We start from the raw sequence: 60,948 nt of genomic DNA on the forward strand, positions 1-60,948 counted from the left end.
TGACCAGGTGCAAAAATAACATCGGCTGGTTGGTGTGCTCTGCTCTCGAGGATATGATGTGCGCGGGCACATATTCTACAACTGCCGTAATTACGGCACAAAGCTCGAGAGCTGTCGGACGCTTTCTCCCCCGCCCAAATGACCGTCACACAAAAGAAGGGCCCAAGCGGTTGTATACAAGATTTTCTGCTCTGTCTGCCTGGCCTCGTACGTGGGGGAAACGAAGAACTTCGCCGAAAGAATGAGGCAACACAAAGCGGACGTCCGACAAATGAACCGTCAGCGCAGCGCGGTGGCCAAACACTGCGCGGAATGTGACCGCGAATTGACTTTGACGGCACTATTCCACTGGAGACCGAAGCTAACCACCGCAGGAGGCTTATGCTCGAGTCGTGGCACATACAGCAGACACGAAGGAATGTTAATCACTCCCTGGGGACAGTTCCTTCTTCTTACATCCATCGTTTGCGGCCATTTACCCGACACGAGGGCTTAAAAAGCCAAGCTGCGCCTTGCCCGTACCCGGGTTCGAACCCGACCGCGGCGGCTGCGTTTTTATGGAGGAAAAACGCTAAGGCGCCCGTGTGCTGTGCGATGTCAGTGCACGTTAAAGATCCCCAGGTGGTCGAAATTATTCCGGAGCCCTCCACTACGGTCCTATTTGTTCCTCTCTTCTTTCACTCCCTCCTTTATTCCTTCCCTTACGGCGCAGTTCAGGTGTCCAACGATATATGAGACAGATACTGCGCCATTTCCTTTCCACCAAAAACCAATTATTATTATTATTATTGCCCGTATTCACACGGTGAAAAAGGGACCGAGCCGGTGCCGAAACGTCGTTTTTTTTAAAAAAAATAACCTGGTTGGCGTCAGTCATCTTGCTTCTCAATTAATTTTCCCAACCAGACAGACTTCTGTCAAATGTTTTCTTTTGAGCTTGAGAGCTGGTGGTGAAGTAGACTTGTTTCTGTTTCTGTTCTGTTCTGCAGTATCTGTTTCACATATCGGCGGAAACCTGAACTGCGCCGTAAGGGAAGGGATAAAAGAGGGAGTGAAATAAAGGAAGAAAGAGGTGCCGTAGTGGAGGTCTCCGGAATAATTTCGACTAACTGGGGACCTTCAACATGCACTGACATCGCCGAGCACACGGGCGCCTTAGCGTTTCGCCTCCATCGAAGCGCACCCGGCGTCGCTTATGTGCCTACACAAGCCAGTGTAAAGGCAGCTTCCTCGGCAGTCTCTGGGTACCTTGAAAGCTGTACCTGAGTGACCAAAAATTTTCTTTCAATGCACTTTAAATTTAGGGCAGTGGCAGGTTTCATTAACAAATTGATGCAGCACATTAAAAGGAATGTTACATAACAAAGAGAGAGAGTTTAATTTTATAATCTGTGAATATTAATTCTTGATTTGCTGATGCACGGCACCAGCTTTTGTGCGCTGGTGACGGCAGCATGCTTTACGAAACTGCTTGGGAAGTAGATTAATTCTCAGTCGAATATCTGTCTTATGTAGCTCTGGTTATGAGAGCACAACTTGCTAAGCTGGTCTGCAAGTGTATGATTTAGCAATCCATTTCTTTCAAAACAAGAAACGAAATGAGAATGTGGACCTCTGTAAAAATAGACTTACAGAATACGCCCAGCCTTCCTACATGCTTAACAACACATTCTGCACGATGCACGAACACCTTCACTCTGCTATCATGATCAGCTCACAAAGATAAAAAGGCTCAGCCGCATATCTAAACTGTCTGTTTAGAACAGTTCAAAAATACTGCACTCGCGCTCTCACCACTGGCAGTCCACCGTTGCGCAGTATTATTTCTAGTAATTACAATTTACCCCAAAAACATAGGGCACACAAAAAACATTTTTTTTTCAACTTACAATGGACTTACAGCTACAGCAGCTGTCACCCAGGCGAAGGTCAATCAGAAAAAAATTCTCATCGACATAGACAACACCTCTGACAAAGACTACAGAATCGAACTTATGGCACTCCTAACTTGGACGCAGAAGTCGAATTCCTCGAGTTAATTAACCATCTTCTACATGCATTGATTCCCAGGATGGCCTCTCCTGCAATGACGGCGGCGTTGCTTTTCTGCCGCTCCTTTGAAGTGCATTTGTTTTCTGTACACGTGCACTGTCTTCGCTGCTGTAGCATGATAGCTTTTCTTTGTCTGTCTGATAATAGTGAAGTTACATGGTGCGATGGCGTCTGGAGCCAAAGAGCGCCATTCCTCAAGATATTTTCGTTTCATCAAGGTGGAGTCAAAGTCGCTTTTCCCAAGCATTCCACCACGAATAAGCTGAACACCAGGCTAAGAGAACCTTGTACCCATTGCATCACCAGTGGGTACCCGGCAGCACTGGCCATTGAAGCCTGCACCTCCCGGATGCGATCATTTATCTGTCTACTGGGCAACACAGTTAACCGCAGCGTTGGGCCGATGTCGAAAGAACAGAGCATAAATTTTCTCACTTCGAACAGATTATTACACTCGAGATATTCGGCTTTTTGTGCAAGGTGATCGAAGGTTGTAAGTTTGATTTTGTGGCCAATATTAGGAGGGGTATAGCCAATTTTAAAAATAATACACTGGTATTGGGTGGTAATTTTCGTAATAAACAAAGAAGTTCTGTGTACGTGCTCTTATTATAGAGCGGCTAACTGTATGAATTAAACATTTGATGACAGCCGCCGCGGTTGCTCACTGCTTATGGTGCTCGGCTGCTGACCCGAAAGACGCGGGTTCGATTCCGGACACGGCGGTTGCATTTCGATGCTAGAGGCCCGTGTACTGTGCGATGTCAGTGCACGTCAAAGAACACCAGGCGGTCGAATTTTCCGCATCCCTTTACTACGGCTTCCTTCATAGCCTGAGTCGGTTTGAGACGTTAACCCTCATAAGCCAAACCAAACCAAACAGTTTCATAAAACCTATTAAGTGCATGGATAAAGATGAAAGCGGCAATAATTTTTCGATGGACACTTTCCATGGTAGTCCTTAATTTGCAACTGAAGCACCGCAACTTTGAGCGTCACTTTAGATAGTATGCTTTACAAAGGTTATATCCAAGTAGCTCAATCAGCAGGCAGTAAAACAAAACAATTGGCTGTGGCTTAGCTGAGCTAGGCCAGGATATGCGTATCGAGAGCTACGTACGCACGCTTAGCCGTTCAAGCTTCATTCTTACGCTGACGGGCCTCTTCACGCCATGGAACGATTTCGAGGTCGTCTGAAGCAGGTTCTAGTTGCCGACGAAGATGCCGCTTGCAGTACACGCGCTCACCGTCTGCTTTTTCACCCATGGAGCACCTTATTAGCAATGCGTTGTTGTTGTGACTGCACGTAGTAGGAAGAGGAATGTGCATGAGCCTGCCCACTGGCTCAAGATGAGCCAGACAGTAGGAGAGTTCAAAAGATATACGGGAGGAGAGATGCAAAGAGGGCGTGCGTCGCAAGAACCACGTCATCTAAAGCAATCGATACAGCTTAGCAGCAGATACCCCTGGAGACAAAGAGCCCTCCCCACATATGCGACAGCGTTTAGATCCCAGCCTTGTAAGGCCAGGAAACCGCCTCTCGTCACTAGATATGTGCATACGCATATAATCAGTGCATTTATACGTCAAGCTCGACAGCCGTGTGCAACTGCAACACAGGCGGTACGGCGCAGCTGGTTGCCTTGATAACAGCGCATGCGCGGTAGTGAGGCGTGACGTCACGCCTCTCTGCCGCGCATGCGCCGTACATCTCAGCGTGGTTGATAACACTGAGGTCACCCAGTGACATCACTGGGATTTCATCTACACTTGCGATATCTGTTGCTCGAACCAGCATCGTCGCATAATAATAATAATAATTGGTTTTTGGGGGGGAAAGGAAATGGCGCAGTATCTGTCTCATATATCGTTGGACACCTGAACCGCGCCGTAAGGGAAGGGTAAAGGAGAGAGTGAAAGAAGAAAGGAAGAGAGAGGTGCCGTAGCGGAGGGCTCCGGAATAATTTCGACCACCTGGGGGTCTTTAACGTGCACTGACATCGCACAGCACACGGGCGCCTTAGCGTCGTCGCATGGGAATATTGAATTTTGGGGAGAGGAAATGGCGCAGTATCGGTCTCTCATCTCGGTTTTACCTGAACCGCGCCGTAAGGTAAGAGATAAAGGAGATAGGGAAAGAAGAAAGGAAGAAAGAGGGGCCGTGGTGGATGTCTCCAGAATTTTTTTCGACCACCTGGGGACCTTTAAGGTACACTGACATCGCAGAGCACCGGGGCGCCGCGGTCGGGTCCGAACCCGGGAACTCCGGATCAATAGCTGAGCGCCCTAACCCCTGATCCACCATGGCTGGTGAACCGGATAGTAAGGAAAGTGAAAATGAATATTGGTTTTTGGGAAACCAAATGTTGCAGTATCTGTCTCATATATGGGTGGGCACCTGAACCGCGCTAGAAGGGTGGGAATAAGGCGAGACTGAGAGAAGAATGGAAGAAAGAGAAGCCGTATTGGGGGGCTCTGGAATAATTTCAGCCACCTGATGATTTTTCACGTGCACTGACAGCATACAGCACATGGGCGTCTTAGAGTTTCGACTGCATCGAACGCGGCCGCCGCGGTCGGGCTCGAACCCGAGTACTCCTGATCAGTAGCCGAGCGCTCTAGCCACTCAGCATCAGCAGCGGGTAACAAAAAATAAAAAAACGAAGGTAGAATGTGCACAGAGAAAGGCTTTCGCTTTTGCGCTCTTAAGCCGACACAAGTACAATCTTGTAATTTTTCCACACCACGTCGCCGCTCGCGGCGTACACAGATATCCATGGTGAAAAAAGAGCATAAATCGACGCTATCTGTGGACCCTAACCATATGCACGCTTACGTAGCTTAAACGCAGGCACATTTCCACTTTTACTTTATCGTATGCAAGCAGACTCGCAACGATAAGCCCGGCCTAGTGGTAAAACGCCAAAGTTTAGTCAATTATCTAGCAAGGCAAAATCAGTTCACAATTGACAGCGAGGCGCTGGAAGTGATCAAGGAATGGGTCTACTAAGGGCAGGTAGTCACAGCTGATCCGGATCATGAGAGGAAAATAACGAAATATAAAAATGGGATCGAGCCCATATGGAAGGTTCTCTCAGAACATGAATGGCAGCTAAGCAATATCCGTCAAGCGAAAAGTGTAAAACAGCTGTATCTTACCGCTACCCACCTACGGGGTAAAAATGTGGTGGCTAACGGAAAGGGTTCAGCTAAATTTAACGAAAACGCAGTGAGCCATGGAAAGAAAAATGATAGGCGTAGCGCTAAGAGGCAGGAAGGGAGCAGAGTGCGTGAGCGAACAAACGCGGGTTAATGACATCCTAGTTGAAATCAACAGAAAGAAATGTGCTTGGGCAAGGATTGTAATGCGAATGAGACATGACCGCTGCTCCTTAAGGGGAACGGAGTGAATGGCAAGTGTAGCAAGGGGCGGCAGAATGTTGGGTGGTCGGATGACATTAAGAAGTTTGTAGGCATAGGGTGGGCGCAGCTGTCAAAGGACAGGGTTAATTGGAGAAAAATGGAAGAGGCTTTTTCCCTGCAGTGGGTGTAGTCAGGGTGATGAAGAGTGGCGCCATCTTCTTGTCAGAACGGGAACCATTAATGTCAACAAACCGACGCTCCTAAGCCTAGTACCGGCAGAATCGTGCCTCTAATTAAAAAAATTAAGCACATATAGAAATGAAAAATAAAAATTGGTTCTTGAGGAAGGGAAATGGCGCAGTAACTGTCTCGCATATCTCCGTGGACACCCTAATCGCGCCATAAGGACAAACAGACAGACAGAAAAACTTTATTGAGCAAGTGAGTTTTAGACCCAGCTGGGTCCCTGTGCCACTGCGCGGTCCCGCACTGCATCAAGTAGGTCATGCCGGGACATGACGTCGGCAGCCCGAGTCACCGTAGCAAGCTGTGATGTCGGGTCTGCAGACATAAGCAGGACCTCTCAGTCCTCCCAGCTCGAGATGGCGTACTGTCCCCGCGGGGGAGGGTAAGCAGGGCAGCCGAAAAGGATATGGGAGAGTGTGGCATAAGGGTCACCGCATAGGGAGCATGCAGGGGATGTGCCGCAATAGTGGGATAAAAGCTGAGGGAATGACAGAGAGCGGATCTGGAGGCGTCTGAAGAGGATCTGTTGGGAGTGCGTAAGAGAGGGGTGGGGAGGAGGGTAAGTCCGACGGTCCAAACGGGGTATTTGCGTGAGCTCCGCAAAGGTGTGCGCCCGCTCTCTTGAGAATCCTGGATCGAGACTGTCCTGAGCCCGGCAAATCAAACCTCGGGCCAATTTTTCGGCAGCCTCGTTCCCAGGGTTCTCAGAGTGAGCCAGCACCCACTGAAGCTCTACCCTGCGCGGTAAATTTTGGGTAAGGGTGTTCAACAATTGCCAGGCAGGGGCGTGAATCCTGCCCCTGGCAAAGTTGGACAGAGCCGTTTTGGAGTCGCTGAAGGTGTATGGGGCGTCCGAATGTGCAAGGGCTAGGGCGATGGCGGTCTCCTCTGCCTCCTCAGGCGTAGAGCCCGAGGGAAGACGGTGAGTTAGGGGGTGAGGTAGGGTTGAATTGTAGGCAACTGCTACCGCTTCATGCGCTGTACATGCGGCGTCTACCCAAACGGCATCGTGGGCTTGCCCATAATACTTATGGAGGGCATTAGCGCGAGCTACGCGGCGAGGGATGTCATATTGGGGATGGACGTTTCGAGGAAGGGGTTTCACAACGAGGTGTATGGATGTGTCGAGGGATGGCTATAAGGGTTGACTGGTTAGCGGGCATGTTGATGCGAAGGGAGGAGAGTATATGGCGGCCAGTGGCGCTCTTGGCAAGTCTAAGGTATACTGTGTCTGAAGGTGCGCGTCAACTAGTTCCTGAATGGTGTAATGCATGCCTGGTGCAAAAAGTTTGGCTGTAGTGCTACGAGGTAGGTTTAGGGCTGCCTTAGTCGCAAGGCGGATCATTGCGTTCACGCGTTCGGTTTCCGTGCGGTTCAATTTGAGATATGGGGTTGCGTATAGAATGCGGCTAAGCGTAAATGCATGCACTACTTTCATGCTGACCGCTTCGTCTAAACCCTTGTTTAGGGAGGACACTCGGCGTAGAAGGTGCAACATGGATTGCGTGGAGGTCTTGAGTCTTTTAAGGGTGTGTTCATTTCGTCCAGAATCCTGCAAGTGGAGGCCAATAATGCGGAGGGCGGGTGTGATGGGGATAGGGATGCTTTTAAATTGATTTGAATGGGCGAGTTAGCGCCAGATCTTGGCCTAATTAGGAAGAGCGCGGACTTAGATGGGGAACATTCGAGCCCAATGGATGACGCGTGGGAGTAGATGGTGTTTGCTGGTAACTGAAGAGTTTCCTCAATTTCCCCGTCAGAGCCATGAGTGGTCCATGTGGTAATATCATCAGCGTACAGGGTATGCTTTAGGTGTGGGATTAGAGCCAGTTTGTGAGCTAGGGGGATGAGAGCAACGTTGAAGAAAAGGGGAGAAAGGACCGCCCCTTGAGGGGTTCCGAGCTCTCCGAGTGTATAAGGGATGTGGTAACCTGATCTATGTGCAGGGAGGCAGTGCGGCCCGAGAGAAACGCGCGAGCGTAGTAGGTTTCAGGGCCTACCTGTAGAGCCTGCTGTTCCCGTAAGATGGCATCGGGTCGAATTCTGTCAAATGCCTTGGTGAGGTCAACTGCCAGGATAGCTTTAGTGTGATGGGGATGGTATGATCAAGCACGTCATGCATAATTTGAAGTAGGGCGTCCTGCGCAGATAGATGCGCACGAAAGCCGAGCATACTGTGGGGGAAAGGGTGGTTGTCTTCCATGTACGTTGTTAAACGAGCAAGAATTATGTGCTCGAAGACCTTGCCTAGACAGGATGTAAGAGAAATGGTGCGGATGTTGTCTAGGGTGATAGGCTTGTGGGGTTTTGGAATAAAAATAATTTTTCCATGCTTCCACGAGGCAGAGAGAGTATCTGCCTCCCAACATTCGTTAAAGTAGTTGACTAAGTAAGAGATGGAAGCATCGTCAAGATTTCTGATAGCTGCATTGGTAATTTGATCATCTCCTGGAGCGGTATTCCGTAAATTCAATAGGGCAGCCGAAATTCTGATTATCTAATAAGGGCGTCAAGCTCGGGCTGGGGTGGGCCTGCATAATCAGGATAGTTGCAAGGGAGACCGGGGGTTGTATAGGTGCATTTCACCTGGGCGAGGAAGGCGTCGGTGTCCTGTCGATGGTTTTGAGCGAGGCGGCGGATGCTAAGGCGCGTCTGAGATTTGGATTGCGTGGGGTCTATCATGTGCCGTAACAGATGCCAAGCGCGGGTTGTGGAGAGATTGCCGCGAAGACGTCACAAAACTGAGCCCAGTTAGCTTCGCAAAGAGTGGCACTACATTGTACTATTTGGGATTGAATCTGGGCAAGTTTGAGTTTTAGTCTCCTATTGTGCTTCTGAGTCTTCCACCTTTGCGTTATGTTGTCCTGTGCTTGGAGTAGGTGGGCGAGCTTGCTGTCAATAACAGGGGTGTCTGAGGTAGGGTCGAGCGTTTGAGTGTTTTGGCGAATGTCTTTTTGCAACTGAATAATCCAGGGGTCTAGGTCGAAGAGAGCCTGTATTCGCTGCGCTTGTCTAAATTTGCGGAGCGCGTCCCAATTATTGTGTGTTTACGGTAAATTTGCGCTGAGATCGGCGGTAGTTTAGCGTTATTTGAATTAGGTGATTATCGCTGCCTAGTGTGGAAAGTATTCTTTCCCACTGCAGGTGGTCAAAGTTTCTACCAAGCGTGAGGTCTGGGCTATTATCGGCAGTAACACTGTTAACTATCCGCGTAGGTAAGCTGAAATCATTAAAGATGGTCAGGTGGAGCGCCAGCGTCTCATTGTATAAAACTGTGCCTCTGTGGTTGGTGCGCCGATAGCCCCAGTTCACGTGAGCGCAATTAAAATATCCGGCAATAAGTAGGGGGTTTGATCCGGCCAACAGGGTTGCGGATTTGAGAAGTGAGGGGAGTAAGTTAATTGGCTGACGTGGGAGAAGGTAGCAGTTAAGAAAGAACAGGCGTGATTTTGCAGGGGTTGGCGGTAAGACTTCAATAAGGCTGTTAGCGATAGGGGAGGTAATTACGTGCTCCACGTAATGCAAGGATGTACTGACATATGTGACCACCCGAGGAAGATCAGTGGGGTCGGAGGGGATATAAGCGTATCCTGGCAGCTGCCTGCAAACATTGGCGTCCTGAATGGCGATAATGTCTGGTGGGGATGACGCACTTGCGATAATTTGCTGCAGAGAATCGCGCTTTCGCCGAAAGTGCCCGCAATTCTACTGAATAATCTGTAAATAATTAAGGCCCGTCGGAGGAGATATATTGTTGGGTAGTGAGGGGAAGGAGGGGTGTGGAGAGTGGGACTATGGGAGGATAGTCCGTTGAGAGTCCAGGAGTGAGGCGAGTTAAGCGCTCCTCTACCTTGGTCATGATGCTACATATGACACTATCCATTAGACGGGTAATGGTAGATTCTATCATAAGCTGGCACTGTGCAGTGAGCTGCGCAGTAATGCGCTCTGTGAGCCTGGCTTCCAAGCTTTGGGCGAAGACCTGAAATTTGGCGTCTAGGTCTATTGGTTCGACTGGGCTCTCATCAGGCCTTCTTTTTTAGGGGGAGGTTGGGCGGGTTGAGTGGGTGAAGGGGAGGGGGTGGAGGATGGGGAGATACAGCAGAGGTGGCGGTAGAGAGGGCTGCCCTGAGCTGCTTTACCTCCTCTCGCAGAGCCTTCACGTCCGGGTCCTAGGAGGTCCTGGTGCTCGTCCCGGCAGCCTTGGAGGCCCATGTTGCAGTAGACAGGAGGGTCGTTTTCAGCGGAGGAAATTCGTTCTGGTTCGTTTGCAGAGGAGGAAAGTCATCCTTGTTTGGGGGCATTGCCTTTTTGGGGCGATGGGTTGCGTGGTTGGGCGGTGCGATTTCTAGCCATGCACGAGCCGGTGCCCGTGAGGTGCTGGCCTCCGCAGAGAATGCAGGTCGGGATGCAGGAGGGCACATCTTGCGGGTCATGCTTGTCTCCGCACCGCGGGCAGAGACCAGTCTTGGGGTGCGAGCACACGTCTTACCTATGGCCCGGCCGACGACAGTTCGTGCACGCGTCTGGACTTCCCTTGTACGGCGTGCATCTGTACACTACACTCATGTAGCGTATGGTATGCGAGACTGGTCCGTGCGGAAAGGTGATCAGTACGGAATGATTCCTACCCATTCTGCGGGCTGCAATGATATCAGCGTACGGGTTACGGGTCTGGAGGTTCCGTAGCATCTGCTCTGGCGTCTCCTCCCAGTAGGCTTGCGAGGTGACTCCACGCACAGCAGCCGCCGGCGGTGCAATGTAGGCTGCAACAGGATAAGCGGTCTCTTGGAGGACCACTTCCCTGAGCTGGGCGAGGTGAAAGGCGCTTGTTTCATGTGGGGTAGCGACAGTGAAGGTGTTATTCGTAGGGTGGATCCTCTGGTGAATTCCCTGAGGTCACGGCCAGCAGCGCTGACTTGCAGGGCTTGCAGGAGTGGCTGCGCCCTGGCGCCTTTCGAAGCGAGGCCTCCTCTTGGTCGGTAAACGACACGTATAGTGCCGGGAGGGAGTGAAACAAGTTGTTTGCTTCGGTGTGCAACTGCGTGCCTCGCGCGCAGCTGTTCTTGTTGAGGCCTGTATGTAGGGGTAGCAGACGCAAGGGTCGCAGGGGTAGAGGACGCGGACGCCGTAGGCTTAGATGGAACAGACGCTGCTTGATGGGATATGGTCAGCGTTTCCGCGCTTGATATTTCACCCTTGAACGCGCGGAGCATCGGGGTCCACTCACTGGGACGAAGGTCTTCCCTCTGTGCTTGCACCTCCATGGCTGCTGGGGCTACGTGCACTGCCGGTGAGTGAGGAACGCAGCGCGCCGGCGAGGCTCGCCTCGATGAGGCGAGGCTTAGCGCTGTTGTGATCGCGCTTCCTTCCTGCTGTGGAATTCGGCGAAGAGACGTGACTGCAGGACTGCCAGAGGGAACGACAAAAATAGCGTCCCATGTGTTCGAACAGGAGTGCCGGAAGCAGCGACGATAGCCTCCCCATAGCAACGACAGTGTTCAACAGGAATGCCAGTGACGACCATAAGCGTATTCGTTGCGGTCACCAGTGTAGGATCTTTCGACACCTGCGGGGAGACAGCCAGCATTCCTGTGTCATGCAGCTGTCCTCCGGACGCACGTGCGCGGCCACCTGGAAACCGCGGGGACGACAACGTGACCGGGTCCTGTTCCCTTTCCCTCAACCGATCTGCGAAGAAGCATCAGGACCGCCCTGCCGTGGGTGGTACCATCAGTGCCATCGTGTATTGGACATCATTCTTCGAACTGTATTCCCCAGCTAGGGATCTGGGGAATACGAAGAGTATTTAAAGAGCTGCTGGTTTGATGCCAAAAGAGCCCACTTCTTGAGAGGTATCAGAGACTCCAGACTCCTAAGAATCTCTCTTTACTGAGAAGCCCTCTCAGTTGCCCGTACTTGTACATACTGTAAATAGTCCTTGTATAAAGTTTTCCCAGTTTTCTTCTTCCGATCGTCCTCGTCTCTTCTCCGGCCCAGTCACGCTACCTGAATCCCAACAACTGGTGGCAGCGGTGGGATGCTGCTAGCTGAATTCCAACAGCGCAGTGGCACAGCAGGCGGAGACGTTTTCACTTGCCAGTTCTTGTAAATCATCGGGCACATCCAAAAGATAATAACGGTTAGGGCCCGTGTACCTTCCTGGATCTGTTGAGGGTCTTGACGGGTCCTTGGGAAGATTGAGCTGGGCACAGGAGCCAGAAATTGGCGGAGTCGCTGCGAGACGCGTCCGCTCACTCGGGCCCCTAGCGGCGATTCTCCGCCATAAGGAATGGATACAGGAGGGAGTGAAAGAAGGGACAAAGAGGTACTGTAGTGAAATGCTCCGGAATATTTTCGATCACATGGGGATCTTTAACGTGCACTGGGATCGCACAGCACAAGGGCGTCTTGGCGTTTCGCCCCAATCAAAAGGGGTCCGCCGTGGTCGGGTTCCAGCCATAGTACTCGGTCTCAGTAGAATAGCGCCCTAACCACTGAGCCACCGCGCTTATGTCGTCTTCTTATAGATGAGGTAAATCAAAGCGAAAGATCAGTGCGCCATTTGTGTCCAGTGAACGCGCTGAAAAAGTCAGCAACAACAACGCATTCACCCGCCGCGGTGGCTCAGTGGGTAGAGCGCTCGGCTACTGGTCAGGAGTTCCCGTGTTCGAAAACGAACAAGGCGGCACATTCCGAGGCAAGAGCCCCTCCTTTATCCCTTCCCTTACGGCGCGGTTCAGGTATCCATCGATATGTGAGACAGATACTCGTACTGCACCGTTTCCTGTCCCTAAAACCAATTTCTAAATTCCTTCATCAGGGACTCCAATAATAATAATAATAACAATGTTCGGTTTTGGGGAAAGGAAATGGCGCATTATCTGTCCCATATATTGTTGGAGCTTTGCCTTCAAGAGTGGAGCGCGACAGCGTGTTGCAGCACTGCCAGGGAGTCCACGGAACGCCACCGCCTGTTCGGCGCGACGCCCTGCCCGTTACACAAATTGCTCTGCTACGTACAGTGAAACGGACGCGCGGAGCGGCAAAGCACGTAGAAGCGCTGCCAGGCGCCTTGCCGAAACGCGTGGGACTCAAGTTGCAGTTGTAGTTCGTCGGCGCATCGTTCTCGACAAACCCGATATACCACGAACGACAGCATAGCTTCCGCGCCGAACGAACGGGCATCAAGCCGCAAGCTTCGTGGTGAACGCGCTTCGGATGTGCGCTGCGTGGTTCGCCGCTCACCGCTTGATTCCCGCGGGCCCGCACGGCCCCACTGCGCCCGAACGAGACGAGCGGGAGGCGCTTCCGTCGCGCGCTATCTGTTGGGGCAGTGGCGTACATTGAGAGGAAGAGGAGGAGGGATTTTTCGCTCACGGCCAACGCCGACGACACCGGCTTTTCTGCGACACACGAGAGCTCCTTAACGCTGTCGCCTTAAAAAAGTCATCCGTCTGGCCCTGGACACCACGAAAGCCTGCTGAAAAGAAAAGAAGGTGACGGCGGTCAAGACTCGACTTCATCGCACTCTGATTCCTTGACGGGTGCAGTTAAAGTTATTTCATCAACGTTCCCTTACAGCGCGGTTTGGGTGTCCGCCGAGTTATGTTAGACTTACTACGCAATTTCCTTTCCTCAAAAACCAATTTTCAAGTTTGCGTTTCGCACACTGAATAGGCAGCACGTCCACCCTGCCAGACCAGCAGGCAGCACTTAATGTTTGATCGCGAGAGATTGGTCCCGCAATGAACGCTGCGGCCATTGCTGGTGTGCCGAGTGTGTACCACAACTTTGTCAGCGCTAATGCATGGAGCACACATCTCTCTCTCAATACCCGGCTTCGTACCACGCGTGTAGATAGATAGGTCGGGTGTGGGCAACTTTGAGCTTGTCTGTAGCGCCTAGCAAACGGAAACATGCCGTGACCGCGTTACCCGACCACGGCAGCCACGTTGATGGAAGCGAAACGCTGAAGGTGCTCTTGTGCTGTGCAATGTCAGTGTACGTAAGTATTCCCAGCTGGTCGAACTTATTCCCGAGCCCTCCACTCAGGCACCTCTTTCTTCCTTTGTTCTCTCACTCTCTCGTTTCTTCATTCCCTTACGGAGCGATTCTTGTGTTCACCGAGATATGTGATACAGTTACTCGGCCATTTCCTTTCTATTTATTAAAAATAATAATAATTGGTTTTTGGGGAAAGGAAATGGCGCAGTATCTGTGTCATATATCGTTGGACACCTGAACCGCGCCGTAATGGAAGGGATAAAGGAGGGAGTGAAAGGAGAAAGGAAGAAAGAGATACCGTAGTGGAGGGCTCCGGAATAATTTCAACCACCTGGGGATCTTTAACGTGCACTAACATCGCACAGCACACAGGCGCCTTACCGTTTTTCCTCCATAAAAACGCAGCCGCCTCGGTCGGGTTCGAACCCGGGAACTGCGGATGAGTAGCCGAGCGCCCTAAACATTGAGCCACCGAGGTGGGTATGGCTCAGTGGTTAACTAAACTCTCCCGTGTCCATTAATGTTTTTACCAGGTGCTACCTTCCTGGATTCCGCGTCAGGTGTTCGTGTGGCGAGGGGTGCGTGTCGGTTGAGCCGATGGTGTTGAAGGAATGCGCAGTACAAGAACACCGGCTCTGGTGGTCTGAAGCCGTCGCGCGGGACTCGGTTATAATTAGCTCGAGCGACAGCGCGCGCGCTGGTTTTCTTCGGAGGTAGTGGTGACCAGGTGTAAAAATAACATCGGCTGGTTGGTGTGCTCTGCTTTTGAGGATATGATGGGCGCGGGCGCATATTCTGCAACTGCCGTAATTGCAGCAGACAGCTTGAGAGCTGGTGATGATGTAGGCCTGTTTCTTGCTCCTCAATGGAGAGTATTGCGAGAGAGATGGCTGTCTGTTATTCCTCCAGAGTGCTCATTGTTCATGGGGGGAGGGGGGATAATGCCTGCAGAGTGCGATAAACGTTGGTGGCCGCTGATGCATAGCGCGATGCAGTTTGTCGCGACGGCATATATGTGCGGGTTGCACAAGCTCCAGAGCCAACCCGACAGGTTTGGAAGGTTTTAAAGCAAAAAGCTTAAGTACGCCAGCTTTTCGAGCCGTGGGCGGGGCCGCAAGTTTGACCTTTAATGCAGCTAGAGGTCAGTGTGGCCGCAAGTTTAACCTTGAATGTAGGTAGAGGTCAAACCATGGGAAATGACGGCTGTCTCACATATCTCGGTAGACACCCGAACCGCGCCCGTAAGGGAAGGAAAGGGAAAAAAATTAATGTGGATCAGCTCGGCTAATCCAAGATATACAAAGCGAAAGATGTCGGCGTTCACTGTGTTCATTAGCGTTGGCGTTGATAATGTTCTAGACGTCGATAGCTTTGAGGAAAGGAAGGGCGCATAACTGGCTCCCTGGATATGCGGACGCCTCATTCCTGCTTTGTTACATGTGGCGGTGGTGAGAGATAGAGATGGCACCTGAATGCATTAGCGCTGACAGCGTTGTGGCTGACATGCGGCACTGCAGCAATAGCTAGGCGGCAGCGTTCATTTGGTGATCAATCTCTCGCCATCAACCATTTACTGCAGGCCACATCTGAATGTTCCGCCGCGGTGGCTCAGTGGTAAGGGCGCTCGACTACTGATCCGGAGTTCCCGGGTTCGAACCCGACCGCGGCGGCTGCGTTTTTATGGAGGAAAAACGCTAAGGCGCCCGTGTGCTGTGCGATGTCAGTGCGCGTTAAAGATCCCCAGGTGGTCGAAATTATTCCGGAGCCCTCCACAAAGGCACCTCTCTTTTCCTTTCCTCTTTCACTCCCTCCTTTAACCTTCCCTTACGGCGTGGTTCAGGTGTCCAACGATATATGAGACAGATACTGCGCCATTTCCTTTCCCCCCAAAACCAATTAAATAAATAAATAAAAACATCTGAACTGCGCCGTAAGGAAAGGGATAAAGGAGGGAGTGAAATAAAGGAAGCGGTGCCGTAGTGGAGGTCTCCGGAATAATTTCGACCACCTAGGGATCTTTAACATACACTGACATCGCACAGCACACGGGCGCTTAGCGTTTCGCCTCCATCGAAACGCACCCGGCGTCGCTTTTGTACCTACACAAGCCTCTGTAGAGGCAGCTTCCTCGGCAGTCTCTGGGTGCCTTGAAAGCTGTACCTGAGTGACCAATAAATTTCTTTCAATGCACTTTAAATTTAGGGCAGTGGCCGGTTTCATTAACAAATTTATGCAGCACTTAAAATGAATGTTACATATCAAAGAGAGAACAGTTTATTTTTATAATGTGTGAATATTAATTCTTGATTTGCTGATGCACGGCAGCAACTTTTGTGCGCTGGTGACGGCAGCATGCTTTACGAAACTGATTGGGAAGTAGAATATTTCTCAGTCGGAGTAATCTATACCGGTGCGGATTATGAGAGCACAACTCACTAAGGTGGTCTGGAAGTGTATGATTTAGCAACCCATTTCTTTCAAAAAAAGAAAATAAGTGAGAACGCGGAGCCCTGTAAAAAGAGAATTACAGAATACGTCCAGCCTTCCTCATGCTTAACAACACATTATGCACGATGCAGGAACACCTCCACTCTGCTATCACGATCAGCTCACAAAAATAAAAAGGCTCAGCCGCATATCTGAACTATCTGTTTGGAACCGTTCAAAAACACCGCACTCGCGCTCTCACCACTGGCAGTCCACCGTTGCGCAATGTTATTTCTAGTAATTACTATTTACCCCTAAAATAGAGGGCACACAAAAAAACATTTTTTTCAGCTTACAATGGACTTGCAGCTACAGCAGCTGTCACCCAGGCGAAGGTCAATCAGAAAAAAATTCTTTTCGACATTGACTACACCTCTGCCAAAGACTACAGAATCGAACTTAAGGCACTCCTAACTTCGACGCAGAAGCCGAATACCTCGAGTTAACCATCTTCTACATGCATTGATTCCCAGGATGGCCTCTCCTGCAATGACGGCGGCGTTGCTTTTCTGCCGCTCTTTTGAAGTGCATTTGTTTTCTGTACACCTGCACTGTTTTCGCTGCTGCAGCATGATGGCGTTTGTTTGTCTGTCTGATGATAGTGAATTTTCATGGTGCAATGGCATCTGCTGCCAAAGAGCGCCATTGCTCAAGATATTTTCGTTTCATCAAGGTGGGGTCAAAGTCGTTTTAACCACGCATTCAACCCTGAATAAGCTGAACACCAGGCGAAGAGATGCTTGTACCCATGGCATCACCAGTGGGTACCCGGCGGCACTGGCCATCGAAGCCTGCATCTCCCGGATGCGAGCATTTTTTCTGTCTACTGGGCAACACTGTTAATCGCAGCGTTGGGCCGATGTAGAAAGAACAGAGCATAAATTTTCTCAGGTCGAAGAGGTAATATCTACTCGAGATATTCGGCTTTTTGAGCAAGGTGATCGAAGGTTGTAAGTTTGGTTTTGTAGCCAATTTTAGGAGGCGTATAGCCTATTTTAAAAATAATACACTGGTTTTGAGTGTGGTCATTTTCTTAATAAACGATAAAGTTCTGTGTACGTGCTCTTAATATAGAGCGGCTAACCGTATGAATTAACAATTTGATGACAACCGCCGCGGTTGCTGACTGCTTATGGCGCTCGGGTGCTGACCCGAAAGACGCAGTCTTGATTCCAGCCACGGCGGTTGCATTTCGATGCTAGAGGCCCGTGTACTGTGCGATGTCAGTGCGCGTCAAATAACCCCGGGCGGTCGAAATTTCCGGATCCCTTTACTACGGCTTCCTTCATAGCCTGAGTTGCTTTGGGACGTTAACCCCCATAAACCAAACCAAACCAAACAGTTTGATAAAACCCACTAAGTGCATGGATAAGGATGAAAGCGGAAACAATTTTTTATTGGACACTTTCCATGATAGTCCTTAATTTGCAGCTGAAGCACCACAACTTTGAGAGCCACTTTAAATAGTATCCGTTACAAAGGTGATATCCAAGTAGCTCAATCAGCAGGCAGTGAAACAAAAAAAAAATTGGCAGTGGCTTAGCTGAGGTAGGCCAGGATATGCGTAGCGAGAGCTACGTACGCACGCTTAGCTGTTCAAGCTTCATTCTTCCGCTGACTGGCCTCTTCCCGCCATGGAACGATTTCGGGGTCCTCTGAAGCAGGTTCTAGTTGCCGAAGAAGATGCCGCTTGCAGTACACGCGCTCACCGTCTGGTTTTTCACCTATGGAGCACCTTATTAGCAATGTGTTGTTGTTGTGGCTGCAGGTAGAATGAAGAGGAATGTGCATGAGCCTGCCCACTGGCTCAAGATGAGCCAGACAGTAGGAGAGTTCAAAAGAGATACGGGAGGAGAGATGCAAAAAAGGACGTGCGTCGCAAGAACCACGTCATATAAAGCAATCAGTACAGCTTAGCAACAGATACCCCTGGTGACAAAGAGCCCTCCCCACATATGCGACAGCGCTTAGATCCAAGCATTGTAAGGACAGGAAGCCGCCTCTCGTCACTAGCAATGTGCATACGCATATAATCAGTGCATTTATACGTCAAGCTCGACAGCCATGCGCAACTGCAACTGGTTGCCATGATAACGGCGCATGCGCGTAAATGGGACGTGACGTCACGCCTCTCTACCGCGCATGCGCCGCACATCTCAGTGTGGTTGACAACACTGAGGTCACCCAGTGACATCACTGGGATTTCATCTACACTGGCGATATCTGTTGCTCGAACCAGCGTCGTCGCATGAGGAAATTGGATTTTGGCGAGAGGAAATGGCGCAGTATCGGTCTCACATCTCGGCGCACACCTGATCCGCGCCGTAAGGGAAGGGATAAAAGAGATAGTGAAAGAAGAAAGGAAGAAAGAGGTGCCGTAGTGGAAGTCTCCAGAATTTTTTTCGACCACCTGGGGACCTTTAAGGTGCACTGACATCGCAGAGTACAGGGGCGCCTTTGCGTTTCGCCTCCATCGCAACGCTGCTGCCGCGGTCGGGTCAGAACCCGGGAACTCCGCACCATTAGCCGAGTTCCCTAACCGCTGATCCACCGCGGCTCGGGTGAACCTTATAGTAAGGAAAGTGAAAATGAATATTGGTTTTTGGGTAACCAAATGTTGCAGTATCTGTCTCATATATCGGTGGGCACCTGAACCGCGCTAGAAGGGAAGGAATAAGGCGAGACTGATAGAAGAAAGGAAGAAAGAGAAGCCGTTTTGGGGGGGCTCTGGAATAATTTCAGCCACCTGATGATTTTTCACGTGCACTGACAGCATACAGCACATGGGCGTCTTAGAGTTTGGACTGCATCGAAACGCGGCCGCCGCGGCCGGGCTCGAACCCGCGTACTCCACTTTTAAACACTTCAAATACAGATAAACAATGCAGCTCGAATTTATTTTTATGCTTCACGGACTCACAACGCTTTATGGGTTCCAGCTTGTTAGCCGTGATAATACATGGGTCCTTAATCACACTTCATTCAAGTCTAAGCACCCACCGCAGCCACCGCGCTACGGTGTCCACAACACTAATGTGGCTGTACTGCGATCAATTACGAAAGGCAAAAATCATGGCGCGGGAAGAGGGGTACAATATGTTAATGATATTTTTCCGGTCTTTAAGCATGGCTTTTAAAGTCTTGTGTTGAGGTTGAGCGCAAGCACATTGACGTGTTATGAAAAAATCAGAATTGCGCTTTAAACTTCTTTCAACCGACAGCAGTGAGATGGTTGTCACGGCTGTATAGGTTTAGAGTTCTTTTCCTCCACAGCCAGGGCCTTCCAGTTCCACCGGGAACCGTCGGACCACCAGGAGAGGACTCCGACGAGGTGAATAAAAAAAAAGAGCTCGAGCTGCATTTGCGCAAGCGCGGAATTCTTCAGCACAAGGAGGTTTTCAGTCACTACGAGAACCTTGCACGCAAAAACTAGCCTGAAAATCTGACTAACCTGTCGTAACTGCAACTTCCGCGACTGCAGTCTGTGCACGTTAAAGATCCCCATGTGGTCGAAATTATTACGGAGCCCTCCACTACGACACCTCTTTCTTCCTTCTCTTGTCCCTCCTTTCTTTCTTTCCTTACTGCGCAGTTGGGGCATCCGCCGAGATGTGAGCCAGTTACTGCGCCATTTCCTTTCCTCGAAATCCAATTTTCAATTTTAATTCCAATTACTAATCACACGCGCAACCTGTACACAATTCTTACTGTGTAAATAGATTGTCTATATTACCTCTACCCATATCCTCTCTTCCTGTTCCCCTTCGCCACTTTCATTTCATTTCTCATTCTGCCTGCTATCCTTTAATTCCACTGCCGCAGCTCAGGTGCTTGAGTTTCTATGGCTGATGCCGGGGCTAGCAAAAACCTTATCCTACCATTTGATAAATATTTTAATAAACCACTATTACTACTAATTGCGAAGGCCTTCACTACGGCACCCTTTTCTTCCTTTCTTCTTTCAATAGCTGCTTTATCCCTTGCCTTACGGCGTGTTTCGGGCGTCCACCGAGAAATGTGAGATAGTTACTGCGCCATTTCCTTTCCTGAAAAAATTTGCTGGTGGGTTAGTTGAGGTAGGTAAAATCCAAGAACTATATTTTTGTTCGAAATTAAAACCACGGAGCACAAGCTATATGCCATGTTTTTGTGTAATCCGTACTGCGAATCCTTCTTTTAACGACTTCGAGGACTTATAGACCGGATAAAAATAGTGCTCGAAAAATATTTTCAATGCGCGAATACAGCACGGAATTCCAAATTTTCTTTAAAAACGTCCATTATGAACTGCAAAAATAAGTGACAGTAATGAACGAATATTAAGGATACAATATACAAATGCATTCTTTTTAAAAACTTCTAAAGGCAGAGAGATACCAAACATTATTGTGTCCAATGTGGAGCTTCCCGCAAGTGGCTTGTGTACCATTCAGGTTCTTTAACTTCAGGGATTTGGTTTTCGGACCACAGTGAAGAGATGGTATATTTTACGAGAAGAGAAGAAGAAAAAATGTGTTGCAGGAATTTGGCACCTAGATCCGTTACCACGGTCTTGCTTTCAGTTTCATTGCCGGTCGTCTCCCCAACTCTGCTTTTCTTGCCCATTCCGAACCACCCCGTCGACATATTTTCCGCTAGCGCCGGAGTCTTGGTTTGTGTATTTTTTACAGAAGTGCCGTATACACAGCAGAGTCAGATTAAAGGCGTTTCCTTGCAGCCGCCGCTGGTCTCGTTTTGTTTCCGCGATGTACGTAAGTACGCTGCAACGTGACTGCGACGCCGTGTGTATGCATCGCGCCACAATCGTGCAACCCGAGCATCCAGGAGGAGGTGAAGACAGCAGTCCGATGCACTTTGTATCCAGCGTTTTTCCCTGTTCCTCACAGTACTACTTCGTAATGGCATGGACGAAACGGGGCCTGTTGTTATATCTCAACATTGAAGTTCGATTGGGCTTTGTTCATGATTACAAAGCGCATTCGAACCTGATTATTGTGATTAACAATCTAGCACCGTTCCGCCTATATAGTTAGCAGTGCTAGTACCCCTGTAAGAAAGAGCAAAAATGCAATATAAGAAAACGGACCGCTGTCATCACCTCCTCCTGCTGGATGCGGGCGTTGCGAAATCTTGGCGCCTGCATACACACGACACCGCAGCCACCGCACAGCGTATCGCCGCGGTTGAAACCTCCCATTGCTAACCGGAAGTGCTTTGTATTTTTTGGTGTAAAAATCTACACCAAATATGCTTCCATTGTCAACCGTAAGAGCTTCGTATTTTTTGGTTTAAAAATCTACACCAAATCTGCTCTCTTCGCCAACCGTAAGTGTTTCGTATTTTGGGGGGTTGAAATCTACCCCAAGTCTAACGGTGTATATCGAACCTCGATTTATGAGGACGCTAGAGTGTGTAATCACTTTTTCTCTAAATGATAGTAACCAACAGCACAGTATTGAGAACCTCAACATGACGGCATATACTGGTGCTAGCGGGGAGGTTCCCTTCGTGAAAGTGCAAGAACAAACTGGCTGTGGAGGAGCATCGTGAAAGATCATGTCCCTACCACAGCCGGGTGACCGCCGTCCTCTACGGCAATTCCCTCCCCGAGAAATATCACGTGAACACTCTGTAGGCACTCCCCACCGTGTCACATGGCGCCGCAACTAACCTCCCACTACACCGAACTCGGCGGCTTCTTCCAATTTTTCCTCCAAGTTGTTAATTTTCAAGAGCAGTAGTTGTTTGAAGTTGGCTTCGCTGGTAGAACTTCAAAAAACAAGTCGTCTTGAAAATTAACTTTTAACATATATTGGAGGGGGCACTTAAGCTCCTCCTTAAGGGTATGACGCGATAGCGTTAAGGGGGCTATAATTCTCATGTGTGCGGGATTAGTCATTCTCGACTTTACATTCATAGATCCATGGGAATGCGCATACCACTCGCGGCGCAGGGATTGCAGCGGTTAAGTCATGCACCACTGCCCTGCGATGGCAGGTGCTTCCACCGGTGGCGCTTTTGCGACGCAGGCCGCCCTTACTGAGCAAGCTGTAGCGACCGGTCATTAAATTTACTGCCACCTGCCGCGGTGGTGGTGAGTTGGATCACAATCCAGTGGGCAGGTTGAGATAACACGACAAGGTCACGTGACCTAGGTGGCCGAATTAAGTTGCTTCTCCAGTGATTTTTCGCTCACAGCGCCGACGCTGATGACGCCACATTTTCTGCGGAACTGGAGCCTTAATGCTATCACGTTAGCCTATTGAGCAATTGAGCTTCAGTAGTTCATTTTTGGCCTCAGTAAATATGTACAACAATACAACAATAATAATAATAATCGTCCTTTCTTGTCCTCTGGCCTTGTGCCGTTGCGCTGTTTCACTGGAAGTAAATATGTGTTATGGCAATAACCGTTCGAAGGCAAATAACGCGACAATAATCAATTAATATTCTGTAGTTTTTCAGTTACTATTTTGTGGCTATAATTGACCACTGTAATCAGTTATATTTCAGTTGGAGTAACGCTAATTGCCATCGGTTGCTTATTTTCTGTAATGTGTTCAAGATAACCTACGACTAGCACCAAAAACTTCTAAATGTTGGCTTCTACCGCGTTCGTGAGACCGGTCATGAGTATGCAAACATTGTTTAGTTCCCACAATCAGTTACTAACAAACACAATGTACCTAGAGAGGTTTCAACGAAAAGTAGTAAGGCTCAACCATGACAAATACAAATATTCTGGTTCTGTTACCAACCTTGCAGCCTTCTCTAATCATTATCTAAGGCGAGCAAAGATTGCCTTACGTTTTTATTCATGTTGCTACACAATCTTTACAACATAAACCCGCTGAAATATGTGTCTCTTTCAATGTCATGGCAAACAGGGCATAAACACGAGCCTACACTGAACGAATACGCATGTCGTACCGACACCTTCAAGCATTAATGTTCAGCTTTAGTCCTATGCAAATTAAACCAACTGGATTCATACATCACCAGCTCAAGTTCCCTTTTTAACCTCAAGGCAATGGAACCTGTCCCAAAGCGGTAACCCGGTGATTGTCGTCCATCCTTCCAGTTGGTAGTGCAGCCTGTTCACGTTCCATCCCCATGTAATTTTCTTTTTGTTTTCGTGCATGTGCGTGTCCTGCTCGAAGAGGCCATCTTTTTTATTTTTGTTGGCTTGTTCATTGATACAGATGTAAAATAATATACCTGCTGAACTAACTGCTACCCTGAACCACCATTATTACATTATGAAATTAGGATTGTTTTCCAGCGCAGGGTTTTGAGTTTGATGTTATTGAATGTTAACCTGCTAATTCGTTTGTTCTAATTCTTGACTCATTTATTTCTAATATGTAATTATGATGCATTTTTGGTTACTCTCAACTCAAAGTACGACTGACTGCCCACCTGTGATGGTATCATAATGAGATTTGCAGTATTGGAAATAAAACGAATAAATAAAAATATTGATGTCATTTAGATATCCGAACGGTTCTCACTGCGCCTGTTTGCAGATACATTTTGAGCGACGGAACGCAAAGCAGGGATCAGGGAGACTACAGCGATTGTCCAGCAGCGCCATACAGAAAGACACACATTAAACAAATGCACCCGCTGCTATGTGCAGCTGAACGCGGGGCATACACTTGCTCGAAGTGGCCTTGTGAGACACCGTCTTAACTCCCCCTCCCCCTCCTCCAGCCATCCCCTTTCATACCTTCACCATTTTCAAATGCGACTTCCTCCACGGCTACCAGAGAAATGGTCATCATCATGACGGACATCGCATATGTGTAGGACGAGAGCACGCACCCCATGTATAGGAGGAACTCACAACGCTCCTCGTGTGGCTGTATTTTAGATTTCTCTAATCTATGAATTTAGGTGCAACGAGGCACTCTTCCGTGAATTTTCTCATTGATGACTAATAACTACACGACAAAGTTCATTTTCGTCATTTCTGTCACTTATTGCGACAATAAGGCCTCGTTTTCCATGTGGCCTGGGTTAATGCCTGAATGCCATGTAGTGAAAGGTCAAGCCGGCTTTGTAGCGGACGTAGCGCAAGTCCTCGTAGTGTGTGAGTCTTATTCTTTATTGTGTGCGTCTTCCCATTCTCCAGAGAAGGCAAGGCTCTGCCAACGGACATCCCAAATCCACGCCATTTACAAACTCCGCCGCACATCATCGCAGCCTTAAGGTCACAAACTCCGCCTAACAGCCCGAAAGTAAAATGCATCGGGCGAGGTATAATATCTGGCATGCACCTTTGTAACGTAGCCCAAGATTGTGTTTTGTTTTGATGTCCCAGGCGTAAAATTCTGTCTTTTTGAAAATGCGCTTTGAGATTTTCTGGACGCCGCTAAATGATAACCGCGCATTCATATCTATCAATGCAGGTCTCCACATTCTGAACGGGCATGCACCTATCTCTTTCGTTGCAAGCAGTCAGAGTACAAGTTGGAAATTACAGCCTTTACAGTGCCTAATACTTTTTACATGTCCAGGAAAGAAAATAACTTTGTTCATGCCTGTCACTGAATCTTTTCGGAGCACGACTGAACGTTCACTGCAAGCAGAAGCCACCGCTGATGTGCACGCGTATACTTACTGCCGCGTTTCGTTTAGCTTCGTCGCATTTTCGGAATAAAACGGCGCCTTGAAGAGGCATCCAAGGAAGCAGCGTCTTGAATTCCGCGGCAAGCGTTCCCACCTGGCAATCGTCCACGGGCACCGTGGGACTGTCCTTCGCGAAGCTCATCTGCGCCTCGTTGCGGCCCCGGAAGCGAAGAGCGCGTGCGTGGTCTTTGGTACGCTGGCTGTACCAGGCGTTCACGTTGTTGCACACGAAGGTAAAGTTCCGGTACTCGCCAGTGCTCAGGAGGCTGAGGAAGCGCAGCTGCACGTCCCCCACGGTTCGGTAGCGCAGCCGGAAGCCGCCTTTCTGCCTGCTGAACCACGAGGACGCGTTGCTGGCAGCGGAGGCGGACGCTGGCTTAGGAAACATTGCAATCATACGCGCTTCCTTCAGAGGCTCTGATAAGTTGTCGCGTGCAAAGTTAGCCGCTGAAGAATGGTCGTTTATTTCACAACTTTCGGCATTTAGCTGGCAACACTCGGGCTTCCCATTCCTCGGCAGGCACGGGGCCTATAATTTTTATTCCTTTCGTGTTGCCGAACATACTCTTTGTACATACAGGGCGATTTTATTAACCTTTAGATATTTTTTCTTTGGGGGGAGGGGTAAAGAACTGTGAAAGATAGATCGGTGCGGTCTGTTAAGCTAGACTGTACAGCAAGGTGGACACTGTGTACCTCACAAGGATCAATAGTTCGACGATTAATTGGCTCAAATAAAATCATAAGCTTCTTGCTTTTTTTTAATTTTAGGAGCCAAAATTATGCTGCGAAATTGATAGCTGTCAGCATCAACGGTGAGCCCTGTTTGTAAATATTCTTAATATGCAACATGGTTTCAAATATACAAACTGAAAAATATACATTTTAAAGCCCGCTGTGTTGGTATTCCCCCATTTCCTAGTTTTAAAACGGCGGCGCTGCGCGTGGTATCGTCATCGAAAAGTTAACTTCTTCAACATTATCAAATACACCAAATGCGTCTGTTTTGATGCATAAGAAATGCTAGAGACGCAAGTGCATCAGTAAGCAATGCGGAAAAGCCAACTCAACAAGCTTTCAGATGCGAATTTTGGACATAGACTATTTCGAAACACACTGCCTTTCCAGAATATTCAAAAACGCAGCTCACCTCAGATGCTGACGGATATCAATTTCAAAATATAATCTTGGATCCTAAAATCAAAAATAAAAAAGTTTATTCGTTAGTGTTAGTTAATTAACATGTTAAATACTGAAATCTACGCTCTGACATAAACACTTTTGGTCGGGAATGTCTAGTCGGGAATATTGAACCACTTCACACATTCTTTCTAATTTTTTAGGGGCCAGCTATAGCTCTAAATGACTGTCTTTTCTGCTTCTCGCTTTTTCCTGTCATCGTTTTCTTTGCACTTTCTTTGTCACCACTACCAAAGAAAAGTGCCCAAGATGAAACCTTTGCATTTATGTTATCTTGGTGTCCTTGCGATGAGAAGGCCGTCTTCAAATACCACAATGTTCAGTCCGGCTATAAGGGGCACATTCGTTTATCTAGCACACCGAAACAATTTAGCCGCACACATATCGCGGCAGAAGAAAAATAAATGTCCGTTATTCTGAAAAAAAAAGAGCCTTTGAATCGAAGCCGAACGAGAATTAACCTTATTAAACTACTCAATGAAAGGCCAGGGTTATGCGCTGCACTGGCCAACACTCTTCTCCGGCCGACCCACCAGGACAAGCGCGCCGAGTCCGTGACCCCGTCGGCTAACACGCTGGTCTCTCCGCCGGCGCGCATGCCGCAGAAGACGCGCACTGCGTCGTCTGGCACGCCCCAGTTGGGGTCCACCCAGTACCACCCATCAGTCGAGTCTGGATGCGCGAGCCACAGGTCGCGGCACGATCGAGACTGGTTGGGCCTGGAGCCCACAGGGCGCCGGATCTGCTCTATCTCGGGCCGCAAGATGTACACTTTAGCGAAGATGTGCGTCAACGTTCGGCTGATTTTTTCGTACGCCAATTCGTCCACTGGCTCCACGGCGGCCGTAGAGATCTTGTCATCGTCGTCATTGCCGTCGTCTCCAGTGACGACCGCGTAGTCTTCTTCCGTGCAGGCGTTGTCTACTTTTTCGAGGCTACGTGTGAACCTGTTGTGCAGGTCCCTCTGGAACAGCATCTCTGGGGGATTCTGAGGGCCTTCGCCCGGCGGACCCTGGAAATCACGCACGCAATGCGAGTTAGGAAGAAATCACGGTATCTAGTTTGACTAACCTGTCCGTTACACTGAGTGCCGTACAGAGTGCCTGTTCAAGGCTCTTTGTTCGCACCTCCAAACTTGTCCCTATGCTTGAAAACAACAGTCTGATTGCATAGGATTTGACTCCCGCGTGCTGCAACGTACGTGAAGAGAGAGACATACTTCTTACACACGCACCGTATTCACTGATTCGCAGCGGTCATTAATGAAAGATGTGTGAACAACCCTGAGACCAGGTCGATTATCTTTCTGCTCCGACAAGAACGCAGATCCTGGGTACTTGTTCCCACAGTGCAGCATGCTGCAATGTGGTGTTTGTGCGGTGCTGTGGACTTCACGTTCTCCAGGAAAGTGCGCTCACTTCACAGCATTATATGTTCATGAACATCATGAAGTTTGGTTTCAGGGTTACTTTCAAGGTTTGCCGACACAAAGTCCAGCAGAATGCGGCTATTTCCTTATTTTCAACCTACAGGTGACACTGCCTGTTTCATCAGAGTGGGATCATCACCAAGACAGATATAAAGCGGTAACCGCATGACGCCGTCTTCCTGGCAACGTGACATACGATGGCTACGGCATTCGCATACCGCGGCCGCTGGTACACCCGCACGAACCCACGAGACTTGGCGACAGAGCGGCGCATTTGCAGTGCCGCTATGTTGCCGCCGCATCACCGTTGTCACCTCCTGTCATCAGGCTACTATTACGGTGCTGATGCCCCCCTTATTAAGACTGAAGTACGATAAAAGCCCTTATGAGAATTCCTCTGGCAACACATCGCATTTCTAAGAGACACGGCGCTGTGGTGCCAAACTACTTTCTGCGGTGCTGACACTTGCAATAAGTGACGTTTCTCTTTGCATAATAAATAACAATACATACGACACAACAGGATTTCTTGTTCTATTCCTACCAAATATTTACTGAACTATTTGCATGCATGGCTCAGACGTAGTAAGCGTGAGCGGCTTCTCCCGCTGAAACCATGCTAGAAAAACAATCTTTACTCTCATAATATCTAGATTGGAAGTTACGTACCCTCAAGGCATTCTGTTATTGGCTAGTCTCGCGAGCTACTTTCTGGCTATAAGAGAACTTTTCTGCAAAACCAGGAGCTGAGCGACGCGATGAGTGACAGTGTCGCCACGAATTATTGCCACATGCGGTTGGCGCTTCGCAGCTCTCCCGATATTCTTCCCGTTCCTACACTACACAACGCTTCTTGAAGAAAAAGCACGGCAAACATTGAGTTTGACACGCATAGAAAATTCAAGCTATATAGTTAAACCTAGCTATAACAAAACTGTTTATAACGAAACAATGGATATAACAAAAGAATACCTGTTCCCCTTCGAAGCTCCCATAGGTGATCATGTATTAATTACCTCGTTTTTACGAAGAAAAACTTCCTACGACGTGACATAATGAAAAAAATTGAGCATCACTGGCCATTTCGTGCTGAGTTTATCTGTTTGTAACGATACGCCGCAGTTCTGTAGCCATTCGATGCGGAAAATTGAAATGGCCGCGCATAACGTGCTTGCTACAACGCCGCACAAACATACGCGAAACTTTTCGCATGAGGCCCGCATGAGCGTTTCTCTTCACTGTCCGTCGCCTTCGGCGCGAGATGCCCGCGCACCCATTTTTACCGAAACTCGAGCCCGCGGCCCACTTAAGAATGCCACTTAAGGCGGCACGCATTGCATGTTGCGTCTCCACAGAGTCGTCAAGGTCATTGGCGCTCCCCGCTCTCCAACCCACTCGATCTGCTTGGCTAGCTGGGAGCGCGCTGTGCTTCTCATTGTGCCGTGTGCTCACCAGTTTCGGTTTTCGCGGCCTGACGACATCGACACGCCGCTTGTTTTACAAGGTCAAAATTAGGGACAGCGGCTGAAAACAAAAAAAGCCTAAGTTGATTTCCGTTCACCAGAACGCGGCCACAATCGAAGCGGTCGCATCGGGTACAAAGTGTCAGGTAGCGAGGGGCTTTGACGTCGCGGCGCGCCAGCCGTCTGCAACCTTCGGCAACAAAGAAGCAATCACTAGCGCCGTCACCCGCAGTATGCAAGGAACAGGAAATAAGGTAAGAGACATATGTATCCGAAGCAATTGAGGGAGATTTCAGAAATTATGAACGGTTCTGCGGTAGTCTTCAGTCTACTGTAGTCGTCCCCCGATATTCAGTTCTGTCATGCAGTGAAGCCTGCGAGCTCATGCGTCATGCGGGGAAGAAAACCAAATCGGCCACTACAGCCGGGGAATCACCGCCGCGCCCTCTTTCACCTGTGTTCGTATCTGCTTCAGAACCGAGAACATTGGGCCAAATATTCTGGATGAGTTTCATCCCGTCCTCTATGACAACATTGCTTCAAGAATCATTAGCTAGGCCCCGCGGGAAAAAAAATGCGCCTGTGATGAGAAGGCTGACATGTGTATATCGTGTACCTATATTGGGCCGCGTCGGGAGCGTTTGGTGCGAGTTTTGGAGACTGCCCACACACAGATCGGTGGCAGACTAAACGCCACACATGTTGTCCTTGGTCTACACCGTGCCAGGATACCTGTTGACATGTGACAGCTGCGGCCAATGTTAATGCGCCTGTAATGAAGTAGCGGTCGTAACGAAATGATCTTCGACCCCCTTCGACTTAGCCATAGCGAATTTCCGCAGCATAAAAAAAAAATGGTTGCCTCCACTGAAAAGGGCTGACGTCGTAAAATAAAGGTGTCAGCGGTTATTGACATTGCACAAGATGTTTCGTTGCCACCGCCATGGCTCAGTGGTTTTACCGTTCAAATTGTGAGCCTACGATCGCGGGACAAAATCCCGGCTGCTGCGGCCATATTTTGGCGGCAGGTAAATGCAAAAATAGTATTATGTTGTACAGATACGCAATGAAGGGACGCCAAAGTTGAGGACCGAGTATTAATTTCGACCACCTTGGTTTGTTTAAGATGCACTCTCATCGCACAGCACGCGGCCGCGCTGTTGCATTTCGGCTCCATTACCGCCAGGTTAGGATTACAACCCGCTCATTCGGGCACAGCCGCCGGGCACCAAAACCACTGAGCCACCGTGGCGGGTCGAAATGGAAACTCGTGTGGTTTGCGATGTCAGGTCTCGTTAAAAGTTTCGGGACGTTAAGGGAATACTGAGTAGGTGCGTTCCTTAGCCGCGAGAGCCAAGAGATTGTCGCTTTCAGCTATGCTCTAGCTCCTGACCTTTCAAAGAGCATTAGTGATTAGTTGTGTGTAAGCAGTTTTCATTATGGTCGTCTACTGACTATACTGTGATGTTTGTCTCGTTATACCAAAAATGCAGCCAGGATTGATCTCTCCTCTTCACGCTTCCACTTTCAGCTCAGGTCAAAGCTTCCGGCACCCACAGTTTCCGATTGGAAGAAAGACAAGGGCTTCAAACAGTGCTACCTTTCGACGAACAGTTGAATTTTTGTAATAATATGGTTTGCATTTTGGAATGATATGGCCGAGTATTTAAGCAAGCTCCAGGAGTCTAGAATTAATAGCCACTTCGGCATATATAGAAGTTAACTTCGGCGAGTTTACCAGGTGAAATTGGTCCTGCAATGGGCGAAATGATTTCCAGAGCTATTGCGCTTCTTTAAATGCACTGTTCGTTTCCAGATGTTACGTTAGTATAACCTTCAAGATACTATTTACGTAACCGTTCTCTCAACCGAGATACGTTTTCGTGTGAGGACATATTAGCTGAGCGCCTAAATAATAGATTTTGCCTTTCGGTTATTGTCAGGATCATGCTAAATATTTTGAGTGAAGTCCATCATTGGTGACAATGACCATGCACACATATATGAACAAAAAGCAGATGAAAGCAAAAACGTACTTCACTTGGCAAGAGTAAGAAATCACATCACGCATGGCTATCATGCTAGTAGAGAGTTCTTAAACGGTATACTCACAGGGGAACTTGCGAGTCCGTGTAACAGATAAAAAAAGCAGGAAGTTCCAATTACCGGTTATGGTCGGAGAACCAAAGCGGTATTTTTTCGCTAAAATATTATACTTATTTACGTGAGGTCCAGTTTCACCTTTCATTCCGGCTAGCCCCTGCATCAAAAAAGAAAATGATAACATTATTTTGCGCCGCAGTGCCTGCTGTGCTGCAGTGCCAGCTGTGGAAAATGGGATTTATTTAGAATAACAGCCTGAGGGGTGAGTTGGTGTATGATGAAATGAACGGCGGTGCTAACAAGGACATGAACAAGAAAGACAGAAATCGCTAGAAAACGGAGGCGGGTCGAATTTGCCTCCCCATTGTAAAGAATGAAAGTGTGAGCCAAGGCTTAACGGAATAAGGATACTGGACTCGAGTCGCGATCAGGTGGCACGTGAAATACTTGAGGCTTTTATGAATAAAAATAAGGGAAGCACTTTTTTTAGCACTCTTTGGTATCCCTCCGTAGAATTGAAGTTTCATTTCTTGAAAACTTTTTGCGACCTCTTGTACTCTGCGACTTTCAGCCCTCCATTTCTAGCGGCCGTCTGTTGTGTTTGTTTGTTGGTGTTCTTTAGGAGAATGTTTGTTATTGGTTTTATCCTTTTTAGTGTCTGTCATTTTTCGGTTTCTGACTGCTTTTCCTTCTCATGTATAACTGCTTTTGTTACGATTGTTTGTCATGCTTTTGATAAGAGATGGTCCCCTCCTTTTAGATTTTTATTCATTTTATCCGTTTACTTTTTTCAGTTTTTTTTACTTCTTATATGTTACTTTATCTGCAGGGGTTAAATTTTCTTGTTCGTTATCCTGATGTTGCAGCTTTTTTTTCCACATGCTGGGTTTGGAGCGAGTATGCGATGAGTCTCATGTTTGAGCTGAATGTTCAAATATGCCACTTTTCCCTGCAATAAACAGTTGTGATTTATTTACCTGAACGCCTTTAGGTCCCGGAATTCCTTCGGGTTCCTGCAGTCGCTTTTCCCCCAAAGAAATAAAAATATAATACCTGCTCAAAAACCAACGGCATTTGCACACAAGGCGCAGCACGCGTACGAAAAAAAAAGCGAGACAAAAATCGGCATTCAAGTAAAAGAAATTCAGAGCGACCAATTAACTGAGATATTTATTTTTGTACTGCAAAAACTAGGTCAACCTTTTCATTTCAAAACAGAATGATACACGCTACAATTCTCTGGAACCAATATTTATTGAAGGTTGAAATGTTGCGCGATTCCATGCTTGGGGCGTGGGGGGATGAGAAGGGGCACAACCAATTTTAATGGCGGGCTTCTTGGATTCGAGAAACCGAAACCATTGACGTCATACTCATGTCGTTCCACCTCTATCCACCATATTGAACCGTGACGTCATCATTGGCACGAGGCAGGTGGTTGTTTATATTAATGCTATTGTAGATGGCGCTACAAGTCTCAATCCGAGATGCGCTGTTTTCTAGTTGCAGCCACAGATGGCGCTGGTATCAAGGGTGATAGCAGACCCAAGGAAATCTCGAAACGTGATGAGTAAGAGCTAAGGCTCTTTATATGTTTAACGTCGGCTCGAACTGACAGCGAAGGCTATAGCCAACATTAAAAACTGACAGAACTAGCGGTTAAATACATACAGCCTCTCCCTGTGGTCCGTCCGAGCCTTTGGGCCCTTCCATCTAACAGGACCCTGTAAAAGCAAGTTGGATTGAACTGAAAGCTACCCTGCCTCTTCTCGTTGAAAGTCCCACTTTCAGCCACAGAGTCAGCAAAAATAAAAAAAAATATTAAAGTGCCAACTGATTCGCATCAAAGACACGTCTGAGAGCAATGCACACTGTAAAGATCATTTATGCAAATAGAAATGTACTTCGAAAAATGTACTACTAAAGAAAAAAAGAGTTCTGCTTAATTGGTGAATGAAGGCATATGAAGAAATCTCAATTATGATGCGAAAATTGCATAAAGGCACAACCTGGCTGGGCTTGCGAGTGCTTGCGAAGTCGACGTTAAAGCCCCTTTAAATACTCCCACATTTTTCGGAATACCCGGCGGAGGGGCAGTGAAATATCTGCAGCGCAGAACCCCCGCCCCACCTCTGCACTGGCTTCCAGGTGCACCTATATCACGTGACTGAAGCCGGCGCACTCCCAAGAGCCCCCTCTCCCAGGCTCACAAGTCCTCGTGGCCCGAGTACACAGGGATAATATTGTCTTTCCGCGAACGCTAGATTCATTGATTACGCCACTATATGACGCGAATGCCGCAGCTGTTTACCCTGGAGAAAGTATCGCAAACAGCTCCCGCTAAAAAATAAAGAGAATAATAGTTCTTCATTCTGTTTTAATAATGTAAGTGTTTTAATAATCTAAGGTGTCGAGGTGCAGGAATTTCTCTTCGTAGGGCATTTCAAAACAAGTTTCTCGACAGCCTGTTATAATTTGCATTGTGTTTTTGTTCTGCCTTCAGGTTGATTCCAAGGCATAATTGCCGCAGTAAGAGACGATATCACTCCAAAGAAGATTATATCTCAACAGCTGAGCTCGAAATTTGCACTACAAAAAGTGTAATTGCCAACCAGTTTTTTAATATTCCTGTATGCGCACAGTGCAAGCCAAAGTAATCCAGCGTGATGTTGGCATTTGTGCTTGTTATGATGCCAATGGGCTTTTTTGAACTAAGGGGTTTACTGAAAGGGAAACCCTGAAACCGCCTGATAAGTACACAACTTTCAAACGTTTGTTCGGTTTATTGGGTTTAATGTCCCAAATCTACTCAGGCTGCGAGGGATGCTTTTTCGAAAAGTAAAGGAAATTTCACAGTCCTCACCAGACATGACAACTTTCTCTTATCATTGAACTTGTACCTTTTTTTTTATTGAATCAACATCAACCCATTTGACATTTTTTGGTTTCATTTTGTTGCAGGGGACTCTATCGATGGCTCTTTTTTTAAAGATGTCCTGTTTTCTGTGATTGAAAAGTGTGAAGCGGCTGGGTGTCACGTGGATGCTGTGATTTCTGTCATTGGGCCCAGCAACAACGCACTGTGGAAGAGATGTGGGATCTCTGTAACTCGCTCAGTCAAGCCCTTGGTGTCTTTGCAGGCATCCGTGTGCGGCCAACAGTGGTCGACAGCTGTACTTCTTGGCTGATGCCCCGTACGGTCAGAGTAATCAGAATGCCAATCTGTATTGAGGAAAATAATTCTCTAATGATGGACTTAGTGGGCATGATTGAATGCCACATTAACTTGCATTTTACTTCAAACTTCAGTTTTGTTCAAAATCACATTTAACTTTGCAGTGTAACAGGGACATTGTGACATTGCTTAAGCTGTGGTATTTTAAACTACGGCAAGGTTTAAACCAATTTCAAATCTGTTTTGTGCTTCTCGCAGGTGTCTGTGAAGCACATCAGGGAACTTTCTGTAATCGACGCAGAACGGAACCTTAAGTTGGCTTCTCACCTGAAGCCTGCACAGCTGGACCGTGGTCATTTTGCCAAAATGAATGTGGCTTCTCCGGCTGCAGTTCTGAACCACAGTATTGGTGCTGCTATGCGTACCCTAGTGAGCCTGCGGCTCCTGCAATCTGAGGCTCTAACCACAGCTTGGTTTGTAGAACGTGTGTTCCGATGGTTTACACTAATCAAATCACGGTATATCGGCACTGCAATTACCCTTTTCAAGCAGGATGCGCATGATGAGGCAGTGGCTTTTCTCAAGGAATTCATAGAGATTTTCGCACACGTTTCCATAAAATCCGGCAACGCGAAGGAAATGTCGAAGCCTCTCCAAGCTGGTGTGCTCATCACAACGCCTAGTGCACTCCACATTCAACACCAGCTTCTAAGTGGGCACAAGTTCAAGTTTGTGTTGTGCAGGATGACACAGGGTGCCCTGGAGAATCTCTTCTCCTGCATTCGCTCGAGACACGCAGTGCCGAGGCCACTAGAGTTTAAACTGATGCTGAGGCTCATAATGTTGAGCCAGTTCTTTAAACCAAGCACCAAGGGCAACTATGACATCGATGACTCAGTAGACCTTATTGAGTTTGTTGAAATAAAAAAGCAGCTTTGAAGAACGGTGTGAAGGCAGCAGAAGATAAGCTCTTGGATGGCAGCCTTCTTGACGATGATGCTCCCCCCCCCCCTTGACGAGGTGCAAAATTAATCGCTTGTCTATGTGTCCGGGTACATCACCCATAGCGTGACCAAGAAGTACAAGCTATGCAACACATGCAAGGAGAGTCTTGAAGCGGAGCCTGTAGAGCAAAACAACCAGCTTTTAAAGCTGAAGTATCGGTTGCAGCCACAACCGAGCCCCCTCACTCGTCTTCACGTCACGTTTTGAGCCTGCTGCAACATGCCGATAAGGTCTTCCGTGACCACGAGCAAGTGGCCTTAACTGTTTCCCTCTCCTCGCTTACGAATGCTACCTTGGACACGTGCAAACTCGCATACAGCTTTGCACATTGCCATGATCTGTAAAGGCGCCTATCCCTAGCTTTCCTCATGCTGCGGCTACGAATTGCACTACGGAAGCTCAGCAGCAAGGAGAAGACCGCAAAGGCGAAATATGGATCCAAAAGTGTAGGGATGAGAGCGGCTATGTCTCAGATTCGCTAAAATGTTTGTTGACTGCAGAGCACAGAAGTGAAAGCAAACAAAAGGCATTCCGCAATGAACGGCCTGGGATTAATTTAGGCCACCTCGAGACGTTTAACATATGCCGAAATTTCGTCCACGTGGGTGCTTATGTTTCTTGCCTCCATAAGAATGTGATCGTGATCAGGTGCCCTGGAGCAGCGCACATGCAGAAGAGAGCGATGAAGAAGTGCACGTGGCAAAGGCAGATAAAGAATATTCTAGGCTTTATTTTGTCGGCCTCACATTTTTAAATATGGCGCAGCCATCTACGGACGTGGATAAAAGCCCCGTTGTTGACCTCCGGAACAAAATAAAGGACATCAGGGTGCAGCTGCACACGCTACTGCAAGCATTGAACTTGAGCAACGATCACGGACTAGATCAAACAGCCAATGGAGCACTACATGTTCCGCGACTACTGCTTTAAGAGTCCAGCAAGACAACAAGAGGCGACTATGGTCCTAGCTGTACACATAAGCCACGACTCCACCCATATAGAGACGAAGACAGCGGGACACGTCCCTATTCTTCAACTGGCATCTTCGGTGTGACTGCAGAAATGCAATGCCAATTCGCCCAAGCTCTGTTACGGAACACACATGCACTTCAAATGTATTTGTTTGGAGACAGCAATTCGCACCTTTGAAGGTACCATGCGAGAGAGCCTGACAGGGTCCTTGAAGAGGCTGAATGCGTCGCCTCCCTCGCGAACTGGATGGAACGGCTCACTATGCTGAACGCCATCACGACTTCGTGGTGCAGCACTCGACTGGCACAAGTCCTACAGAACCAACATATATGATTGGTGCACCTGGATACAAGCAATCGCTAAGCGATTCAAGCGCAAGATGTCCTAGTGACGCAAGGTTACATAGTGGATGTTATTGAAAAGGCCTTATTTGTGAGACTGTTTGCTGACGATTGTTTTCAAAGAGGAAGAAAGCAACCATGACCTTCTGTGACTACAAAAATCCGTGGCAGCAATTGCGGACTCGTGTGAGCGCTGGAGTATGAACATTAGGCAAGAGAAAGCCGTATTGTTACAAATCACAAAGAAAGAGCCCAGGCTTCATAGTTATACACTTCGCAACTGTCTTATTTTGTAGGTAGAGAGTTACAAATACTTCGCATTAACCCTCACAAACAAAGTTACTTGGTCCTTTCATATTGATGACTTCAGCTCAGCAGCATGAAGAAAAGTATGGTTTATTAAAAGCTTTGAAACTGAATTGTGTGCGTACCTGACTTGTGTGAGGTCTCAACGAATAATTACAGAAAACACATTGTCGAGACTAAAGTGTGAAACGGCGGAAGCCTCACACCATTGCCAATGGCAATTTGTTGCGTAGGAAACAGCGCGGAGGCAAACAACTCGGACGCGCCTCGCCGCCCTGATACATGCGACCGTATACGCTCAGCCTCTCTTGAGAGCTGCTTGCGTTCAGCCGCTGCTGCACGTCGCGTGTTGGGAGACTTGTTTGGCGAGACGAGGGGTCCTTCCCGCACGATACCGCAAAGTAAACTGCCGTCGCAGCCACACCACACCCAAGCAGACGGTGACGTCAGGCCACACAGTGCCGAATCGGGAGGCAACCTCAATCAGTGACGTCACAACAGAGAGGAGACCAGTCAGGAGGCCGGAAAGCTGTGACAGTTTCTGCTAACAGCAGATGACCTTGACAATGAGCGATTAGAGGCTTCTGCTTTAACATGCGGAAGCAGTGTGGGATGCGCATAATAAACAGAACGTCGCACAAGTGGAGTGCAGACAGCAAAAAATATTGGACAGATTCTCCTAATGCATTAACTGAAAACAGTAATTAACAGCCTCTAGCAATAAGAAGAAAAGTTAGCTGTCTCGTACTTCTTCACGGTTACATCTCTAACATTTTGAAAGCAGATATTCCTAATTGTATCGAATTGGCCTGTACTAAAACAACACGTGTACGCGAGCATTTATTAGCCCCAATTTTTGCATGAGCCAATAGGTTTAATTGCAGTTCTCTTCTGGAACTGTCACGGAGTGGAATAGTCTTTCTTCATGTTTATGCTGGTCTGAATTTTTTGTGAAGAAATGGAGGATTTATTATGCGCCACCTAGAATTGCTCTGATGACTGTTGACCTGGTCTATATTATGACTTGCGGCGGTTGTGGCTGATTGTTTTTATGGATTTTATATTTTAGTTGAATGACCCTCTTTTTCGTTGCGATCATATTCTTGAAAGGCCTGTTTTCCTAGATCCGCAGCATGATGTGACTTCAGCCATGTGTTTACATATTTTCAAATGTAACATGGCCTTTTTTATGTGTGCATGTGCCCGCACAAAATTTTTCCATGTGTTACCTTGGCAGTGTATTTACTGATATTCTCCCAAACGCCTGGTCACTTTGTGTGCGTGTGTGTGTGTCTGTGTGCGTGTGCACGCACACAAGTGATATTGCAATGATGTCCTTGCTATAGTCTTAAGTTCAGCAGTGGAATAAAAAGGCAGTAGTTGCCTGTTCGTATGGCAATCATTTTTTTCTTTGTCATGCAAAAGTATAAAATTGCTTTTTTTTACATGAAGAAGTTTGGTTTCATCTGATGCTATTTTACTTCATGTAATCTCGAACTATATGAAGCATTGGTTGTGTAGCAGCTGCAGTGTTCTCAAAAGGCTTCACATTGTTCATGCTGTCATTTGTCCACATTGTTTTTAACACTGACTGAATTTGTATTTTATATAAGGTGTTATCTCGTGAATAAAAATATTCTGTTGGGATGTTGACTTCATAGCGCTGCTTTCACGCGGTAAGTGCTTTTGGCTCCTGAAAGTGGTTATTTTTTATAGAGTTGAGTCTCAGTGTCGAGTTTTTTGGTTAGTTCCACTGTGTTACAAACTAGATAAACTATTCAAGCTAGACTCAAGCTAAATAGCACATCATCATTGTTATTATGAAATAGTATACCGCACTTTATTTCCAGTATTCCTAAGTGAGGTAATCCAGCACCAGATGTTAGGGTTTCCCATAATTTCCTTGCGGTTCTTTCAATCAATGTGGAATGAAATACGTGTATGGATACTGCCCAGAACCACTATCAGTGAAGCATGCACTTTACAATTCGCTGTCTCTTTCTCCCGAAAAATAAAATCCAAAGCATGTGGCTGGTCCAGCGCGTGCTGAGCTGTGTTCCTTTCCGTACTTTCAATAAGCAATTTTTCCCCACATTTGAAAGCATTTGCGGTCGGGTGGCAAGGTTTTTCAAGTTATGACTAGCAGAAGCACGCTATGTGCTTCCCAAAATTCAGCCGGCGAGCAGGTGCATGCACGAAAACCGACGCTGAAAATCGAATGCCCGCGTTAGTGTATCGCACGATAATGCCATTACCTGTAACCAGCTCCCAAAGTTTCACATAATTATAGTGATTACTGTGCTCAGGAAGCGTACTGACCATCGAGTAACACCGGCTACATGTTGAGAATACGCGTGCAGACGGTTCGCTGCCGTTCGCTTCAAGATTAAGCCACTGTTTGAAGCAGTCACCAGCGCTCCCAGCGTTATTTTACCTCCAGCGGGGTTACCCTTGCCTTAATCACCGTGAATTGCTCAGCCGGAGCGCACGTATATTTCTCCTGTAAAATTTTGGAGTCATCGCGAAGATACCCGTAGTTGCATTGCACTCGACCGCTTCCTAAATTGAGCCATTAGCAACACTCCCGCATTGTTGACACATTAGCTCCTAGGAAACAAAAGCAAGTTTAAAATTCAACCCATGAAGTGTTATAGCAACAGCCTCTACTGAGGAGGCGATCGCCTATAGCGATATATAATAAAGCATACGAACAGTGCAACGCCGATTGTGCAGAGTCAAGAAAAATTTCCCCAGAATAATCAACAATGACCTGGAATATTTCAGCTCATAATGCAAGGAGTGTCTCTCCACGACGAAAGCATAAACTGATGGTAACGGCTGTACCCTTTGCATCTGAGCGGTTCCAAGCCGCACGATTCCCGCAGCAGCGTCAGGATGGCTAGCAGCGTTGATTACGATATGGTTGGGCAGAAGTTAGCGGCGAAGTTGCAGAAGCGGCAATCTGACAACAATGATAAACACCAAAATGGCCGCCCCTGCTTACCGACGGGCTACAGTGTCGGTACTCTAAGTTTTATTTAGTGACTCTAGTTGAACCCTTTTCATCGTCTTCGCAGTTCGGCCAGCGAGGAAAAGGAAGACCGCTGGAAGTGTGGGCACGGGCGGGGGCGTGCTGGACTCCGTCTTATTTTATGATGCGCCCATTATAACCCCTTCTAATCGTCCAAGAGTTTAGTCTTTGGGCGCCTGCCCGTGGCCCATACTTAATACTGTTTTCAATGGGAGATAAGGCACTGCAAGCGATACCGAAACAGAGAACGGAACGGGGACTGTATACGCTTCCCTCGGGCCTTCAACGCCGCCCTCTGCAGCTGCCGTGTCTTTTGATCGTGCGAAAATACATGCGCTGCATTGGCTGCATCGGCTGCAAGCATGTAGACAAAGCAAAAATACAAATTTTCATTAGCCAGAGCGGCGAGGGTGACCGCGTTTTCGTAATTCTGAAAACTGATATGGCAATGGCTATTAGAAACGGCAGGCTACAAGTGTCTATTTGCAACAAATAGCCTAAGTGTAATAGTCACACACACACACACACACGCACACACACACACACACACACACACACACACACACACACACACACACACACACACACACACACGCACACACGTATACGTATATAGCATTCCTGAGGTGCAGAACGGGGATTCACCAGCTGGAATTACTATCGTTGTGATTTTCCAAGCGGCGTTCTTGTCATGCAATAACAATCAGTCAGTGAAGTGCTGTTGATATACAGACATAGAGAGATGGAGACTGCAACAGACGGGATGGACGAAGCAAACGCTATAAAAAATCAGCACGTTCATGAGATATGAGCCCCTTACCCAAACACTATACGCAATTTCATTTTGTGGCCAACTGCATAAATTTGCGAGTTGTATCACTGCGGCTGTGTCGCATGCCCCAACAATGCCTCGTCCTGGGGCAGACGTCGACGAGTAAACCGGAAAGGCATTCTTAGAGGCGATTGCCGCTCCACATGCGACTTGTGAGACTGAAAGACCGCCCGCCCTGTTCTGCTCTCTCATCCGGAACAGGCGACAACTTTGTTGCTGCTGCTGGCGCTGGCAGTGTGCAACACGAGCGGCCAAGGCCAGGGCAAGGGCCTCGGTTGCGGGAGAGGCCAGGGTCACGGCCAGGGCAGAGGGAAGCACGGCCGGCGGAAGCCCCGCTGTAGGCGTTCCCTTGGTTGCGGATGGCGGCCCTCTGCTCGGAGGCGGCGGCGGCCAGTTCTGCGAGTGCGGCGGCTTCCGGCAGACCCAGGGCCAGCAGGTCGAGGAGGGCTTCGAGCGGACGTACTTCTACAACCAGGCCCGCGGCAACGGCGCCGCCTTCCTGGGCACCAACTCCGGCGTGCTGCAGTCAGGCCTGCTGCAGGAAGTAAAGGGGAAGTTCAAGATCATGGGCAAAGTGCGCGGATACGCGGCCTCGAGCGCACTACAGCAGCAGCAGCAGGGGTAGCTGAACCGGCTTAGTGTGACCAGCCCCACGGTTGTCACGCCGAGCGACTACTGCGGGTAAGCAACGCAAGCCTCAGATTAAAATACCTGTTGTGCAAACTAGGAACCTGCAAAGCTGGAGACATTTTTCGATCGCGCCGGCGTATTTGAGGCCGCACTGTTTTACCGGTTGCATCAAACTTCAAGTGCGCCGGTCAGTCTGAAAAGGGCGTTTGATGAATTGGTTACGCACTTTTCTTGTTGGCCGTGTTTTATGAATAAGAGAGAACCTGCTGAGCGTCCTGGTTCTTTAGATCGATGCGAACTGTGTAGCCCGTACAGCTCCTGAACAAAGCTAGTCACGGTCATTCTTTTTCGGACAAGATATTTGCGCTGCTGTAGATGCTGTGAGAATGGATCGTTATGCATGACGTTCAGATTTGTTGGAGAAGAAATAAAGATATATAGAAAAATCAATGGTCTCTGAAACTGTTCGTTGCAACTTCCTTAACGTGCGTGGTGTACAGATTGGCCGAAGTATTCAGGGTGTTTCACCTAAGACTACGCAATCTTTAAAATTAGACTTCTTGAGTTAGAAGAGCGCTTTTCTTTTCGGCATACCCTTGTCAGCGGTGTAGTACATAATAATGGCATGCCAGCTAGCAAGGTCATGAACTAATATTGAATAGTTAACTTTTTAATTTTTACTGTAAGGCTCCTTAATAACTGGGAGGAGATCGCGCACCGTAATTAAAATCCATATAAGTTTTTAGAATTTCGATAACGCGGTTACCCTCGGCGCTATGGCGAAAAACATTTAGCCATTTCGATGAGTTACATGCACTGGATAGGTTGCTTTGCCTGCAAGCTTCCCGAAAGCGCGCGATGTCGCCAAACATTCTTGGGGCACACTCCCTCCTTTATCCCTTCCCTTACGGCGCGGTTCAGGTGTCCAACGATATATGAGACAGATACTGCGCCATTTCCTTTCCCCCAAAACCAATTAAATAAATTAAATAAATTAAAAACAGCGCCGAGGGTAATCGCGTTTTCGAAATTCTAAAAACCTATATGGATATTACATAAGGTGGGCTACACGCCTCTCAAAAATAAGGAGCCTAACTGTAATAGTTAAAAACTTAACTATTCAATTTTATTTAACCAGCCTGCTATTGAGCACATCTTAGCTATATTGTGATGAACTGTACTACCGATGACAATACTACGCCGAAACAAGCGCTCTTCTAACGCAGAAAACCTATTTTAAAAAATTGTGTAAAATCTTGTGTGAAACACCGTGAATGTTGCCTTCGCGATTGCATTTGGCAGTGCTGGTCGCAGAGAACATATATTGCAAATATTCCATCTTCTCTATTTATATATTCTTGCATTATTCATGTCAACGGTGAATATCTGTGCCAACGCCGCCGCATTGTTGCTATGGGTAATATTCAACTAAAGCAGTTACTCTGCATTCCGCGAGCAGATGTCTTATTGCCACTATTCTTTGAGTTTTTCCCCCGCTCTCACACCCCGCTAAAGCTTTGGAAGTCGGAGGAAGACACCCGGGACAGTGACAGAGCAACGCGTGCATGCTGAGCAGCGATAACAGGAATGGTGATAAGTGTCATGCCCAAGGCGCACGGCGATAACCGCGTTCTAAAGGCAATCGCTTGATCGACTGCTATGGTTACTGCCGCGCGGAATCTGGTCATAGGTGTCGAGTGTGACCTGTACTCGCGTGTGTGGCTGTATTCACTCCTATAACCGCAAGCAATATGGCTTCGATCCATACGGAGAGCCAATATTATTTGCGCAACAACGCCTCATAAAATCCAGTTCTGTTATTGTTACAGCTTATCGCTATTGCTAAGGGAAAATATCTAAAAACCAACACACACATAAATGTAGCAGTTAAAAAGGTATCTGCTAGAAATAAGTCAACAACTGTACAGCCCAGCCATGCTCAGATGCATCAATGATTAAGCGGGCTGGTTACTATCAAGTACAATTGCTTGGATAAAAACTATTATTAATTTTATTATTATTATTATTATTATTATTATTATTATTATTATTATTATTATTATTATTATTATTATTATTATTATTATTATTATTATTATTATTATTAATATTATTATTATTATTATTATCTCAAGCTGACTTAACAGAAACTAGAGTAGTCAGAACAGGCGCGAGAATTTGATTCATACCGTTCCTAAAGACGACATCAGCTGATTTAATTAAATAATCCCAAGGGCAGAAAAACCTGTAAACATCATCGAAGCTTTTGATCCGTGACTTCCCCTTTCGAATCTCACATTAATTCTGTATATTTTCGTTTCGTAATGTAAGCAAGTGCAAACATAATTTCCTTTTTTATATTCCCGAGTAACCTCTATTTTGGTCTCCGATTCCTTGTTACTTCTCGGAAATTCGCTAATTATCCCGAAACACCGCAACACGAGGCGAACACACCAGCATAGCGGTGTTACAGCGGTAAAATATGCAAAACTATAATGAATGTATGGTGATGTGGTAGCTGATTCCTTTCCATTTTTTGCAATAAAGATGTGGGAATAGAACTGATTACAAGCTCGCGCGGTGCTGCTGAGTCTCTGTTTCAAACCTTCTAATATGACGTTGAATGGGGCGCACTGTTGTTTTCTGTTTTTAATGTGCGATTTTTGTTTGTTTATTTCTAATCATTCTTTTTTCTTTTCTCGTACGGGATCAGTTAGGTTGGCGGCCTGCCTTGCAGACGACAAGGCGCTACACATTATCTTTCCTTTAACAATTTTGCAGAGACCCATCGTTCAATTTAAAACGCTTCGCAGAATGCTCAAGCGGTGCCCACGGGTAAAAAACGTCGAGGATGCTGGCGTACCATTGATTAGTTCAGTTTGGATGGTAAGCAAGTGACTGACTTAAAGCAGCTTGTCTCAAAATTCTGTCGAGGCGTATGAGTATTTAGGCGTTTTTTTTTTCAGGGGGGGGGGGGTGCGCTCGAAAGAAGATTTCGCTGCCGGGAAGTTTCAGCGGAGAGCCGTGGTACTCTTGACACAGAGAGAGGCCTAAGCTGCCTACTCGACGCCAGTTTGTTCCGACCCGTGCGATTTTAATAGTTGGCACGGTGTTCAAAGACGTAATCTAGCCCTTTCTTTTAAAATGCCGCGGGATCACCGAGTCATCGGACAATTCCCAGTATTTCGGAACCATTACCATCGCCACCTGGAGGGAAGTGGCGGAAACGGGGAGGGTCTTGCTCTCACAGTAACATCACCATCATCATCCCTATTTATTAGCTGCAGGTATTCTTATTTAGCCGCACAATAATTGTCTTCGGTTGCTGGGTAATGTACAATATTTAATCATTATTCTGGCAACATATGATTTGGTAGCCGTATATCAGACTTCCCCGGGCTGATAAAGTTACATTGTTAGCATCATCATCATCGCCATCATCTCAAAAGTCAAAGGCATGCGTAGTTGCATGATCTTTTCAGCATGTCATACATGAGAACTGGCGTGTTTACCTGTTGGACAATCCTAATATTATTAATGAGGACCCGGTTGTGGGCACTCTTTCTAATGCGTCATTGGCATATGTGTAGTAATGGTTTTTGGTTTATGGGGGTTTAACGTCCAAAAGCGAATCAGGCTATGAGAAACACCGTAGTAAAGGGCTCCAGAAATTTCGACCACTTAGGGTTCTTTAACGTGCACTGACATCGCACAGTACACGGGCCTCTAGAAATTTGCCTCCATCGAAATTTGACCGCGTCAGCCGAGCGCCATAACCACTCTGCCACCGCGGCGGCTGCATGTGTAGTAATGTGGGATCCATATAGACCTTGAAATGGGGGTGGAAGGAGGTTGGATGGCGGCCGGTTATGACGAGAAATTACATCGTTGTCACGTGAGTAGGTGTGATGTCATATTACAGCATCGTCACGTGACTAGGTTTGATGACATAATACATCGCAGTCATGGACCTGGTATGACGTCGCACTCATATGATGTCATCATCAGTTAGACAATTAGTCTTAGCGTTGTCTAATTATATTAATTGTCATTAATTATGTGACATCATCATCTTCGTCGCATGAATCGTCGGCTCGTGACGTCACCTGGTGCCGTTTCTTGCGGACACTTTTTGCGGATATGACATTGAAAGGGATTCATTTATTGCTTTCACATTAATAAAAGAACCCGCTCACTTCTACACAGGCATAAACAAAAATTGGGCGACGCTCAAGCTTTGGTTTTAAGAGTGGAACGCAACAGCGTGTTGCAGCACTGTCAGGGAGTCCACGGAACGCCACCGCCTGTTCGGCGCGACGCCTTGCCCGTTAGACAAATTGCTCTGCTACGTACGGTTAACGGACGCGCGGAGCGGCAAAGCACATCGAAGCGTTGCCAGGCGCCTTGCCGCAACGCGCGAGACTCAAGTTGCAGTCGTAGTTCGTCGGCAGACAGTTCTCGACAAACCCGATGCCACGAACGCCAGAATAGCTTCCGCGCCGAGAGAGAAAAAAACTTTATTGGCGCCAAAAATTGGTCGATTCAGCGGGACCCGGGTGTCTTCATGTTGAAGTTCCGAGTCTTCCAGGGGTGGAGCCCTTATTCCCGGGCCCCACTGAGTCTTGCTACCTCATACGCATGCTGGACCAGTCCTTTTGAACCGCCAGCACGTTGCTGGTGAGCTGATTCTCCCACTTTTCCGCATTGGGCTCTTTTAGTTTATGGAATGAATAATTGTTTTTACACTCCCATGTAATATGGCATAAAGTGGGGGTGGCTCCACACCACTTGCATGTGTCCGCTGACTGGTTCGGAAACATTTTGTAAGTATGTGTAAGTTAGGAAAGCTTCCTGTTTGCAGTCTATGCCAACCGACCGCCTCATATTGCGTTAATAGCTGGTGTGGTGGAGGATACGCTATCCTGTGTCCTCTGTAGTAATTTAGGATTTCCGCGTACGATGGTTCCACCGTTGTGGTGGGCCCAGGGTCACTTGATGTATCTGCTCGGTTCATAAGCTCGCGAGCTAGATCGTCGGCCCTCTGATTCCCAGTCACCCCGGTGTGCCCCGGCACCAAGAAAATTTTGTGCTGAATTTCTTTGTTCGGAGGTCCCGCCTGGAGGATGATGCGTAGCGCTCCCTTGCTGATCCTACCTTTAGTGTAGTGCCTGCAGGCTTCTTTGGAGTCAGTGATTATTGTGAGCGATTTATTTCTGCGGTATCCTTCAGCTACTGCTAGCGCAACAGCAGCTTCTTCCCCCTCGGATACTCTGCAGCCGCTCTGTGATATAGTGGTGACTAGGTACCCTTGATGGTTCACCACCACCGATACTACTCTGTGTTCCTTCGTGTTTCTGTTCCATCGATGCAAAGCCGCATCTGTGTATACTACATTTGCTTTTTTCAGCTAAGTGCTTTTCTACATACTCTGCTCTCGCAGCTCTTCTCCCAGCGTGCAGATTAAGGTTCATGTTGCGAGGGATTGGGCACACCCTGAGTGTTTGGCGAATGTTATCAGGTATGCCCACAACCCTATCTTCCACTTCTTCACTTAAGTAGCCCAACCTTCGGAGGAGCCCTCGGCCGGTGGTTGACTGCTGGAGCCTGTGCATATGGGCCCCTATTTGAGCTTCCTTTAGCTCGTCAAATGTATTGTGGAATCCCAACTTGAGGAGCATCTCGTTTGACGTATTTCTTGGTAGATTTAGAGCCGCCTTGAAAGCCTTCCTGATTAAAGTGTCTGCTTGTTCTTTTTCGTGCTGTGTCATCTTAAGATAGGGGAGTGAGTATGTTATGCGGCGGACCACCAGGCTCTTGACTAACTTGATCGTGTCACTCTCCTTCATGCCAAATCTTCTGTATGATACTCTGGGGATCATTCTGCTGACCTGTTGCATTAATTGTTGGAGAAGGCTTAGGGTGTGGCTGCACTTCCCGCTGCTTTGGATCCACATTCCCAACACTCTGATCATGTTGCGTCGTGGGACGACCTCCCCTTCAATTTTTATGTTGTATATTTCTTTGGATGGTCTCTTGCACACTCGTAGAATTCCCGACTTCTCGTTGGAGCATGCCAGGGCTCTCTCTCTGACGTATTTCTCCACGCATGTGGCTGCCTGCTGCAGGAGATCTTGTTTTTGCCCTGCGGAACCCTGGCTGATCCAGATCGTTTTTTCATCGGCATACATAGCGTGCTGTGACCTCTCTATCTGGCTCAGCTGTCTGCCTAGCCTAATCATGGCTATGTTGAAGAGGAGCGGCGAGATCACTGAGCCTTGCGGGGTGCCTTCGTTTGGTGTTTCGAATACCTTGCTGCGTAAGTCCTCCAGTCCAACCGTAACTGTGCGGTTTGACAGGAAGGCCCTTACGTAGTCGTGTACTCTTCTTCCGCAGTTCGTGGTGGTTAGCCCTTCCATGATGGCGTCATGGCTGACGTTATCGTACGCGCCCTTGATGTCCAGTACCATGATGATGTTCTCCCCTGTTTTTGGGGCGGCTTCTTCCTTTTAGTATTATCTGCTTCAAGGGTGACCTTGATTACATAGTGGTCACTTCCCAGGTTCTCCAGCATGTTCTCCTACTCGGCCTGTCGCGCCCCTCTGACAAAAGTGAGGTCTGGGCACGTGTCTGGGCTAACGCTGTTCCCTAGTCGCGTTGGTTGGTTCTCATCTGTTAGTAGGGTGCAGTTTGCATTTTCCGCTGCTATACAGATTAGTTGTCCTTTTATTTCTCCTTTCTGGTGGCCCCAGCTGGGGTGTCTCGCGTTGAAGTCTCCCGCGATAAGCAGAGTGTTGGATTTAGCTAGTCTTCCCACCTCCATGAAAAGCTTATTGAAATTGCATCCCTTCTTCTGGGTGGGCTATATAGGTTTACTATGAAAGTGTTTTTGGCTTTATGCTTCTTTGATGAATTTGGTGTCCTCGTGGTGCTGGTGACTTGTTGTTCTCGATTCTCCCAAAAATTTGGGTGGTCCGATGAGTGGTCGAGTTGGAGTTGCGTAAATTTGCGGAGCCCATGCGATACACGTCCGCACGCCTCGCTTGCGCCCAGCGTTTTCTCCGCGCCGAACGAACGCGCAGCAAGCCGCAAGCTTCGTGGTGAACGCGCTTCGGATGTGATGAGTGGGTGGGAGTGGTTGTGAGTGGTTGTGTGTGGTTATGAGTGAACGTGTTTGGCGACTGGAGTTGAGCTGCGAGTGTACGAGACAGCGAAGTTTGTCGCGTGTTTCGTGACGACGGCATTCGCTTAGCTACTTTAATGTTGATGACAGCTGAGAGAAGAAAATATCCACTGCCAAGGGCGCTCGAAGCAGTATAAAACATCAAGCCGGTGTCTTTGAGCGACCGAAGCAGGGGATTCCATTGGCGTAGGAAAGGCAATCTTTAGTTGCTGATCCGGAGTTCCCGGGTTCGAACCCGACCGCGGCGGCTGCGTTTTTATGGAGGAAGAACGCTAAGGCGCCCGTGTGCTGTGCGATGTCAGTGCACGTTAAAGATCCCCAGGTGGTCGAAATTATTCCGGAGCCCTCCACTAAGGTACCTCTTTCTTCCTTTCTTCTTTCACTCCCTCCTTTATTCCTTCCCTTACGGCGCGGTTCAGGTGTCCAACGATATATATGAGACAGATACTGCGCCATTTCCTTTCCCCCCCAAAAAAAACAGTTAAAAAAAAACACTGCGCCCGAACGAGACGAGCGGCAGGCGCTGCCGTCGTGCGCTATCTTTTGGGACAGTGGCGTACATTTCAAGGAAAAGGAGAAGGGAGTGTTCGCTCACGGCCAACGCCGACGTCACCGGCTTTTCTGCGACACACACGAGCTCCTTATCGCTGTTGCGTTAAAAAAGTTACCCGTCTGGCCCTGGACACCGCTCACAGCCTGCTGAAAAGAGAGGAAGATGACGGCGGTCAAGACTCAAGACTTCACCGCCCTCTGATTCCTTGACGGGTGCAGTTGAAGTTATTTGATCAACATTCCCTTACAGCGCAGTTCGGGTGTCCACCGAGTCATGTGAGACTTACTACGCAATTGAGTAAAGCAGAAATTTGGGCAAGTTGGTACGTATCCATTTTGAAACAGCGCAACAAAGACGGGACGTGGAAACTGAGGTGTAAAGACAAACATGCGCTGACTAACAACTGGGTTTATTGAAAAAAATACACAAAATATATACAGAGTTAGGAAAGATTAATCGCCACCATAGTCAACTCATGCCACATGTGACGCCAGATATCCAATCTCCCCATCGGAAAGGGCGACCGATGGGCAACTAATGCACGTTGCGCCTTTCTCACGTATAAGAAAAGCTTCAAAAACTTCTCGCGTCATCTTATCACAATGGCGAAACACGATATTGGTGTTCTTATAGTCGGGGGTACATTTGCATTTCTTGCAACGGAATGCACCTTTAGTGAGAGGGTCTCCTTCTGTTTTTCTTTTTTCGTACTCTTTTTCGTGTTTGCATTTGCACCTTCTGCAGTGGACCGCCACGTGTGACAGGGGGTCTTTTTTTCTGGTGTTCTCATGTTCTATGAGTCGCTTGTTGATGCATCTTCCTGTTTGGCCAATATATGTGGCGCCACAAGAGAAGGGAATTTGGTATACTACCCCTACCTCGCAAGGTACATAAGGGGAAACATGGCGCACCTGACAAGCCCTTTTGTTTCCCTCCTGCCTCTGCCTTACCTGTCTACACATTCTGCCTAATTTCTTCGGGGCAGAAAATACGACGTCAACGCCATATCTGCCTGCCACTTTTTTGAGCCCATGGGACATGCTGGGCGCATATGGAACCACTGCCGGCCTTTTATTTTTATTTTCATTTCTTGCACTCGGCCGAGCCCCATACTTCACGTGCCTAAGCAATTTTTCCGCTGCCCTGGAAATGAGGTGAGCCGGATAGCCATTCGCGCATAATCTGTTTGATTGGGCTGCAATGCTCTCCCCAATCATTTCATGGCAGGACTTCTTGAGTGAAGATTGGAGGCACGACAAAATAATGCCTTCTTTTATAAGCTTGGAATGACCTGACCTGAAGTTTAACAAGGGCTTAGCCGATCTTGGCCGATAACACCAGCACACGTGCTTGTCTCGGGAAAACAAAACCAAATCTAGAAACTGCAGTTCCTTGTTCGTGGGTACCTCTGTTGTAAACTTTAGCCCACGCCCGTACTCATTAAACACCTTAAGAACATCGACTAACATTCTAGGCAGGCTGTCTGGCGGGGTAAACACCAAATAGTCATCGACATAACGAAAAATACGCACCCCTAGCTCCTTCGAAGCTTTCTCAATCGCCCTGTCCACAAAACTCAAAAAAATGTTAGCCAATACAGGTGCAACCCTGGAACCAATGCATACACCGGATGCTTGCACAAATGACTTGCCCTCCCACTCAACAACTGTTGCCGACAGGTAGAAGGACAAAATTTCTAAAAAACTATCAACAGACACACCACATTTTTCAATGAATGCACTTTCGTCATTGTCCTGTGTGATGCACATTTTAACGGCCCTCATGAGCTCTCCGTGTGGCAATGAATAGTAAAGGTCCACTACGTCAACGCTGAAAAACTTGCAGATCCCAGGGTTATCCAGCTTAAGGTGCTCCACCAGCGCATCCGAATTCGGAATCACGAATGGGTCTGGCAGGGCCAGCGCCTCCAGTTGCCTTTGAAGATAACCTGAAACTACATGCTGCCAGGTCCCTCGTTCGGAGACAATGGAACGGAAAGGTTGGTCCGGCTTGTGTGTCTTAATGGTGAAAAAAACTTCGAGCTTCAGTCCTGCCGACTTATTCGCTGCGTCCGCCAGCTTGCTCAAATTGTGGTGTCTCAAAAGTTCGACCGCCCGCCATTTCACCTTAGAACCACTGAAGTCAACTTCCTTGAAGTTTCTCCCCAGGGCTTCTGAAGCTTTATCCGCATAGGTGCCTGCCGGAAGGACCACAAAGCAACCCTCCTTATCGGCCGTCATCAACGCGAGCCCACTTTCAGCCAGGAAATCAACCGTGTTCTTCATGTTCCCGCTCTTTCGTTGCATACCATGGGTTCTGCTCAGCACGGTAACACATTCCTCAGTGCACCTCGGGCGCATGTCCTCAGGAGCCAAACGAATGATGTTCCTTAAACAAGCTACCTCCTCTGCAGGGTTCAGGCGAGGTTCAAAGGCGAATTTTGGCCCCATCCGCAACACTTCTTTGTGTCTCTCAGGTATAACCTTGGTGCTGAGGTCAATGAACCGTCCTTGCTCCGTGCTGGATCGCTCCCTTTTAGGCAGAGTTGGCCGAACTGCATTCCAGAGGAATTCCGTGACTGACTCCGACGTAGTGCACCACTCCCGATAATCCCGCTGACACTTGCAGGCCACACGCAGCTGGTCCTTGAAGATGTCGACGACTATTTGGTGTTTACCCCGCCAGACAGCCTGCCTAGAATGTTAGTCGATGTTCTTAAGGTGTTTATTGAGTACGGGCGTGGGCTAAAGTTTACAACAGAGGCACCCACGAACAAGGAACTGCAGTTTCTAGATTTGGTTTTGTTTTCCCGAGACAAGCACGTGTGCTGGTGTTATCGGCCAAGATCGGCTAAGCCCTTGTTAAACTTCAGGTCAGGTCATTCCAAGCTTATAAAAGAAGGCATTATCTTGTCGTGCCTTCAATCTTCACTCAAGAAGTCCTGCCATGAAATGATTGGGGAGAGCATTGCAGCCCAATCAAACAGATTATGCGCGAATGGCTATCCGGCTCACCTCATTTCCAGGGCAGCGGAAAAATTGCTTAGGCACGTGAAGTATGGGGCTCGGCCGAGTGCAAGAAATGAAAATAAAAATAAAAGGCCGGCAGTGGTTCCATATGCGCACAGCATGTCCCATGGGCTCAAAAAAGTGGCAGGCAGATATGGCGTTGACGTCGTATTTTCTGCCCCGAAGAAATTAGGCAGAATGTGTAGACAGGTAAGGCAGAGGCAGGAGGGAAACAAAAGGGCTTGTCAGGTGCGCCATGTTTCCCCTTATGTACCTTGCGAGGTAGGGGTAGTATACCAAATTCCCTTCTCTTGTGGCGCCACATATATTGGCCAAACAGGAAGATGCATCAACAAGCGACTCATAGAACATGAGAACACCAGAAAAAAAGACCCCCTGTCACACGTGGCGGTCCACTGCAGAAGGTGCAAATGCAAACACGAAAAAGAGTACGAAAAAAGAAAAACAGAAGGAGACCCTCTCACTAAAGGTGCATTCCGTTGCAAGAAATGCAAATGTACCCCCGACTATAAGAACACCAATATCGTGTTTCGCCATTGTGATAAGATAACGCGAGAAGTTTTTGAAGCTTTTCTTATACGTGAGAAAGGCGCAACGTGCATTAGTTGCCCATCGGTCGCCCTTTCCGAAGGGGAGATTGGATATCTGGCGTCACATGTGGCATGAGTTGACTATGGTGGCGATTAATCTTTCCTAACTCTGTATATATTTTGTGTGTTTTTTTCAATAAACCCAGTTGTTATTCAGCGCATGTTTGTCTTTACACCTCAGTTTCCACGTCCCGTCTTTGTTGCGCTGTTTCAAAATGGTTACTACGCAATTACCTTTCCTCAAAAACCAATTTTTCAATTCTGCGTTTCGCACACTGAATAGGCAGCGCGCCCACCCTGCCAGACCACCAGGCGGCACTTAATGTTGATCGCGAAAGATTGGTCCACCAATGAACGCTGCGGCCATTGCGGGAGTGCCGAGTGTGTACCACAACTTTGTCAGCGCTAATGCACGCAGCACACATCTCCCTCTCAGTACCCGGCTTTGTACCACGCGTATAGATAGATAGGTCGGGTGTGGGCAACATTGAGCTTGTCTGTAGCTGCTAGCAAACGGAAACATGCCGTGACCGGGTTACACGACCACGGCAGCCACGTTGATGGAGGCGAAAATCTGAAGGTTCCCGTCTGCTGTGTCTATGTGTCTGTTGCTGCCAGGAAGAAAAGAAAGGAGAATGCACAGGCCTGCTCACTTGCTCAAGTCGGGCCACAATCGCTACCCTGTGCATATAGTAGGAGAGTTGACAGGTGAGATAGAAAGACAGGATAGTCAAGACGCACTAAAGACAAGGCCGGTCCCTGAGGTAGTGCAATACCGGGACAACCAGTGGCGGAAGTGAAGGGACCTTCAAACTCCCAGCCACATTTCCAAAAATACGTCCAATTGGACCCATAAAAGATACTCTACGATGCCCGGACATACGTCTGCTGTACAGTGTCACTGTACGTTATATATCCCCAGCTGGTCGAACTTATTCCCGCGCCCTCCACTCAGGCACCTCTTTCTTCCTTTGTTCTCGCACTCTCTCCTTTCTCCATTCCTTTACAGCGCGGTTCGGGTGTTCACTGAGATATGTGAGAGAGTTATTCGGCCATTTCCTTTCTATGTAATAAAAAAAATATTACTTGGTTTTTAAGGAAAGGTAATGGCGCAGTATCTGTCTCATATATCGTTGGACATCTGAACCGCGCAGTAAGAGAAGGGATAAATAAAAGAGTGAAAGAAAAAAGGATGAAAGAGTTGCCGTAGTGGAGGGCTCCGGAATAATTTCGACCACCTGGGGATCTTTCACGTGCCCTGACATCACACAGCACACGGGCGCTTTACCGATTTTCCTCCATAAAAACGCAGCCACCGCGGTCGGGTTCGAACCCGGGGACTGCGGACAGTAGCCGAGCGCCCTAAACATTGAGCCACTGTGGTGGGTATGGCTCAGTGGTTGAGTAAACTCTCCTGTGTAGATAAACGTTTTCACTAGGTGCAATAATAATAATAATAATAATTGGTTTTTGAGGAAAGGAAATGACGCAGTAGCTCTCATATCTCGTTGGACACCTGAACCGCGCCGTAATTGAAGGGGTAAGGGAGGGAGTGAAAGAATAAAGGAAGAAATAGGTGCCGTAGTGGAGGGCTCCGGAATAATTTCGACCGCCTGGGGATATACATCGCACAGCACACGGGCGCCTTAGCGTTTTTCCTCCATAAAAACGCAGCCGCAACGGTGGGGTACGAACCCGGGAACTCCGGATCAGTAGTCGAGCGCCCTAACCACTGAGCCACCGCGGCGGGTCACTAGGTGCAACCTTCCTCGATTTCGAGTCAGGTGCTTCTGTGGCGAGGGTTGCGTGTGTAGGTTGAGCCGATGGTGTTGAAAGAATGCGCAGTACTGTAAGGACACCTGCTCTGATGGTCTGGGGCCGTCGCGCGGGATTCGGTTAGAATAAGCTCAGGCGACAGCGCGTGCGCTGTTTTTCTTCGGAGGTAGTGTTGACCAGGTGCAAAAATAACATCGGCTGGTTGGTGTGCTCTGCTCTCGAGGATATGATGTGCGCGGGCGCATATTCTACAACTGCCGTAATTACGGCACACAGCTTGAGAGCTGTCGGATGCTTTCTCCCCCGCCCAAATGACCGTCACACAAAAGAAGGGCCCAAGCGGTTGTATAAAAGATTCTCTGCTCAGTCTGCCTGGCCTCGTACGTGGGGGAAACGAAGAACTTCGCCGAAAGAATGAGGCAACACAAAGCGGACGTCCGACAAATGAACCGTCAGCGCAGCGCGGTGGCCGAACACTGCTCGGAATGTGACCGCGAATTGACTTTGACGGCACTATTCTACTGGAGACCGAAGCTAACCACCGCAGGAGGCTTATGCTGGAGTCGTGGCACATACAACAGACACGAAGGAATGTTAATCACTCCCTGGGGACAGTTCCTTCTTCTTACATCCATCGTTTGCGGCCATTTACCCGACACGAGGGCTTAAAAAGCCAAGCTGCGCCTTGCCCGTATTCACACGGTGAAAAAGGGACCGAGCCGGTCCCGAAACGTCGTTTTTTTTTCAAAAAATAACCTAGTTGGCGTTAGTCATCTTGCTTCTCAATTAATTTTCCCAACCAGACAGACTTCTGTCAAATGTTTTCTCTTGAGCTTCAGAGCTGGTGGTGAAGTAGACTTGTTTCTGTTTCTGTTCTGTTCTGCAGTATCTGTTTCACATATCGGCGGAAACCTGAACTGCGCCGTAAGGGAAGGGATAAAAGAGGGAGTGGAATAAAGGAAGAAAGAGGTGCCGTAGTGGAGGTCTCCGGAATATTTTCGACTAACTGGGGTCCTTCAACATGCACTGACATCGCCGAGCACACGGGCGACTTAGCGTTTCGCCTCCATCGAAGCGCACCCGGCGTCGCTTTTGTGCCTACACAAGCCAGTGTAAAGGCAGCTTCCTCGGCAGTCTCTGGGTACCTTGAAAGCTGTACCTGAGTGACCAAAAATTTTCTTTCAATGCACTTTAAATTTAGGACAGTGGCAGGTTTCATTAACAAATTGATGCAGCACATTAAAAGGAATGTTACATAACAAAGATAGATAGTTTATTTTTTTAATCTGTGAATATTAATTCTTGATTTGCTGATGCACGGCACCAGCTTTTGTGCGCTGGTGACGGCAGCATGCTTTTCGAAACTGCTAGTGAAGTAGATTAATTCTCAGTCGAATATCGGTCTTATGTGGCTCTGAATATGAGAGTACAACTTTCTAAGCTGGTCTGGAAGTGTATGATTTAGCAATCCATTTCTTTCGAAAAAAGAAACGAGATGAGAAGGTGGACCTCTGTAAAAAGAGAATTACACAATGAGCCCAGCCTTCCTACATGCTTAACAACACATTCTGCACGATGCACGAACACCTCCACTCTGCTATCACGATCAGCTCACAAAGATAAAAAGGCTCAGCCGCATATCTAAACTGTCTGTTTAGAACAGTTCAAAAATACTGCACTCGCACTCTCACCACTGGCAGTCCACCGTTGCGCAATATTATTTCTAGTAATTACTATTTACCCTTAAAATAGAGGGCACACAAAAAACTTTTTTTTTTCAACTTACAATGGACTTACAGCTACAGCAGCTGTCACCCAGGCGAAGGTCAATCAGAAAAAAATTCTCATCGACATAGACTACACCTCTGACAAAGACTACAGAATCGAACTTATGGCGCTCCTAACTTCGACGCAGAAGTCGAATTCCACGAGTTAATTAACTATCTTTTACATGTATTCATTCCTAGAATGGCCTCTCCTGCAATGACGGCGGCGTTGCTTTTCTGCCGCTCTTTTGAAGTGCATTTGTTTTCTGTACACGTGCACTGTCTTCGCTGCTGCAGCATGATAGCTTTTCTTTGTCTGTCTGATAATAGTGAAGTAACATGGTGCGATGGCGTCTGGAGCCAAAGAGCGCCATTCCTCAAGGTATTTTCGGTTCATCAAGGTGGAGTCAAAGTCGCTTTTTCCTAGCATTCCACCACGAATAAGCTGAACACCAGGCTAAGAGAACCTTGTACCCATTGCATCACCAGTGGGTACCCGGCAGCACTGGCCATTGAAGCCTGCACCTCCCGGATGCGATCATTTATCTGTCTACTGGGCAACACAGTTAAACGCAGCGTTGGGCCGATGTCGAAAGAACAGAGCATAAATTTTCTCACTCCGAACAGATTATTACACTCGAGATATTCGGCTTTTTGTGCAAGGTGATCTAAGGTTGTAAGTTTGATTTTGTAGCCAATATTAGGAGGTGTATAGCCAATTTAAAAAATAATACACTGGTTTTGAGTGTGGTACTTTTCTTAATAAACAATGAAGTTCTGTGTACGTGCCCTTATAATAGAGCGGCTAACCGTATGAATTAACCATTTGATGACAGCCGCCGCGGTTGCTCACTGCTTATGGTGCTCGGCTGCTGACCAGAAAGACGCGGGTTCAATTACGGACACGGCGGTTGCATTTCGATGCTAGAGGCCCGTGCACTGTGCGATGTCAGTGCACGTCAAAGAACCCCAGGCGGTTGATTTTTCCGTATCTCTTTACTACAGATTCCTTCATAGCCCGAGTCGCTTTGAGACGTTAACCCTCATAAACCAAACCAAACCAAACAGTTTGATAAAACCTATTAAGTGCATGGATAAAGATGAAAGCGGAAATAATTTTTCAATGGACACTTTCCATGGTAGTCCTTAATTTGCTACTGAAGCACCGCAACTTTGAGCGCCACTTGAGATAGTATGCTTTACAAAAGTGATATCCAAGTAGCTCAATCAGCAGGCAGTAAAACAAAACAATTGGCAGTGGCTTAGCTGAGCTAGGCCAGGATATGCGTATCGAGAGCTACGTACGCACGCTTAGCCGTTCAAGCTTCATTCTTACGCTGACGGGCCTCTTCACGCCACGGAACGATTTCGGGGTCGTCTGAAGCAGGTTGTAGTTGCCGACGAAGATGCCGCTTGCAGTACACGCACTCACCGTCTGCTTTTCACCCATGGAGCACCTTAATAGCAATGCGTTGTTGTTGTGACTGCACGTAGTAGGAAGAGGAATGTGCATGAGCCTGCCAACTGGTTCAAGATGAGCCAGACAGTAGGAGAGTTCAAAAGATATACGGGAGGAGAGATGCAAAAAGTACGTGCGTCGCAAGAACCGCGTCATCTAAAGCAATCGATACAGCTTAGCAACAGGTACCCCTGGTGACAAAGAGCCCTCCCCACATATGTGACAGCGTTTAGATCCAAGCCTTGTAAGGCCAGGAAGCCGCCTCTCGTCACTAGCAATGTGCATACGCATATAATCAGTGCATTTATACGTCAAGCTCGACAGCCGTGCGCAACAGCAACACAGGCGGAACGGCGCAGCTGGTTGCCATGATAACAGCGCATGCGCGGAAGTGAGGCGTGACGTCACCCCTCTCTGCCGCGCATGCGCCGTACATCTCAGCGGGGTCGATAACACTGAGGTCACCCAGTGACATCACTGAGATTTCATCTACACTTGCGATATTTGTTGCTCGAACCAGCGTCGTCGCATGGGTATATTGGATTTTGGGGAGAGGAAATGGCGCAGTATCGGTCTCTCATCTCGGCGGACACCTGAACCGCGCCGTAAGGAAAGGGATAAAGGATATAGGGAAAGAAGAAAGGAAGAAAGAGGTGCCGTGGTGGATGTCTCCAGAATTTTTTTCGACCACCTGGGGACCTTTAAGGTGCACTCACATCGCAGAGCACAGTGGCGCCGCGGTCGCGTCCGAACCCGGGAACTTCGGATCAATAGCCGAGCGCCCTAACCACTGATCCACCATGGCTGGTGAACCTGGTTGTAAGGAAAGTGAAAATGAATATTGGTTTTGGGGAAACCAAATGTTGCAGTATGTGTCCGATATCTCGGTGGGTACCTGAACCACGCCAGAAGGGAAGGAATAAGGGGAGACTGAGAAAAGAAAGGAAAAAAGAGAGGCCGTATTGGAGGGCTCTGGAATAATTTCAGCCACCTGGGGATCTTTCAGATGTACTGACAGCATACAGCACATGGGCGTCTTAGAGTTCCGACTGCATCGAAACGCGGCCGCCGCGGTCGGGCTCGAACCCGCGTACTCCACTTTTAAACACTTCAAATACAGATAAACAATGCAGCTCGAATTTCTTTTTATGCTTCACGGAATCACAACGCTTTATGGGTTCCAGCTTGTTAGCCGTGATAATACATGGGTCCTTAATTACACTTCATTCAAGTCTAAGGACCCACCGCAGCCACCGCGCTACGGTGTCCGCAACACTAATGTGGCGGTACTGCGATCAATTACGAAAGGCAAAAATCATGGCGCGGGAAGAGGGGTACAATATGTTAATAATATTTTTCCGGTCTTTAACCATGGCTCTTAAAGTCTTGTGTTGAGGTTGAGCGCAAGCACATTGATGTGTTATTATGAAAAAAAGCAGAATTGCGCTTTAAACTTATTTTAAGCGACAGCAGTGAGATGGTTGTCACGGCTGTATAGGTTTAGAGTCCTTTTCCTCCACAGCCAGGGCCTTCCAGGTCCACCGGGACCCGTCGGACCACCAGGAGAGGACTCCGACGAGGTGAATAAAAAAAAAGAGCTCGAGCTGCTTTTGCGCAAGCGCGGAATTCTTCAGCACAAGGAGGTTTTCAGTCACTACGAGTACCTTGCACGCAAAATCTAGCCTGAAAATCTGACTAACCTGTCGTAACTGCAACTTCCGCGACTGCAGTCTGTGCACGTTAAAGATCCCCATGTGGTCGAAATTATTACGGAGCCCTCCACTACGACACCTCTTTCTTCCTTCTCTTGTCCCTCCTTTCTTTCGTTCCTTACTGTGCAGTTGGGGCGTCCACCGAGATGTGAGTCAGTTACTGCGCCATTTCCTTTCCTCGAAATCCAATTTTCAATTTTAAATCCAATTACTAATCACACGCGCAACCTGTACACAATTCTTAATGTGTAAATAGATTGTCTATATTACCTCTACCCATATCCTCTGTTCCTGTTCCCTTTCGCCACTTTCATTTCATTTCTCATTCTGCCTGCTATCCTTTAATTCCGCTGCCCCAGCTCAGGTGCTTGAGTTTCTATGGCTGATGCCGGGGCTAGCAAAAACCTTATCCTACCATTTGATAAATATTTTAATAAACCACTATTACTACTAATTGCGAAGGCCTTCACTACGGCACCTTTTTCTTCCTTTCTTCTTTCAATAGCTGCTTTATCCCTTCCCTTACGCCGTGTTTCGGGCGTCCATCGAGAAATGGGAGATAGTTACTGCGCCATTTCCTTTCCTAAAAAAAATTGCTGGTGGGTTAGTTCAGGTAGGTAAAATCCAAGAACTATATTTTTGTTCTCAAAATAAAACCACGGAGCACAAGCTATATACCATGTTTTTGTGTAATCCTTACTGCGAATCCTTCTTTTATCGACTTCGAGGACTTATAGACCGGATAGAAATAGTGCTCGAAAAATATTTTCAATGCGCGAGTACAGCACGGAATTCAAAATTTTCTTTAGAAAGGTCCATTATGAAATGCAAAAATAAGTGACAGTAATGAACGGATTTTAAGGATACAATATACAAATGCATTCTTTTTAAAAAACTTCTAAAGGCAGAGAGATAGCAAACATTACTTGTCCGATGTGGAGCTTCCCGCAAGTGGCCTGTGTACCATTCATGTTCTTTAACTTCAGGAATTTGGTTTTCGGACCACAGTGAAGAGATAGTATATTTTACTAGAAGAGAAGAAGAAAAAATGTGTTGCAGGAGTTTGGCACCTAGATCCGTTACCACGGTCTTGCTTTCAGTTTCTTTGCCGGTCGTCTCCCCAACTCTGCTTTTCTTGCCCATTCCGAACCACCTCGTCAAGATACTTTCCGCTAGCGCCGGAGTCTTGGTTTGTGTATTTTTTACAGAAGTGCCGTACACACAGCAGAGTCAGATTAAAGACGTTTCCTTGCAGCCGCCGCTGGTCTCGTTTTGTTTCCGCGATGTACGGAAGTACGCTGCAACGTGACTGCGACGCCGTGTGTATGCATCGCGCCACGATCGTGCAACCCGAGCATCCAGGAGGAGGTGAAGACAGCGGTCCGATGCACTTTGTATCCAGCGTTTTTCCCTGTTCCTTACAGTACTACTTCGTAATGGCATGGACGAAACGGGGCCAGTTGTTATATCTCAACATTGAAGTTCGATTGGGCTTTGTTCATGATTAAAAAGCGCATTCGAACCTTATTATTGCCATTAACGAACTAGCACCGTTCCGCCTATATAGTTAGCAGTTCTAGTACCCCTATAAGAAAGAGCAAAATGCAATA

The 60,948-nt window shown here is 47.8% G+C and overlaps 1 protein-coding gene and 1 pseudogene across 1 annotated transcript; one reads left to right on the top strand and one right to left on the bottom strand.

The window, feature by feature from the left end:
* Positions 1–21,193: 21,193 nt before the first annotated feature.
* Positions 21,194–34,513, bottom strand: LOC144116410 (collagen alpha-1(V) chain-like). Its single transcript, XM_077651165.1, has 4 exons — positions 34,484–34,513; positions 26,516–26,998; positions 24,881–25,162; positions 21,194–21,202 (listed from the first exon to the last, which is right to left on the bottom strand). The coding sequence occupies exons 1-4, from the start codon at positions 34,511–34,513 to the stop codon at positions 21,194–21,196; spliced, it is 804 nt and encodes a 267-aa protein (XP_077507291.1).
* A 5,253-nt stretch (positions 34,514–39,766) lies between these two features.
* Positions 39,767–41,268, top strand: LOC144116421 (uncharacterized; annotated as a pseudogene).
* The last annotated feature ends 19,680 nt before the right edge of the window (positions 41,269–60,948 follow it).

The sequence above is a fragment of the Amblyomma americanum genome, chromosome 1, assembly GCF_052857255.1.
Source record: "Amblyomma americanum isolate KBUSLIRL-KWMA chromosome 1, ASM5285725v1, whole genome shotgun sequence".
Taxonomy (NCBI): domain Eukaryota; kingdom Metazoa; phylum Arthropoda; class Arachnida; order Ixodida; family Ixodidae; genus Amblyomma; species Amblyomma americanum.

What these genes read in the sequence shown, in the direction of transcription:
- LOC144116410 (XM_077651165.1), bottom strand. Translation starts at nt 34,513, where the DNA reads ATGACCACGGTCCAGCTGTGCAGGCTTCAG. An exon ending in TCCAGCTGTGCAGGCTTCAG is followed by an intron (nt 26,999 to 34,483) that starts GTGAGAAGCCAA and finishes CGTGATTTCCAG; the next exon opens with GGTCCGCCGGGCGAAGGCCC. An exon ending in CGGCGCGCTTGTCCTGGTGG is followed by an intron (nt 25,163 to 26,515) that starts GTCGGCCGGAGA and finishes ATGTTTCCTAAG; the next exon opens with CCAGCGTCCGCCTCCGCTGC.